General features: G+C 33.7%; 1 protein-coding gene across 1 annotated transcript; it reads right to left on the bottom strand.

Moving 5' to 3' along the window:
- Window positions 1-34,058: 34,058 nt before the first annotated feature.
- LOC143081100 (uncharacterized) lies at window positions 34,059-64,865 on the bottom strand. The gene is made up of 5 exons (XM_076257336.1): window positions 64,765-64,865; window positions 48,818-48,911; window positions 46,581-46,637; window positions 35,722-38,077; window positions 34,059-34,070 (listed from the first exon to the last, which is right to left on the bottom strand). The coding sequence occupies exons 2-5, from the start codon at window positions 48,826-48,828 to the stop codon at window positions 34,059-34,061; spliced, it is 2,436 nt and encodes an 811-aa protein (XP_076113451.1). The 5' UTR covers window positions 48,829-48,911; window positions 64,765-64,865.
- Window positions 64,866-72,089: the final 7,224 nt, after the last annotated feature.

The following is a 72,089-nucleotide window of genomic DNA, read 5'->3' as shown; positions in this document are numbered from 1 at the left end:
ACTACAGGTTGTACTGTACTGTCAATTTGAATTGAGTGTTCTCCTGGTATACACCCTATGCCTTTAAAAATGTCTGCGTAATTCTTTCGGATATCTTCCGGTATTGGATTTGTTTGATTGCTTTCAATGATTTGGTTGTCATCTGTTTGTATTGTGTAGAGCCTTTTAATTAATTCAAAGTCTGCACATGCTTTTTCTCCAAGTACTGATGTAGAATCTATATCAACAATATAGAATTTGACATCACAAGTTTGACCTTTGTAAGTGCAGGGAATGTTAACTGCATATCGTGGTTTGATACTGTGACCTGAGTACGACTTTAATGAGATGTCTGGTTTTGTTTTGATTACATCGAGATTTAGCTTCGAGAATGTTTTTGTAGAGATGACGTTGCATTTAGCTCCAGTGTCTAGTTGAAATCTGATTGGTTGATTGTTTATTTTCAAGGTCTCGTACCACGTGTTATCTATAGTGTGTACAGGAGCGTGTATAGTTCCTACATAAAATTCACCTTCTGATGAGCTGTCAGATTCACTAATCGTGTGTATGTTCTTCTTGTTGCGAAAATCACGTGATTTGTTTTGTTTTGTTTTACACATTGCAGCAAAGTGGTTCATCTTTAAACATTTGTTACATTTCTTACCTTCGGCAGGGCATTGTTCATTTCGGCGATGATCATGTCCACATTTTCCACACTTTGAATTCTTTTGTGAATTGTACTTTCTAGGCCCATATTCTTCTCTTCTTGTTGATGTGTGCGCGGACGGTTTCTTTTTTAACGCATGAATTGATGTATCCTCTCCATTCATTGACCTTAGTTGTTGTTTCGATAGTTCATATGTTCTTGCAATATCGATTGCTTTTTCTAGAGTTAGATCACTTCCTTCGTTTATTAGTTTTTCTCTTATTTTCTGTGATTTAACGGTAAATACGATTTGGTCTCGCAACATTTCTTCTTTTTGTTGATAGTCACAATCATTAATCAATATCCTTAAATCGGTAACAAACTGTTCGAAAGTTTATACGTCTGATTGCTTTCTTGTTGTGAATTTGTACCTCGCATACAATTTATTTGATTTAGGCTTTACATAGTTTTCGAATTTCTCATAATACGTCTTTAAAAGCTTGGCCTCTGCAACTTGTAAATTCCACGTGGAGTAAATATTCCGGCCTTTATTTCCAACCCATATCATGAGGTAGTTACATTTCGTTTCCTCGTTCTTTGATTTAAGTGGTCCTTCGAACATAAACTGCACGTGTTGTTTGAACGTTTTCCATGCTGTCGGTAAGTCACCACTTTCCCAGTCCATTTTGGGCGTTGATCCTAGTGTGGATTCCATCTTAAATTCCTTTTTACAGAATCTTAACAATTTGCACAACTTTTTACATTGCGAAGTGTTCTGAATGGATAGTCCTCATCTCCATTTTCAATGGATTAATCTGACACCATGTTATGTGTGGCTTATTGAACAGACATGTTCAGTTCCAGATCTAGTTTAATTATAACTACATAATGACGTATACATATGAAACAGAGGCTGTAACCGAGTATAAATAGAATACAGATTTAGCACACGTGACACACTGTACATATTATAATTAAACCTTATTTATTATTACCCCTAAAACGAAACGATAACGATATTATATATCTCAACCCGGCACACATTAAATATAATGCAGAGTATACCAGTTAAGACAGATAAACAGTATCGATTAAAACAATCAAATATCTATACACCATACAATGTAACAAAATCAACGATATCGATTTTATTATAATCTAATATTCAGGGATGGGCAGAAAAATGTAAATTAAAAAAAATATATATTAACCAAAACCACAAACTACAATTATTTACGCTATTTGAAGATCTTAGGAGGTCAGATATAACTATTCACCCTTATTAACCTTCTACAAGTCATTCTATTTTTATCACAAATCTGACCCAAACATTATCTGCAGGTGATATCACGAGAAATGAGGTTAACATAGCACGTGCACAGAATCAGTTCGCTACCAGGTCATGACCAGACGCTTTAAACGAACTATCAAAAACAAAAATGTACGACATAAACTTGTAGAAAACAACAACAATAAAAGGAGAAATTACATACCTAAGTTGGAAAAAAAGCTAGATAATCTTGAAAAAAATGTTTGTTTTAATAATCTTGATAAACTTATAACAGAGAATGAAATTTCTTTGCCATTTCTAAACTATGTTGTAACAAATCACCAGGCTTGGATAACATTTCAAACAATATGATTAAACACAGTCAAAATGTTTTACTATCGTCTCTTTCAAAAATATTTAATTCTTGTCTGTCTCATGGTTTATACCCAAGAAATTGTACCGAAGGTTATATTACAGTATTACATAAGTCAGGTGAAGTCACTGACCCAAATAATTATAGAGGACTAACAATCACTAATGCAATTGGTAAGCTTTTTAACAGTATACTTAATATAAGGTTGGATAGTTTTTTAGAAGAAAATAATGTAATTAATGATTGTCAAATAGGTTTCACAAGAAAGGCAAGAACATCTGACCATATGTTTGTTTTAAAATGTATTTTTGATAAATACTGTAATACTAAGGATGGGAGAGTGTTTGCTTGCTTTGTTGATTTTCATAAAGCTTTTGATAAAGTAATACATACAGGAATTAGAATTAAGCTGTTAGAGATTGGGGTTAGTTCAAGGTTTTATAGCGTTATAAAGAATATGTATCTTGAAACTAGATCTTGTATAAAAATACATGATAAAATAACTGAATTCTTTCAAACAAAGCTTGGTGTTAAACAAGGAGATAACTTGAGTCCTAACTTGTTTAAAATATTTATAAATAGCCTTCCAGACTATTTTACACGAACCAGAGATCCAATTATGCTGGATGACAAACTCATTCATTGCCTTATGTATGCTGATGACATTGTAATTTTATCTAACTCAGCTGAAGGAATACAAGAGAAATTAAATGAACTTCATAATTTTTGCAATGACTGGTGCTTAGATATAAATACTAAAAAAACTAAAGTGTTGATATTCAACAAGGCAGGCAGACATATCTCTCAAAAATTTATTTTCAACAAAGATGAGCTGGAGTGTGTATCTAATTATAAATATTTGGGTATCCAATTTAATGCATCATGTTCTTCTTCATATGCTCAGAATGATTTATACCAAAGAGCCTTAAAAGCATACTTCAAACTATGTAATGATTTTTTAGTGCATAATCCTACTGTTAAAAATGCAATTCATGTTTTTGACCATACAATAAAGCCTATACTTTTATATGGGTGTGAAATTTGGGGATATTTCAATCCCTTTACTGCACGCTTAAAAAAAGAAAACATAACAGTGGATACAATTTACTCAAGGATACTTTGTGAAAAACTTCATATTAAATTCTGCAAATATATTTTAGGCGTTAATAGGAAGAGTACAAACTTTGCAGTTTTGTCTGAATTAGGCCGTTTTCCACTTCGCTATGATATAGTCAAACATGTTTTAGGATATTGGCATCGTTTAGAAAATATTTGCTCATCATTTCCCTTGTTAAAAGCTGCATATAATTGTTCTAAAAAGCTATTTGAAACAACAAAAAAAACCTCTTGGTATGGATCAATTAATATTTTAAGGGAAAAAATGTCAGGCATAGAAAAACATATTCTTGAAAAATACTCAACATTTAAACTACACTGTGGTCAGATAGTTAAGGGATACTATACTGCATTGTGGAAAAAACAGCTAGACATACATAAAGATAGTAAACTACGAACTTATGTAACATTCAAGTGCAACTATGGTTTTGAAAATTATTTGTCAATAATTCGACATTTTGAGCAAAGGAAATGTATTACTAGATTAAGAATATCTGCTCACAAATTGCAAATTGAATCTGGTAGATACCAGGGTACTCTTCGACAAAACCGAATTTGTCTCAGGTGCACCTCAGGTGAGGTTGAGGATGAAGTTCATTTTTTATTTAAATGTGACACTCATTTATTAAAAAGAGAGGAAATGATGCAAAATATATTAAAATCATGTCCAAACTTTCAAAATTTAAATATTGATAACAAATTAATTTGGATAATGAATAATGAGGATCCTAATGTACTATTTGCATTTTACAAATATATAGAAGATACTAAGAATTAAAGTACAACTTAATCTGCAATAACTAATTCATTATAACTCTTTAATATGAATTTGGATACCCTGTTAAGCCTGCACAGATCATAAGAAGAATTTCAAATTCTTTGGCACCGTTCCTTGATGATCTTTGCTGGCTGGACACAGAATCTATAATCTTAGAAATATGTTTTTAAAATATATTTTCAATAATTAAGGAGCTTGACTCATCTGCATTAAGTACAAGCAGGGACTCCCCTTTAAGCACCGACTCTTGGTGCTTTCTGCAGATAAGTCATATTAAATATCCTTTATTAAATAAACTTTGTTATTTGCAGTATACCTCATAGTCAAATGTGGGAGTGCTTAATTGCTTTGTTTTCTATTGGGTTCTTTTTGTATTTTTTTGTATTTTTTTGTATTTTTTGTATTTTTTTTTTTTTTTTTTTATATATTGACATTTCTCCGCACAAACTACTAATGCCTCATGTTTGTCTTCTCAAAGTGAAGATACACTTACCGGGTGCACTTGAGTCATTTTCAACATAGTATTCATTGAATAATAATACATTGCTACTATTTTGTTGAGTGTATTTTCTGTGTTATATTATTTTATTTTATTATTTTTATAACACTTGTTACATATCTTTACTGTGTGTGTATTGCATATGTTATTGTTTATAATAATATTGTCTGTATCATATGCCATCCTGGGGCCCTAATTTGGTAAATAAAAATATTCTATTTAAAATATTCATACCAAGTTAGTAAAAAATGCCAAATTATTTGTGAAAAATTTTTCGGGACATAATTTGACGGATCATGAAACGTTATTACTTGCAAAAGGTGTAAAGTTCATAATTAAACCTTCGAACAAAAATGCCATACGAAACGTTATGAAGAACTTTGACGAATTCCCAAGAAACCTTAGATGTCGATATCTCTATAATGATGGTAGAATTTACAAGAAACACCCTTTTTACATAAATTCGGGATATAAACCACTGGATTCTTGTCCAGCAATTAAAAATTACATATTCTCAACAAAAATAGAACTTAGTAGAATGAAAATAAACAAACACACCAGAAATATATCTGCCGAGGAATTGTCGGCTATTCGGAACCTAAAGAAAAATAATAACATTATAATACGTAAAGCAGACAAAAACTCAACACTGTGTATTCTTGACAAAGACAACTATTTACGTGAAGGGTTAAGACTATTACATAATATATATTACGAAGAAATTGTTGAATCCAACGTAAAGGAGGTAGCTGAAACGGCATTTAGTATAATCAGAGACCTACATAATGATAATTATATTGACAATATAACATTCAAATATTTGAAAGAAAACATCAATACAACTAAAGAAGGAAAATTCTATTTTGCCTTAAGGTAGATACATGGTATACCGCCATCTTGAATTGTACAATCACAGTAAAAAATCGGTCAAGTTATTTGCCTAAATCTGCAAATTTGAAGACAGATTTGCATTTTAAAGGATAGACTGTTTATAATATAAAGAAAACTTGGTAATTTATTGTATAATACAAAATATTTAAACAAATATCATTTTTTTTTGCTTTTAGAATAAATATTTTCAAATGAGCCATTTAAGGGAAAATAACTCTTTTAGTAGAAAATTTATACTGAACTGATAGGGAAATTTTTTCTTTTTACTTCTAGCAAGAAAACAAGTTCGGTGACACCATTTTTTCTTTTCATTTTCTTAAAATATATTACAAAACCTATCTTTTCAAAATTTATTTCAAAATTTTATCTCATAGATTTTTTTTTATGCATACAAATGTGTTTTTCCATGAACAATTTAACCAAATTTAGGCAATTTTCAACGACTCATAGCTTAAAATATAGCACGGTGACCCATTCTTTTTATTATGTTTTTGAAAAAAGCATAGTAAAATCTTCATTTTGGCTAAGTATAAGAAAATTCTGTCTCAAAAAATATTTACTTATGATCTACCTTAAGAGCCAGTCTGCCATAAAACCATGCAAAATTGTCCAAATCCAAAATATTCCAATCAGACTGATATTTTGTATTTTAGATACCTTATATGTAATAACTATTTGTGCAAAATATTTTGAAAAAATATTCAGCCATTTTTTGTGTATGCCAAACATTCGATAATTGTCCATTTCTGTACTGACAAAAGGCCATTTTTAGCCTATTTGAGGGTATTTTGACCCGATTTTATTTAGTGTTATATAAAAAATACAGCTTAATGATAACAAATATCTTAACAAACAACTTAAAATGAAAGAAAATTATGATAATTCAAAAAGTTGTGACATTTCTCAATACCCCTACTGACAGGTTGAAACTGCATGGTTTTGAAAAAGTGCCGATTCAGCAAAATTTGTATATATTTAAAGGCTTGAATCTTGTAAGATCATGTTTTATTTTCAATTAAATGTAATATATCATAAAGCTTATATATATATTTAGAAAATACAAGAAAATGGAGCCTGGCAAATGATACCTTCTTACAAAAAAATCATAATTAAAGATGGACATGATGGCAATTTTGCCGAATTTGTGATTTTTTCATCTGTTTCAATAGAAACTTTTCAAAACTATATGATAGTCAAAATACTAGAAAAATAATGACTAAACTAATGTTTACTGCTTATATTAATTGAATAAACTAAGTTTAACTTAGTTTAAATTAGAAAATATACTAAAGGAGTTAGTCCGGTAAGACCCTTTTTTTGCCTTTTTTCCCCTAAACTGAGCATTTTTACAATATGTTTAAAATAAAAACTTATTCATAAGAAAATTACTTTAGTAACTAAAAAATAGGCTGTTTTAATTACAATACTATGCACACTCAGCAAGCAATATCATCATGAGTTCTTCACAATTTTAGCATTTTATCATGTTTATAATATGCTAGTTTTTAACGCTTTTTGTCTAAATTCAAAGTGGCCTCAATTGAGTTCAGTCTTAAATTTTTAAAGCATGTTGTATTTATATTGATTCATAAAACTGTTTAACATATAAAAGATAATGACTAAACATGAATGCAGCCCCTTACAATTTAGACAAAAAACTATCGTAAAGGTACTTAAAATTCTAAGCACTACTCCTTCAGATGAAATCAGGATATTTTTTTTTCTAAAATAGTATAAAAATGTAGACAAAATTGTTCAAACTGCACAGCCTTGTACATTCAGTTGTTAATGTCTGTGTCATTTTGGTCTCTTGTGGACACATGTCTTATTGGCAATCATACCACATCTTCTTTTTATATGTAATCTATTTCCAGAAAAGTGGAAGATTTTATAGTTTTGTGAATATCATAGAATTGTGCTTCTTACCTCAAAAAGTTCTATATTTTGTAAAATTGTGATAAAGCTTTAGGCCAAATATAAAGAGACTACTCCTAATAGTTCCTCATAAAAGTGCAACTGAAATTTTGTGACGGGACATGAACCAGATACAAGAGATACTTATAATCCCTATGTCACTTCTGGGAGATGTTCAGTTTCCTCCTAGAATGTAATCTAGCAACTTGAGACTTGCAAATAAGACATGTAAGATACAGTTGGTCTATTACTACCAGCTGAGACAAACAAATATTTCAAATTGCAATAAAATTTATTTCATAACCACATGTAATAAAAACAAATATACACAGATAAATGGTTAAACTGTTGAGCAGACATTGCCATTAAAATGGTTATGATTTTACTGTTTATATAATATTTTGGTGGTATACCGTAAAGAAAAACGTGCAAAATGGTCTAAATACAAGTTTTTAGTCATGCATGAACATGATAAAGCTTAATATTATAAGGTATTAGCAAAAAAGAATAAAAGTATGATAGATCTGAAAAAATTTAACATAATAAAGTTATCAATATCTATTATAAATAAATATCAAAGAATTTTGCAGCATCAGAGTTGAGAAAATTTTGATAAAAACAAGCATTCTGTGATTATTGCATGGCAATACATGTACATAGTCCCTAACCCGTTACAAATTCATTGCAACTGAACAAAATTTTAACTTGATCTATAATTTGTCATGGTGTAAACTTCATAAAAATATCAAGACAAAATCTTCAAGCATAACCAAAAAACTTTTTGAAATGTGATTATCTGAGTGAATTTTACATGTCCAAAGACCACAACTCTGCACACAAATATCAGACTGGAACAAAATTGAACCACTAAATACCAAAGAAAAGGAAAATACCAAAATGTCATTTTGTCTTTAAAAAAATGAGTTATTTTCGTTTGAACAGAAATCTTCTAATGAACATGATGAATAAGTATTTTATCAAAAAATTTAATTCTAAAGAAAGGGCTTTAACTGAACAAAGAGAAAAGCTTAAAGCGTGAAAAATGAATTTGACCTGTAACTTGTCATGATAAATCAATAAATCAAATATCAAATTAAAATCTACAAGCACAAAAAAGTCTGATATGCCAAACTCATGACTTTAATTCCCGGTGTAATTGATGCAGCCAGAAAGCATGCAAATTTGAAAAAAAACAGGCCAAATGCTGAACACTCCAAGAATTTATAGAATGCGCATCAGTCAAGCACAACTGATGCACTTTGTTGAATTTATATCAAGCCCAATGTACCACCAAGCTAGGCTACGGATCAAAAACACTGCAGCTTTCTTCTGGCCTAGAAATGACAATTCCTAATGTAGTTAGAAATATCATAACGTCTAGATTGATCACATGTTATACTGCATACTGCAAGGATCAGGCTATGAAACATTCAGTATATCAACATTATATAACACCCTTAATTTAGGAGATAACTGTAATGTATTATCAGTTCCTACGGTATCAATTGGGGATTTGTTGGTTGCAAATAAAGTTTACTGGTGACGCCTTAGCAGAGACAGTAAACAGGTATTTGTGACCATTAATTCCCCAGTCAGAGCTTAAACAACAATATTGTTGTCTCCATTCTAATGAAACTGACTGAAAACAACGTTAAAATATGTATTTAAAATCGGACACATGACGTCTGCGCTTGCACGTACGTCCCATAGCATCAATTGTCAATTGATGCCATGTAAACAAGTGACATTATCAAATCAAAATAAACGTTACACACGTTGTTGCATTACTGTTGTGAAGCATCACTGAAAAAAAATCTCCATGGACTTGACAATATAACAGCTGATGGGTTGAAAGCAGTTGAAAATATTACAGACGTGATATCAAGATTACAAACATTTGGGCTAGAGGAAGAAAAAGCAGAAAAATTAAGACAGATGATTTGTAGGGCAAACCAACATTTAAAGTTTGAGATGAAGGGCCATTTGTCATCTGAATCAACATGTATTGATCATTATACAGTCCATAGTTTAAGTGATGCATCATCATTAAATTTAGAGCAAATTGTAACCATGAGCATACTGATGGATGTAACAATTGCTGTCTGGTGAACAATTTCTTTCATCAGATTGAAACAACATTCAAAAGTCTTGTATCCTTACCAACTGATATAAGGCCTAAATTGATATATTCTTGGTTTCCCCAATCCCGACCCTGCCAAGCCTGAATATTATTAAATGATCCGGCAAGCCCGAAAATCAGAAATGAATAAAATAATATTTAGTTACGACAATAAAATTTTATGAGTTGGACCATTTTTGCACAGGGTTGCTAGGTATTGGGGAAACAAACAATATTTTACTTTAGGCCTTATTCATGAATTTGACCATGATGTTAACAGACCAAATTTTATCATGGAAGGCTCATTGCTTCAGAACTGTCCACCAAGATAGAGCAAAGACTGAAGCATTAACATGATTAAGAAATTTGCAAGACAACCAAGCATTAGTTGTGATGGATTGGGCTATGAAACTCCTTCCAATAAAGCACAGAGAAGTTCAAGGTGATTTCTTTGGTAAAAAAGGGATTAGTTGGCATATATCAACTCTTATCATGCTGGGGATTCCAGTGACTTACACATTTTTTCACTTCTTGAATTAGGGAATCATGGCTGGTTTTTTGTTGCCCACATTATATCAGACCTTCTACTACAGATATCCATTATTCATCCAAACATCTCAGAATTGATACTAAAATCTAACAATGCTGGCGGCTATCATTGCATACCTCTGATATCCTATATTCAAAACTGAAACATACATGGAAATATTGATATAAAGATTTCACAGTACATTTTAAGTGAGGCACAATCAGGGACAGACATTTGTGATGCCAATACAGCTCACTGCAAAATGCACATATTGAGGTAATTCAAGGACGTGAACCAATGTGTAAACATTCAAGTCACTAGAATCCCCAGACAGGATAAGAGATGATATATGCCAACTAATCCCTTTTTTACCAAAGAAATCACTTTGAGCTTCTCTATGCTTGATGGGTAAGAGTTTCATAGCCCAATCCATCACAACTAATGCTTGGTTGTCTTGTAAATTTCTTAATACCAGTTTTAATTCACCATTTTCTAGGTTTGAAAATGCCTGTACCAAGTCTGGAATATGACAGTTGTTGACCATTAGTTTTTGATGTGTCTTGTCATTTGATTTTGCCATGAATAGGGACTCTCTGATTTGATTTTGAGAGTTCAGCATTTTTGTGATTTTACTTTTTATAGAGTTGAGACATGTCTCGGTTACAAAATTACCTAGTTAGTTACGAATGAATAGGTTGGAAACGACCAGATTAAGAAATACACTGCATCCATGGCCACACAAAATGTCAATGAAAATAAAGAGTATCAGGTAAGAGGGGGGTTCGAGGGGTCCTGATACTGTAATCCAGGGCTTAAAAACACGAAATCCTGAGGTCAGGAAATTAAATAGATTTAAATCCCGACATTCAGAAATTCGAAACAAAAATTCCCAGATCCCGAAAGGATCAATTCTGAAACACCAAGATTAAAAATACCCTTCCCAGAGTCAGGAGAAAGGTCATATCCCCCCTCAAGTCATACCTCACTATTTTGTAATTAGCAAAAGACTTTTATATTCGATTTTTACCTGATCCAATTGGAATGAGTTCTCTTTTCAAAAGCCAGTATTCTTTGGACTGGGTTGGTGTTGTTCCTCTTACAGCTTTTGCCTTACTGCCAGCAGGATGTTCTTTAAATTTGCACTTTGCTGAATTGTCCCGCCAATAAATCCCAAAAAAGTCTCTGTGCCATGGACATATGGACAAATTTAAAGACGCACGATCAATTGAAAAAATACCACTTCTATATAAAATCAAAAGTCCTTCTTGGAACTGAGAGTTGGATAAAGTCAAAGAGGCATCAGTGCAGTGAAGAGATTGAAAGTGCGTGGTTGTGTCCTTTGTACATTGATAAACATTTTCTAAATGAATGGAAGAATAGTGTTTTGATTGTCCGCAACAACCTTGAAGGTGAGAAAAATCGCATCGAATAGATACTTCTGCTTTTCCATCACTGGAAGCTGCCATCTTGCCAGTTAAAGATTTCCACTAAGGGAGATAATCCAACCACAACCATAACATCGAGGCTACCTTTGGGTAACTTAATGTTAAATTTTGCAGAATAACTTTAAAAAAATGATATTTAGACAGAAATAATTTTTCTGCATAAAATAAATCAATATAAGTCTACTTTGATCAGTTTTAGTTAAAATATTAAGGGGCAAAAACTATTAGAATTAGTGCATTTTATAGATATTTGGGGTGCATTTTTTACTAACTTCCCGTTATTTGCCAGGCTCAAATTTTTTTTGTGTCTTAGAACTGATATGCACCTTTAAAAAAAGAATAAAAGTTAAAAAAAAAATATATGATCTTGAGAGAAAACTCCTACTGAGTACATGTATTATATGCAAGTTATCTAATACATCTGTTGCACGAACCTCTCTGGCAACCTGCCAAAACATAAAAAAATCTCAACATGCATTTTTTTTGGTAATTTAATGATGTTCTTTGCAAAATATAACAAAATAATGTTATATTTAAGAGATATATCAATTATCCAGACCTTTAAAAAGTACCTAAATATGGTGATTTTTTTTGCATTTTTTTTAAATAATTCCCAAATATGCAAATTAGGCTGTTAAATGGGAAATAGTGTAAATTAACAAAAAAAAAATTTTCATCTTAACTCCTAAATACCCAAAGATTTTGGAAATATATATAATGTTGCCAAGTTGTAACTACCAATTTGGACGAAATATGAGATTTTGCATGGTTTTATGGCAGACTGGCTCTTAAATACATAAACTATCCCAAAATATACTTTCAGAAATGGAAAGAAATGAAACAGCTAGATGAGAAAATTTAATTCCGGGCAGACCAATTGTATCACTGTGTGGTACGCCCCTATACAATATTGGGCACTATGTCGATTATTTTCTTGTTCCACTTGTTAAAAAACAATATACATATATGAAAGACACGTCAAGTTTTATTAATTCGATTGAAAATATAAAACCCCAAAGAGACTGCTATCTAGTAACATTCGATGCAAAACATGAACACTTGCTTTACATTTAATGAACTACTAGAAGCCACTAACGCGGCACTGACCAATATTGATCCAAGCGAGTATGTAACACTATGCAGCGATCGAAAGAATTGAAATTATTAAATATAATTTGTAAAGTTTATAATAGTATATATTATTGTTTTACAACGTGACTTAGTATGTACATGTTTTGGCTTTAAGGTAAACCTATACTTTTGGCAGGTGGTCATCGTGTAGTGGTCAGTTAATTGACATTTTATTGCTTTGTATTAAATGAACCTCAATGCTTAGCTATGAAAGCAAAAGTAATGACCACTGTTTATAACATATTTATATATCGCTTTTGGCTTTCTAAAAGTAAGTACCTGTCAAAGGTAGAAACAAACAACATTCTTTCTAAATTTAAGTCACGTTGGTAGATGTATAAAAGGACTGTCTTTCTCAGACAGTCCAGATTGTAACTAGGCACTGAATAAAAATTAGTTCCTCTTTAGCCATTGGTTTTATAGTGCGACATATAGGGTTGTTTTGGTGCCGTGACCAGGATCTTTACTCTTGTCAGAAAAGGTAAGACAAATTTTTGCATTTTAAAAACCGTCACTTTCTCACCATGGCTGAGCAAGAGGGACAACAATTTGGGGTAGCATTTCAAAATTGTTCACATCAATTACAAGGCTTATCAATAAAGTTAGGGGCTCAAGGGGTAAATCAAATTATTCCAACATTTTCGGGCGATCAAGCTGAATTCAAAAATTGGATGAAATCAATTGAGAAATATGCTATGTTGACAAACTTAGAACAAAACGATACTAAATTAGTAGCTTACCAGTCAAGTACAAGCTCGGTAAGCGATTTCATTCATAGATGGCTAAGGGACAACCCCAGGGGAACTTGGCCTCAGTTAAAAGAAGAACTAAGCTCAAGATTTGCTGAAGTGACCGACTCTCAGCATGCTTTCGAAATATTAAATAAACTGAAACAAAAACCGACAGAAAATGTTCAGGTTTTTGCTGAACGTTTACTAACTTTGGCAGAAGAAGCGTTCAGGGGTCAAGATGGGACTCAAGCGATAATTCAGTCGCAATTGATCAATTTTTTCATAAATGGATTATCTCAGGATACGCTTAAGATGAAAATTATGCGCGAAAACCCTGACACACTGCAACGTGCAGTAACAATAGCTATGACAGAACAAAACTTAAGAAAAAAGTTTGATTTAAGGAGGGGAAAATTAACTACTGACAAAACGGGGTATCCGGACAGACAAGAACCTATGGAAGTTGACCACTTCCGACCCGCACGTAGGTGTTATAATTGTAACAAAATTGGGCACCAATCTAAGGATTGTAGGGCTAGGAAAATGCCGCGTCAAGTCAATGCTTACGATCAAAATGACAAAGATAAGGGTACGTAGGCCTGTTTATCAAACAGACAAACCAAGAAAAGAAATAGTTTGTTGGAATTGTGGGAAGTCCGGACATATTCAAAGAAACTGTTATTCTCGACCCAATCAATCACACTATCAGGGAAACTAGGACACTCTCTTTGTTTTGGAGCCGACAAAGAGAGAATTAATAAACCAGTAACGACAAAAATTTATACAATAAATTTGGCAGGAAATCCAAATAGTTGCATCATTAATATTAATAGAAAAAAAATTAGATCATTAGTTGATTCTGGAGCGGAAGTGTCTTTAATGCATTTAAATGTTTATAAATCTTTGGCTGATTTACCAAAATTAAACAAAAAGACAGTTCAACTCCAATCTGTAAACGGAAATTCACTTAACGTTTTAGGATGCATAGAAATAGACTTTTATATAAAGAGTACAAAAATGTCACAATTATTTTATGTGGTTTCGGACATGAACAGAAATTTAATACTTGGTCGTGACTGGCTTGTTAAAAATGGGGTAAGGCTTTATTACGATTTATGAATGTTAAGGGTATGAAATATATATGCTAACTTAGAAGAAGATATTCATATTTCAACAATTTTGAGATTATCAAAGAAAATTGTTTTGAAACCTCAAACTTCAAATATATGTTTGACGAAATTGAAAAAGGGAACGGAATTATCAAATTCAAGATTATATGAAATTTCCTCTTTGGATAAGGGAAGTTTAAGTTCAGAACCAGGTTTAATGGTCGGAAATGCGGTAGCAAAAATTCAATCTTTATACAAAATACCAGTTCATTTGGTAAATAGTACCAACAAAACTTTTAAATTGAAACGAGGAACAGCAATTGCTAGGATAGGTTCAATTCTTGAAGAAAATTTAGTCAGTTTTGAAAAAGAGATTAAAAATGGTCATATAGAAAAGGAAGTAGAAACAGAAGTAAATGTGCCCCCTGAACACAAGGAAACAATAGACACATTGTTAAGGAAAAATAGGGATGTCTTTGCTTTGAAAGACTCCGAATTGGGGCATACTGAAACAGTTAAAATGGAAATAGAAACAGGAAACCATGAGCCAATTAAATTAAAACCTTATCGTACACCGTTGCATAAAAGGTCCATTGTTAATAAGGCAATTGATGAAATGTTGGAAGCCGGTATAATTAGAAGGTCAAAAAGTAGTTGGTGCTCACCGATAGTCATAGTAAAAAAGAAAGATAACTCTAATCGCTTTTGCACAGACTTTAGAAAATTGAACAATATTACAAAAAGTATGAGCTATCCTCTACCAGTAATCGATGACATTCTTGCTTTATTAGATAAAGCCAAATACATGACATCGCTCGATATGAAATCGGGATTTTGGCAGGTGTTGATGTCCGATAAGGACCGTGAGAAAACGGCATTCGGTTGCTTTAGAGGTCTTTACGAGTATAATGTAATGCCATTTGGTCTTCAAAATTCTCCAGCAGTTTTTTCTCGATTAATGGAAATCGTTCTCGAAGGGTTACCTTTCGCGGTAGCGTACATTGATGACATTCTAATATATTCAAGTACTTTAGACGAACACCTTTCCCACATTCAACAAGTATTCGATCGCTTGAGAAAATACGGGCTTAAGTTAAAATTAAAGAAATGCCAATTTTTGAAAAATGAAACAAATTATTTAGGTGTAATACCACCAAATCATGATACGCCACATCCGGTTGCATACGAAAGTAGGTCTAAAAAAATATTCCCTTGAATTTGACAGTTGTAGAAAATTAACCCTGCATTTCAATGCACTTAAATTTTTCTGAGTCATAAACATGTATGTTGGGTGTCTGAAAGCATCATTCTTTTTTTATTTGATGGTCTTATAAAATATTTTGGAAAGTTAAGGTTACATAGTTGCCAAAGCAGGTAACCAGTAAATAACCTGGTAAAAATGTGATTGTTTACTTCCGGTGCAGGTTACTTTCTTATATGCAATGAAATGTAGTGTGAAATTTTCACTGTAGCACTGGAAAGGATTAAACTTTATTCATGCAAAGTATTTCTTTGGTTGAAATAAAGGTAAATTCTGTACATTTTTTTTAAAAGTACCAATTTAACAAAGACTAATAGGGAAAAATCAATGGTGGTATTACACCTTTAGGTTTCAAAATAACCGGAAATGGGATTAAACCGGATACGGAAAAGGTAGAAACGATAAGATCATTGCCTGCACCAATTAATGTCAAAGAGGTCAGAAGTTTTATCGGTATGCTTAGTTATTATCGTCGATTCGTCCCAAATTTCTCGAAAATATCGATCCCTTTGGTTGAACTGACGAAAAAATATGCAAAGTTTAACTGGACAGACGAATGTCAAAGAGCTTTTGAATACCTTAAAGATAGTTTGACAGTTATTCCGTTGTTAGCATACCCAGATTTGACAAAGCGGTACACGCTTTACACGGACGCCTCAGACGACACAATCGGTGCTTGTTTGACTCAACCGTGTAACGATAATGAGGAAGTTTTGTATGGGGTTAAAAATGAAAAACCAATCTATTTCTTGTCACACAAATTAAGTGACACACAGACGCGTTGGTCAACTATCGAAAAAGAAGCGTTTAGCATTCATTATGCACTTCAAAAATTAGACCATTATCTGCATAACGCAGAATTTACTATTAAGACCGATCACAAACCATTAAAGTATATTTTAGAATCCCCTATGCAGAATAAAAAGATTCAACTATGGGCATTAGGCATAACAGGGTATAACTGTAAAATTGAATGGTTGGCTGGGACAGAAAACACTATCGCGGACTCTCTCTAGAAGACCTAACCGGGTAGAAGTTAATAAATCAGACAATAAAAAGACAGACGACGAAGACATTGAAATAGACATTAGTGACAAGGCTTACGAAATTAACACCATTAATTCTAACGAAATTAACCCAAAGAAATTTGCAAGTTGTAGTTACAAAGAGTCAGATACTTTGACACTTAAAGATTTTGTGGTTTCGGGTTACGACATGAAACATGAGCAATCACTCGACAAAGAATTAGCTTTGATAATTAGTCAAATGAAAAATGGCAAAGCCTCGAAATCAGTTAAAAATAAGTATATACTGATAGATGAAATAATGTATTATATCTCAAAAGCAGATACTGAACCTGTGTTAAGGTTGTATGTCCCTTTACAATTAAGAGACGAAGTAGTGAAACAATATCACGATCAAGATCATTTGGGTGTTGACAAAACGTATGACGCTATTAAGGGTAAATATTTTTGGCCAAAATTATACAAAGAACTCCATGAATATGTAAACTCTTGTATAACGTGTCAAAAACGGAGCTCCTATCATGCGAAACCAAAACTCCAGGAAACTGATATACCACCATTTCCATTTGCAAAAATTGCAATTGACTTGTCCGGTCCATACCCAAGGTCATTGTCGGGAAATAAATATATCATAAGTTTTATTGACCTTTATAGCGGATACCCAGAATGTTTTGCTGTTCCTGATAAGTGCGCTGAAAATGTAGTTCATTTATTATTAGAAGAAATCATTCCAAAACATAGTTTTCCATTACAAATATTGACAGATAATGGGGGTGAAAACACAAGTTATATGGTTCGCGAAACTTTACAAGAACTTAATATAAGCCATGTGACTACATCATTTTATTCACCAGGGTCCAATGGCAAAGTTGAAAGGTTACATCGATTTTTGCATGACATTCTAGCAAAGAAAATACAAGACGATGCCTCAACATGGGACGGACGGCTGGACTTATCATTCTAACACTTCTTTTTGGTTTTGGCGAGCTGGCTTTCATATCTGACAATATTGTATTTGACAAAATAAATACCGTTACCACCACGAGGTCTAAATGGTTGGTAACCTTCATAATTGATTTAAAACCTTTTGAAGGATTTTTGAACAGAATATCCCATGACATGGTAAAATCCTCCGCATTAGCACAAACTGTTTTGAGACGTTATGAACAATCTGGAAAGGAACATTTTTATAACACTTTTGCAAATTTGGAACAAGAATTTAATCTGTTAATGGACATGCATCGTTCGATAACTGATACATTCGACGATTTCAAAACTTTACATCAACACAAACGTTCTGTTTTGCCGTTTATAGGTAGCGCAATGAGTTTTTTGTTTGGTACATTGACAGAAGATGATATTAATTTAATTAAGGGCAACGTTCGTACATTAGCACAAAATCAAAAGAAAATTTCACACATTTTGACTGAGAATTTATCAATTTTAAACGTAACTAGGCTAGAGGTATCTCAAAATAGAGACGCCATTAATAAATTATCAAGGGGGTTGCAAGATTTAGACATCCGTTTGGTCAATATTACTGAGGCTATTGAAAAACAAATAATAGATTTGGAAAACTTTTTGCAAATATATATTCAATTAGATTTAATAACTGGGGATTTAAAACAATTAATCCAAAGAGGATTTTTCTATTTAGAACATATAAAAGATCAGTTGAGCATGCTTTCGTTGGGCCATCTTTCACCAAGTACGATAACACCAAATAATTTACAACGTCTTCTTATTGAAATAAAAGATAAACTTCCAAAATATTTAGAATTGACTAACGATCCGAAAGAAAACCTGTGGTTCTTTTATAGGTTCTTGACATGTTCCACTATCCTGTATGACAGTAGAATATTAGTCGTCATTTCAATTCCTCTTCTCGATTCAAATAATAAATTTGAAATTTATCAGGCATTTAATTTACCAATGCCCATGCAAAAGAATCATACAAGTATAGGTATGGTTGCAAAATACGATTTGGATGTAGAATACTTTGCAGTTAATGCAGAAAGGTCAAAATATGTATTGCTTAAACAGCAAGAAATACAATCATGCACAAACACTTTCACAAAATTTTGTAAGATTTTAAGTCCTGTTTATCCTATTAATTTAAGTAAAAATTGTATAACTTCTTTGTTCCTGAAGAAACGAAATGATATTGATAAATATTGTCGTGTTGTAGTAGAACCAAACTCAGTTCTTCCAATGGCAAGTTATATATCGTCAGGTTCATGGTTAGTAACCACTAACACCCCCTTACGTTTTGCCATTGTTTGTGAAAAATATAAGCAAAAGTCAACGTTTACTAAAATAATTAACCCTCCTTTGAATATTTTAGCGTTAAATGAGACATGTACCGCGACTAATGACTATCTTACGCTTTTGCCGTTTTATAGTAGACAATCTTCATATACTCTTGAGGATGATCCATTTACGAAAGTTATTCAAAATTATAATTTAACAATGCGAAAACTTTGGAAGCCTTTCCATGACTCCTTACCGAAGTTTAACTTGACTGAGTTACCAAAAGAGTTGAAAAATATTAAAGAAATCCCAATGGATAATCTGATTTACCAATTGAAAAATTTACAAACCATACAAGAAGATTCAAGTTTTCCAAATTGGGTGTATAACGTAATTTATCTAGTAGTTTCTCTTTTGTTAGGTATAGTCATTTTCATATTATGTAAATATAGAAAAAAGTTACCTTGTTCAGTCAAACGAGGAAGTGGTTGCAAGATGCAAAATGTCGCCCCCAAGTATGACAGAGTGAGTAAACTGGTGTCGGCTAAGACCGAGGGTGATGTTAACACCTCCAGAGATGTTCCCTCTGCACCAATGTTAGACAACTCAAAAGAAGAAGTGGCTAATAATTTATATCCACTGCTAAAATTAGCAGAACAAACAGTGCGAATATAAATTGAAATAATAACATAACACACAACGTGTAAATACTGAAGTACTATTCGATTATAACGATCAATGTTTTAAAACACTATACGATCACAAATAACTTTTTATTTATTCATATATATATACAAACATGACAATTAACTGTTCTTTATACATTGTATATACAAATGACGGAGTTATGGATGATGGAGTAAGGATGTCGGAGTATGGATATCGGAGAAACGGATGTTGGAGTAAGGATGTCGGAGTATGGATATCGGAATAAGGATGTCGGAGTTAAGGATGTCGGAGTATGGATATCGGAATAAGGATGTCGGAGTTAAGGATGTCGGAGTATGGATATTGGAATAAGGATGTCGGAGTTAAGGATGTCGGAGTAACGGAGTAAGGATATCGGAGTAATGGATGTCGGAGGTATGGTGGACGGAAAAATCGTGGACGGAGTATGGTGGACGAAAAAAAATCGTGAACGGAGAAATGGTGGACGGAGAAATGGTAGACGAAAATGGTAGATGGAGAATGATAGCATAGAACTTTTGACAATAAATTGAACAATTATGTAAAAATGTATCAATTGATTGTTTTATGCAATATATATATTTATGTTTTATTTCAGGTTTTGTGTATTGATTCTTTATTTTGGGTATCTTTCGATCCTGTAGTGTTGTATTTGTAGCAAAGAAATTTATGCTATATTTCTAGAACATTGGGGGGTATGTAACACTATGCAGCGATCGAAAGAATTGAAATTATTAAATATAATTTGTAAAGTTTATAATAGTATATATTATTGTTTTACAACGTGACTTAGTATGTACATGTTTTGGCTTTAAGGTAAACCTATACTTTTGGCAGGTGGTCATCGTGTAGTGGTCAGTTAATTGACATTCTATTGCTTTGTATTAAATGAACTTCAATGCTTAGCTATGAAAGCAAAAGTAATGACCACTGTTTATAACATATTTATATATCGCTTTTGGCTTTCTAAAAGTAAGTACCTGTCAAAGGTAGAAACAAACAACATTCTTTCTAAATTTAAGTCACGTTGGTAGATGAATAAAAGGACTGTCTTTCTCAGACAGTCCAGATTGTAACTAGGCACTGAATAAAAATTAGTTCCTCTTTAGCCATTGGTTTTATAGTGCGACAAGTATGAAATCAGAGTTCCACCAAAGGACATTATACTTCGCCTATTAAGGCTTGTTCTAGAAAACAATGAATTTATTTTCAACAATAAACTTTACCGTCAAACCTTGGGCGTGCCTATGGGCGGATCGGCATCTGCTGAATTGGCAGACATTACAATGTTTGTCATTCTTGAAAACGTTTTACAACGCTTTCAGCACAGAAACAAAATGATAATGACTTCCAGATTTAGGAATGATGGCTGGATTATATATTCCGGACCTATAGAAAAAATACACGAACTATTTACAATAGCTAATACTACACACCCGCACTTGAAGTTCACCTACGAATTTCCCCGTAATGAAACAATATTCTTGGACACTGTCATATACAAAGGAAAAGATTCTTTAACGAAGGCATACTAGAAATTAAAACCTATATCAAACCAACTGAAACATTTCAATATCTACACAGATACAGCTCAAATCCGAAAAGTGTTTTCAAAGGATTTATCAAGGGTGAAGTATTGAGATACATCAGAAACACCAGTAGCAGAACTGAACTTAATAAACAGCTGCGTTATGAGCGCATGATACGCCCGACGTCTTGTGTGAAAGTTTTATGCAATAATCATAAATAGTTTCTGAGAAAGTTTTAAGCAATAACCATATATTGTTTTTGAGACACGGCGGGACATGTGAAACCCCCAACCCTGTTTTTTTTTACAAAAAACTAAATATCACTAAAATAAAATTTTGAATCAAAACCAAAAAGTATACAGATCTTTAGATTAATATAACAAAGAAGTGTGTAAAGTTTTAAGCAATAATCATAAATTATTTTTGAGATACGGCGCGACATGTAAAAAAAACCTCCCCTGTTTAACAAAATACTCAATAACTCCAAAATAAAGTTTTGAATCATCACCAAAAAGTATACAGATCTTTAGATTAATATAAAAAAGAAGTGTGTAAAGTTTTAAGCAATAATCATAAATTGTTTTTGAGATACAGCACAACATGTAAAAAAAAAACCTCCCCCTTTTTTACAAAATACTCAATAACTCAAAAATGAAATTTTGAATCATCACCAAAAAGTATACAGATCTTCATATTAATATAACAAAGACATGTGTAAAGTTTTAAGCAATAATCATAAATCGTTTATGAGATATGGTGCGACATGTAAAAAAAACCCTCCCCCTTTTTTACAAAATATTCAATAACTCAAAAATAATATTTTAAATCATCACCAAAAAGTATACAGATATTAAGATTAATATAACTAAGAAGTGTTTAAAGTTTTAAGCCATAATAAAGAATCGTTTTTGAGATACGGTGCGACATGTGAAAAAAACACACCCCTGTTTTAGTTACAAAGTGCCGTAACTCAAAAAGTTTTAATCATCATAAGAAACAACTATGTTAAGTTTCATGAAATTTGGATAAGTCGTTACGGTGTTACATGTTTACGCCGGACAGATAGACGGACGGACGGACAGACAGACGGACGGACACCGGACATTTGTATACCATAATACGTCCCGTCAAAATTTTGACGGGCGTATAAAAAACAGTTAGAAGCTTTTAAAACACGTCTCCTCAAACGAGGATATAAAATATCTGAAATCAACGAAATTTTAATCAAACACAAAATATAGAAAGGGAAAACCTGCTTATACAACGCCCGACGAAACGGGAACAACCACTAGTTATGTTAACAAAATTCAACCCATCTATACAAAAACTAAAAAAAAATAATTACAAAACACTGGAATTTTATTTCATTAAACCCTAATTGTATGAACATATTTAATTACCAGCCTGTTATAGGTTATAAAAGACATACAAATTTACAAGAACTATTATCAAAGCATAAGTTGGTATAGTCTGCTCAACCTTTCACAACACAATATGATACTGATCTCACAAAAAATAAATCATGATCAACTAATATGTTATTCAAAGACCACTGATGAAGCCGGACTAAGGGATTTTTTCCCCAAACACGGCAGAAACACCGGGCCTAACATTCATGCTCATGGGTGAGCTCGGATGAGCTATTTAAATACGGCGTGCATGTATCAATTTAAATAGTATGCATATTCTCGAGAGAAAAGAAAATCTCAGAGCTGAGACTTTGTAACTTATCCATATAAAAGGAGTTTCAACTAAGGTCGTATGAACCGACCGTGCAAGGACTGCATAGCCAGTCAAGGTCGTTAAAAACTTCCATTTGTTGTCGTATGAACCTACGCCTATCATCATCTAGAAATACCTGCTTTCCTTTTTGTTATATTAAGAATTGTTCCATTTTTTTTAATGCTTTTTACACATGTGGCATTCATCATCCACCCATCAAATAAGAATGGAAATTCGTATGCTTATTTTTGGTTGATACTAATGAAAGATAAAATCCGGAAAGGATTACTTCGTGTGCGAAAAAAACAGACAATAGATTGTCTTTTAATCTTTAATAGATAATCTCATTTATTGGTAAGAGTTTTTAGCTTAGGTATTTCTTAGTAAATTATTACATTGTATTTTGAGCTGTTTATGGTTAAAAAATAACTGTGAACATATAATTGTTTTCCTTTCATGTTGTTGAAAGTTGAAAAACCGAACCACAATACAAATTTTGCAAATTTCTAGTGTAATTTTAAACACCTGAGATCACCCTTAGTTTTTGGTGGGGTTCGTGTCGCTTAGTCATGTTTATCTTTTTCATTTTTAGCCATGGCGTTGTCAGTTTTTTTTCGATTTATGTCAGATTTGACTGTCCCTCTTGTATCTTTCGCCCCTCTTTCATATCTTCCACCAGATGTGACGAAACGTGTTTTCCACACCTGGTGTTTCTTATATTTGAAAATTAGATGTTATTTTATTTATTTAATTTATTTCACGTGCAAAAACGTCATTCATTTTCACGTGAAATTCAGGCGAGTTTCGCATTTGGATCACGTGAAACGATAGTTGAATTTTGAACGATAGTTGAATTATATATGTAGCAATTGCTTTTATTGATGACTCTTTGTTTTGGATATTTCTTAACTTGAGTAAATATGTAACTTATTTTTATCTAAGCTTTGCATATAAGATTGCTAACTTAGGAACGACTATCAACTTATTTATGTGACTGATTACGAATTAGCAACTTATGTCGATCGGTACAATTCATATGAATCTCTGTCAACCAGCATCAGAATAAAAGCTGCTTTGTCTCTTTGAGGAACATAGTTTGCAAAAGCTCTTTGAAATGACGGTACATTTTAGTTACAGCCAGTTTGCTTTTTGTGTCTAAATTCTGTTTGTATTTTATAAGAGTCGGCAAATAAAGTTTTGTGGTGCCCAATTGTATAACCAGAAGATAATTGACAGAAGAAAGTAACTTTGTTCATGCGTGTTCCGGACGAAAGAACTAGAAGACGGTGTATATTCTATTCTCTGACCTTAGCTATAAACACTGTAAAAAAAAATCCAGGTGTAGCGGCCGATCTGTTACTTTAATAATTGTATATTCTATACATCTTCACAATCAACAAGAATAGTTTCAAAACCTGACTTTTCTTCATTAATTTTATTTTACTCGCTTGGGCTAATGAGGCATGTTTTGTCTTTCTTCTCCGCACCACGACGAGATAGGGTCCAAAGAGTTCATTCGAACAAGTTTACATACAAAGAATGAGTTTTGTGTAGTTGAAATTATGTGTCTGGTCCGGTGTTATATGTTTCGAGAAGTTTTTTGCTGATATGAAGTTCTGAATAAGTGGTTTTACCTTTTTTTATACGTATCCCTGAATGATACTGAAATCCTTAGAATGTTGTCAACGTCTGACAGAAGGGTTGCATAATGCGGATCGAATTTTTTATGCTGTTCTCTATCAATTTCCTTAGATACAGATATAGATAACCTCAGCCGAATTTGGCTCAACTTTTTGGAATTTTTGGTCATCAATGCTTCCAACTTTGTACTTTTTTGGCTTTCTAACTATTTTGATCCGAGCCTCAGTGATGAGTCTTATGCAGACGAAACCCTCATCTGGCGTATTAAATTATAATATAAAAAAGAAGATGTGGTATGATTGCCAATGAGGCAACTGTCCAGAAGAGACCAACATGACACAGACAACTATAGGTAACCGTACGGCCTTCAACAATAAGCAAAGCCCATAACGCAAAGTCAGCTATTAAAGGCCCCGATATGACAATGTAAAACAATTCAAACGAGAAAACTAACGGCCTTATTTATATAAAAAAAAATGAACGAAAAACAAATATGTAACACATAAACAAACGACAACCACTGAATTACTGAATAAGTCTGGTACCTTTGATTACTATTTACCATATCGTTTCACTAATCATTCTCATATTTTTTGTTACGCATTTTCCGAATCATTTGTATTAGCAATCTTTCTACATGGTTATTCCAATTCCGCGATCGCATTAGCGCCAAAATCTCTTGTAAAGTTATAAACTTTGATATTTCAAATTTGATAAGATACTTGGTGAATTTTGTTATCCTTCTAAATAAGAGTAAAAATAAAAAAAGAAGATGTGGTATGATTGCCAATAAAGACAACTCTCCTCAAGAGAACAAATGACACAGTAACTAACAACTTAGGTCACCGTACGATAATGTAATAGGCCTTATTTATGTACAAAAAATGAACGAAAAACAAATTTGTAACGCATCAACAAACGACCACCACTGAATTACATGCTCCTGACTTGGGACAGGTGTCACCGGGGAAACTGGGTGACTTGTTAGGATGTGTAACAAGAGCCTGACTGAATGGCCTCTTGTTACTGAAACTGTGTGATGTGCCTGATCACACAACGAACGATTGCTGTGAATAGCAATGAGAACTCTGAACTCTGAAACTCTGGTGAAAACTAACTACTGAGACTTTGGAACTAGCGATGAATAAACCAATAAATCAGCATGGAATACTAATACTTTTATTACAGATGGACTGTGTTCAGTGTAAAGTCCTGAGTCCAAATCTTGCTTATAGAAATTATAAACAAGTATGTATACACAATTGAAATAACAAGTATAGACATAACAAATAACAGTTAATTTGAGTAATATTGTTCACTGACAAAGATTAAACTATTTTCAGACTTGAAGAATAAATATTAAATGATAATCTGATTAAGACAATTAAGAACATACATTATGAATAAGGTAAAATGTCACTAATTAGCTAACAGATTGAAACATGTCACTCAATGTCCAAACTTAGAATTAAATTGCATATCAAAGCATGTTGATTTTAAGTCCTGGATATGAAATGTAAATAGAAACGAAATTATAAAATAAAATGAATTATAAAACACAGAGAATTAAAGTCTTAAATATCAAAATTGAGAATTTTAAATTAAAGTCAAAAATAATAAACGAAGCTGCTTTTTCCACTGTCACACAGGCCTCACATACATACATAATGTAGTTGTGTTAAATGATGTTAGTAGGGTTCCCAAACCTTCCCCATGTCTTTTTTTCAGCAGTGCTTTTAAATGTGTTTCTTGTTTCCTGAGTTGAATTTAACCGCAAAACATCTATTTTGTTCATGTTGAAAAGGCATTGTTATCAGTGACTAGTATTATAACACATTCTTAAAAAAGTTCATATATTTGTTCTTATATGTATAATGTTACACCACAGCCCCAGATTTGTAGGCTGATAAATGTTATATATGGTTGCCCTTGAAGGGAAAACGGTACTATTATGCTGAGTTCACACGTAATTCGAATTCGATTCGCATTAACTAATTCGAATTAGTTTAATTCGCATTCGAAACGTTTTACGTACTAATATGACCAGGTTGTTGGTCACCTCTTTCATATTAGATAGTTTCTGGGGGAAACTAGCAGTAGTTGAGATAAAGTCCAAGTCGCTGGAAAATTTACATATTTATTTCACATCCATATATTTCAAATATTAAAACATCACTCTGTAACAACATACAAACAAATATAAAAAACAAATTCAAAAGACTGATTCACATACGGAAAAGAAAATGAACGCCTACATCACCATGGTCAGACCAACCCTGGAATACGCCTCCACTGTATGGGACCCTTACCAACATAACCTTTAAAAAGACCTAGAACAAGTACAGAGAAGGGCAGCTAGGTTCGTGTACAATGAATAACAAGACGTATCCCCAGGTTGTGTCAGCTCCTTAATGGAGAGACTAAAATGGGAGCCTCTTAAAGATCGCCGCTGCAAAGACCGACTCACCATGGCATACAAGATCCGCAATTGATTGGTGGATATTGACCCCTCTTATTATTACAAACCCGGAGATTCAAGGACCAGAGGAGGCCACCGCATAAACCAACAGCGCACTCTAAAAGACCAATACAGGTACTCCTTCTTCCCAAGATCAACCAGGGAATGGAACACTCTACCGGAAAAAGCCACAACAGCAGCTACACTAGAAGAGTTCAAGGCCAGCCTTACCATCCTGCCAGAGGCCTTGACAGGAGCTTTACACACCTAGATCTCCTTTAAGCCCAGATGTACATAGTTTTATTTGTAAATAATTTTCCTGTAAATAGTTTTTATTAAGTGACGAGAGCGCGCAAGAGTCATTTATACACTCAAGAAGAGTCCGACTCTGTACTGAAAGAAGAAGATGAACCAATCAAATATCTTTTTATTAAATAATATTAATTCGCGTTTTGCCGAAAGCGGGGATTACGGATTAAAAACATGCTTCGTATAAGTTTGTCAAGAATGGCTTTCGGCAGTTATCACTTAGTGTCAAATTATCTATGTTCTTTGTTACAGAACCTTTTATCTTAAAGACGGATATAAATCTTTGATAATTAATCTGAATGAAAGGATTATAGTTAAGTGTAAAATACAAGTAACTTTTGAAAAGCGTAAAATACAATAAACTAACAAATTATTAAAACGCAATAAGGACTCGGAATAATAATAAAAAGCTAATATTATAAAAATATACAAAATCCTAAATGTGAACTTTAAACGAACAATTGTCGGGTCATACTAGTTAACGTCAATTCTAATTCGAATTATATTGCGCGTCAAATTCGCTTTACTGTCCAAACGACGTTAACTTTGAATTCGTATTCGCAAAAGTGTATTTCTAATGCGAATTAGATAATTCGAATTAGCCAATCCGAATCAATTCGAATTAAAAAAGAAGTGTGTGTGTGACCGCGATTAGCGAATTCGATTCGCATTCGATTCGAATTGAATTCGAATTAAATGTCCGTGTGAACGAGGCATTACATTTTCCCAGCATTAGGTTGACCTTTTGTGTACCCATGGCAGGTGACGGAAGTCAAATTAGTAGCGCTGTGATTGGATGTAAGGGTACAATATATTTTTTATTTATCTATAAATAACTGCAGTGTGCATATTTACAATATAAATTTTGAAACCTATTTAAATATTTTCTAGAGAATTATTCGAATACACTTCCATTAAATCAAATTTGGTGCAAAATGACGGTGGGCATGAATAACATAAACAAACTCCGTTGGAAGTTGGTCATGATACTATTTGGCTTTAATTTTTAAAACAGAATAATAAAGTACTAACACCACATATATCTGTTTTATCCAGGTTTTTATCATAAAAAGTGGTAAATTCAGAAAATGTTAATATTGTCGCCTATGGCAGAATAAATAGTACCGTTTTCCCTGAATATCACGAATGTAATCATCTCATGTTGATGTTTTGTAGAAATATTTTATAATACTGTCCCTGTTCGTTAAGATTTCCGGGATTATCATGTTCCCGCTCATTATCATATCTTGTTGCTTGTACGTAATGCTCAAATGCTGATGTCGGAATATTTACCCGTTGTTCTTTGAATTGTAACAGAAAGCTCGGCCTCTGCGACAGATTTCAGATTTTCAAGTCTTAATTTATGTCGTTCTTTTGTGTAGTTACTCTGCTGATTTATTTTTTTGCATTGAACATTGCAAATTCAGCCTTTTGATATTTAAAGTATTGCTTGTTGTATATCATATAAACATGTAGAGACAAAACCATGAATATTTAATTCCACGAAAATTAGTGTTTCTACAGTAATGTCCATCTAATTATTCTTGTGACGGGATAGAAACATAAAACGTAAAAGTGGTCAACGCTGTGATGAAATTGAAACCAAAACTAAGAACACCAGTTTAGAAAATTACAGCTGTATTAGTTAGAGTTCAACAATAGTAGAAAATAACATGATGTGAAAGTCGAACTCTAGTTTTTGTTAGTCTGGATTTTTTTTAAAGAATTTTGATCTATGGTATGCTTCAAAAATAAGTGTGGCGTCAATTTCCCTGAGCTAGTATATATTATTGATTTATGGCAAGTTGAAACCACCTCCGGGCGTGGGATTTTCTCGTTGCGCTGAAGACGTATTGGTGGCCTTTGGCCTTTTCTGCTCCTTGGTCAGGTTGTTGCGTCTTTGTAGTTTCCTGTTGTTGTAGTGGCTATTGGTACTTTACGGATCGAAACGAAACTGAAAGGAATTTTATTTGAGGTATCCATCCATAGGGACATCTCTCAAACTTTCAAATCTTTAAAACAAAACAAACTTTAAATACTGTGTTTACGGTTTTCAATATACAGATACTACATTTCATCTTCACATTTTAAATGTGTAACCAGATGCTCCGCAGGGCGCAGCTTTATACGACCGCAGAGGTTGAACCCTAAATGGTTGGGGCAAATATGGACACAACATTCAAGCTGGATTCAGCTCTAAATTGGGATTGTGATTAAATAGTTGACACAGCATAGGTTTCTGACACAGAATGAATGTGGTCTAATGAACTTAAAATTTTTGTTTTGGCTTTGAGCAATTCACTATGCTGTTGAATATTAATCCTCTCAAAAAATGTTTGAAGAAATTTTCTTTTTATTTATGAAATCTGAAATGAGAAAAATTTAATCTCAATTCAAATTTCTAATGGAGTTTGCAACAATAACTACTCATTTAAATACATCATAAAATATTAAAATGTAAAAAAAGTGCTTGTTATCACTGAATGGTTAAGATTGTTTTAATTTATCAGTTGGTAGTAAAAGTGAATATACATTGTATATTGTATAAAACAATGATTTAAGTTGATTCAACTATTATTCTGGACAAAGAAAGATAACTCCAATTGAAATTTCTTGCTATTGCACAATATTGTGCAATTAGATATTTCTTGCTATTGCGCAATACGTATACTGTGCAATTGAGGATTTCTTGCTATTGCGCAATACTGTGCAATTGAAGATTTCTTGCTATTGCTGAGTACTGTGCAATTGAAAATTTCTTGCTATTGCACAATACTTAATATAATAATTTTGGATTCTGATTTGGACCAACTTGAAAACTGGGCCCATAATCAAAAATCTAAGTACATGTTTAGATTCAGCATATCAAAGAAGACCAAGAATTCAATTTTTGTTAAAATCAAACTAAGTTTAATTTTGGACCCTTTGGACTTTAATGTAGACCAATTTGAAAACGGGACCAAAAATTAAGAATCTACATACACAGTTAGATTTGGCATATCAAAGAACCCCCAATTATTCAATTTTTGATGAAATCAAACAAAGTTTAGTTTTGGACCCTAATTTTGACCAACTTGAAATCTGGGCCAATAATCAAAAATCTAAGTACATTTTTAGATTCAGCATATCAAAGAACCCCAAGGATTCAATTTTTGTTAAAATCAAACTAAGTTTAATTTTGGACCCTTTGGACCTTAATATAGACCAATTTGAAAAGGGGCCAAAAATTAAGAATCTACATACACAGTTAGATTCGGCAAATCAAATAACCCCAATTATTCAATTTTTGATGAAATCAAACAAAGTTTAATTTTGGACCCTTTGGGCCCCTAATTCCTTAGGGCCAAAACTCCCAAATCTATCGAAACCTTCCTTTTATGGTCATAAACCTTGTGTTCAAATTTCATAGATTTCTATATACTTATACCAAAGTTATGGTGCGAAAACCAAGAAAAATGCCTTTTTGAGCCCCTTTTTGGCCCTTTATTCCTAAACTGTTTAGACCTCAACTCCTAAAATCAATACCAACCTTCCTTTTGTAGTCATAAACCTTGTGTTTAAGGATGTCTGCTGGTCATGTTTTTGAATTCTTGTCATATTTTCGATTTTCTCAGGTTTTATCCATCCAAATGTATTAAATTTTTTTTTACACGACACCCCACTTTTGTCTTCATAAATCTGTTCAATAGATCATTTCAGATTTAGTGATCCGGCGGCATGAAATCCTTGTTATTTTTTCTTGGTTTAAAGGGTAAAAAACAATTCCAATGTTAACAAATAGTAAATTCTGAAGAAAACCCTTTTCCCGCCATTTTCTAAATGTCTCGTATTTTGAAAACTACACACGAGACTAATGATTTTATTACTTTATTTTGTTTAAATATCAAAGTTGTTTTCATTTTAAGCAACCACATGAAATCCTTGTTATTTTAAATTAGAGCAGCAGACATCCTTAAATTTCATTGATTTCTATTAACTTAAACTAAAGTTATTGTGCGAAAACGAAGAATAATGCTTATTTGGGCCCTTTTTTGGCCCCTAATTCCTAAACTGTTAGAACCAAAACTCCCAAAATCAATCCCAACCTTCCTTTTGTGGTCATAAACCTTGTGTCAAAATTTCATAGATTTCTATTTACTTAAACTAAAGTTATAGTGCGAAAACCAAGAAAATGCTTATTTGGGCCCTTTTTGGCCCTTAATTCCTAAAATATTGGGACCTCAACTCCCAAAATCAATCCCAACCTTCCTTTTGTGGTCATAAACCTTGTGTTAAAATTTCATAGATTTTTATTCACTTTTACTAAAGTTAGAGTGCGAAAACTAAAAGTATTCGGACGACGACGACGACGACGCAGACGACGACGCCAACGTGATACCAATAAACGACCAATTTTTTTTCAATTTTTGCGGTCGTATAATAATGTATAACATAGGGAATATCCTGTAGATGTGCATTCATGTTCTGATAAATTATCATGAGTCTGACAAATTTCAGAGAAAAAAGTCTTACTCCTTTCATTCATAAGAATATCTAAGATGACAGACCTCCCTTCGTACTTTCCGAAGCTGATTTGAAACATTGATTCTGATTTTAAGTTTTGTAACTTATTATTCCGTTCTGTTCCGTTCCGAAAAGTAATAATTGCTCTGAGGAATTGGTCTGTAGCGGAATCGAACGTAATCAGACATCTATGTAAAAGAAGGTACATGATTATTTTTTTTTATAGATAGTATTCTCGACCTGAGTAATAATTATGAATTTAACACAAATGCATTTTTGACAAAAAGTCTTTCTCCTTCCATAAGAAATATTGAAAATGAGAGGCCTTCCTCCAGTCGTACCGACGGTGATTAGAAAAACTAATCAAGTTAAACCTCATTTACACTTTTTTAATTTATTATTCCGTTCCGTTCCGTTCCGCATAGTACCAATTGCTCTGAGGAATTGGTATTTAACGAATCGAACGGAATCAGACATCTATGTAAAGGAGGAATTATCTAAAACACTTTGTTTTTGGATATTCAATTCTGAATGCTCGTCACATTTGTATATGATTTGACTATAAGACATCAAAGGCAGTGCATTAAAAAGTATAACAACATATATATACCGAACCATAGATTCAAAAAGAGAAAGTCCATAAAACCTGATAAAATCAAACGTTATTGATAAAATATTTTTATTGATATCAAACAAATGTCTTTCAGGAAAATATATATGCAGGTTATTCATTAATGGGAGCACTCGACGAAGATTGCTCACGTGGTTGGCAATTTTTGGAAAGTAATAATCATAAATAAATCAAAAGATCATGAGTTTACTGCATCTCTATTCATTTCTTATTTGTATAAGTTGCTCATTTTATTTGTACGAAAACAACGAAGAGTTTAATAAGAAAGATTTATTAGTATAATGTTGACGGAAGTGTAAGTTAAGTAGTTACAGATGGACTAAATATGAAAAAAATAAATAGCTATCAAACATTTCAAAATCAAAACATAAAGATTAATGAAATTTATTTTCATAACTAGACTAGTATTATGTTACAATAAAACTGTGAATAGCATTCACATGCAACGAAAAAATATGTATGCACATTTTTTACTCTGCAAACGTCTAAAATAACAAGTTTTCCTAATTAATTCTATTTGAAATAACCAGAACAAAAAAGTTACCAAATTAAAGGTGTATGAGAAAAAACTAATTTATAAGTGTTTAAAGTAAAATTAATAAAAACCCAAAACTAGTATCTCAATTATTATTGTAATGAGAATTAGGTCACTAGTACACTATATATATATTTTGACGACTGTCGTAACATGTGGTTTTTAGACTAGTGGTCTTACAAATGGTTCAATTCTTCAATATAAAGAAAATACTTCAATCATATACCATAATGACAACTTGCTTGCTTTTAATGTGTTTTCTGCATTTCTTCCAATTGTTCACCATGAATTTCTTAATCTGTTGTCCGGTCGAAAAATTTGATTGTTATCCTCAACGCCGTGTTGTTTATTATAAAGGGACGTAACACAACTTCTTACAATGAAACCACGCCTACTAGCCTCATATTAAATATACACGGTCTCCACACGACCGCTTTTAACCAATGATATTTAATTATCAACAAGATACAAACCACAATTTCACCATCGCACTTAATCGTTACCAAAACCGCACACGTTAGGCTATTGTTCTTTGCTTGCCTATAACGGTATGAAGCACCATCGAAGTTCAGCTTGATCTTGGCAATATAAAGCTATTTCGGATTATATGACAATAGTATACGCGATAAACTATATAAGAAACAAGCGGTGTGACTAGTTGTGCTCAATAATTTTATGTTAAAAGGTAACAAATGACCTATGCTGGAACAATTTTACAGGCTATCGTCGCGGTGTAACGATTAACTTCTTAAGGTAACCTGCATTAAGTAAACAAATATCAGTTTTGTTATTTCTCGGATTACCAATTACAAATACGTATTCCAAAATGAAATTATTAATCAGTCATGAATACAATGAGAAATAGGATATCTGCAAATCACACAGCAACCCTACGTACGACAAATGATCTAAAGACATCTAAATGTATTGTCTGATAGGATTATTCCCTTACTCAAAGGCAATTATGAACAATCATGTTATCTTTCTTCCTGTCAATAACAATCACTAAGACAGTCACATATATAATATAAAAAATATAGTCGGGAAAACTTTGATGAGTTTGTAAATTCTCGGATGTGAAATGCGAAAGTCGTACCATGAATTGATCTACCAACTGAAAAAGACAAACAATATACAGCTTTTCTCTACCTTTGTCTAATAAAGCAGAATTATGAATAGCATCATGTATTATATTCTATTTAGCATTCCCAATGAAAGTATATACACTATATTTGCCATGAAACTACTTAATAAAACCAATATAAATTTATCATTTTAAAATACCAATGTAACGACACCAGTAGTATACCGCACTTTAATATGATTTTCAATAATAATCACTGTATTCTTAGTGCGCATTGTATTCAAATACGGACAATTGTGCAACTTACATAAATATTATATATGATAATTACAAAGCCGTTCTGTTTCGTGCTTGTTTTATGTGTTTTGTAACGTATTCGTATCAGATTTATCTATAGAAGTTTACATCCCATTTTCATAACGATGATATATCTTTTATTTTGAAAATATCAATATGACTTCTTGGCAAAGCTTGATGTCGTGATTTAAGTAAGTAATGCCATGGCTTAGACCATATTTGTTATGGTTAAGTAGAGTGTTTTGAATATTTAAGAAAAGCAGAGTTGCAGCAAGAGAATGTGGAACCGCCGTACAGCCTCTTCAAATTTGTTATAGTTAATGTCCTTGCGGAACACAATCAGCTATCCTCGGACCATTCAGATATAATCAGATTGATTTTACATAATACCTGTATGAAAGGTGTGTGCTTTATTGCATTGTTTACAGATTTAGCCCCATAAAAGGTAAAAATCTACGTTTCAAATCCCTTGCATTTAAACTATCAATCAATACTGTCGCGCAACAAATACATAACAATTTTGATTAACCATAATAAATAAGATCATGCCAATACTTTTGCTCATTCTTGTGAATTGTTAATATATTATGTATTTATTGCGCTTAAAAAAGACGTTTGACGAAAGATATTCATTCAAACACCTTTTCACTTTTTGGTAAAGAATTTGTAGAAATCCTAAGTCACGATAAGCTGCTGCAACTCATGACTAAGTAAATGCACTAAACATCTCTCGATTTTGTAACATGGTTATCTGCTTATACATGGTGTGTACATACCTTAATTGATTAAAATAAATGAACTGTCTTTTCCATTAGCCATTTAGCATATTTATGAATTCCAGTAGAAGTGTCCAGCATTTTGTCATGAACGTTGAAGCCGAGCGTATATGCAATTCGCAACGGCAGGAAACCCAAATGGGCTAATGACTGTGAAGTCATAATCTGTTTTCCAAACATGCTGACACATTTCATCTTGCAGTAACAGCTAACTGCAACGCCATCTACGACAAGGGTACCACTCTTGGTTAATGGTGCATACAACCCTGTCATTGTTACATCTCGTACAGACTGGACAGTTGACACGCACTGTAAAAGTTCGCCATTTTGCTGTGTAACCACTTTTATGATATCTCCACAGCAAACTTCTGATGCTAATAGAGGGGTACACTTCGTTCCAACGTAAACAATATGCTCCTTAGAAATGGTAAGACTGCCGTAATCATGAACTATTTGTAAAAATGCGTATTTTCCCTTTGGTACTTTATGTATCCATGTTATTATGGCATCATTTGATGCCTCCAAATTTTTATTTAATGTTATGATTTTGTCTCCAACAGCAATGTCCTTCATTTGTTTACTGGTCTTATCTGATAGAAGAACTGTTGCGGATTCATGGAAACAACCACCATTTGGATTGGATTGTGCAACATCATTGCGACTAGTGAACATCTGTGTACTTATAAATAACGATCCCATGAATGCTCTCTTGTAAACTTGTAGGATGTCGTAGGCAAGATTATTGGGGGGTCTTTTCAAAAATACTTCTGATTCGAAGGCCTTTTTGATTTCAAGGCTCTTTTCCTTGCTTACACGCTCAGCAATAAGGTACACAGGACATAAAGTTAAATGTGTGGTTAAAGATGATGGTGCAAATTCTACAGTCTCTTGCCACCTATCCCATTCAACAACATCAACGTTTTCAAGTGTAAGTGCCTTTGGAACATAAGAACCACCAATCCATTGAATCGATAAAGACTTCATAGAAGCTGCTTTTGTGGAGTCAAAAAGAGAGCTACTGTTATAATCAAAGTCCGATTTGCCTTGCAGAGAAGATAAGTGTGCGACCAATTTTGTGAGAACATTTTGACAATTTTCCTCTTTAGAAATGTTTTTTTGGTCTTTAACTTGTATTGCGCCTGACACAGAACCCCCAAGATACATCCCAGTGATAACATAGTGTCCCCATTTTTCAAAAAACATATTCCACTTCTCTACATTGTCAGCATTCTTTTCTTCGCATTTGTCTGGAAGATTTTTGACGTCTATGACAAATTCTTCTACGACTTCAATCTTTTCTTCTTCCATAGTTACTTTATACAACCTCTGCTCTACTGCAAATGTTATTTCCGATAATGAGTGTGATGATTCGTAATTTGTGCTGCCTTTCTTATTGTACCCTCCACGTAACTGCATTCTAAACATGGCAACATTCAAATTCCCGCACAGATTTAGGTTTAAATCTTTCAGTCTCTCTTGGATGTAATGCGTATAATTTTCAACTGCTTTACAATTTATATCAAAGAAATTACATTTCCGTATGGTTACGTTGCCAGGTAGCCCAAGCATTCCAGTTGAATCTCTGTCTAACTTTATGGGAGATTTGACTGTCTCACGATCACTGAAAATGTTAAAACCTTTGCCAACTGGACAGTCTAGTGATGGTATGCTTTCATATTGCATACCAAACACATCTTCTAAAATTTTGTCCATGACGCCTGTAATTGGAATGTTATCAAAACGTACTTTAAGCTGATTCATTGACAAGGACTGAAGCTCACGAACATCATTTATATTCAAACCACGTAAGCGAAGAATTAGCTTCTGAATCTCTTTATTGACGGTTTCAATATTCTTATCGACTTTGTACGCTTTTAAAAGAGTGACTACTTCTGAATCATCAGTTGGTATTAAGGGGTCTAGCAATGCCCCTTGAAATTTGCGTATCATGCTACTTTCAACATTGTCTGGTGATACTACGAGACCACTTTTAGGGAGACTCTTCTCGCCCGGTCTAAAATATACCGATAAAGCCTCATGACAGAGTTCATCCTGCACTAAGTTTAAAAGTTCTTTACATGATAGGAATAGTTGCAATGGTTGTCTTTCTCCGTTTGGAAGTATGTGCCAATCGCCATCCTCTGGTAAACCATAATCTTCCGGTAAGTTTTCCTGAACTACAATTTTAGGAGTCATTCCAAAATGTGACATAACCACTGAACTGATTATGTTCATTTGATCACGAACCATTGCTTCCCATTTTGCTTTCTTTCTTGGCAGCATTGCAGCAAAGGTGAGTATGACAATAAGATTATGATTGCTTTTGTCAACAACTTTTATCTTAGAAAGAGCACGAAGTAAATTCGAAAATCTCGAATCTGAACCCATCATCCTATTTTCTGTAATTTTCTGGACCACGAAAACAAGGTTTGGATAATTATTACTCAGATATGGATGTTTGTTACAGAATGATTGAATTGAAGCTAAATTTCTTACATCTTGATCGAAACCGCCAGTGTCGAAGAGGCCTGGTGTGTCTATGATAGACATAGTAAGATCTGGTATTCTCCATTCTTCTGACTTCATAGTTAACACGTATTCCACTGTTGAATGACGCTGTGATTCTGACTTATTAATTGGGGCAATATCTGCGTTCAATAGATAATTAATAGTTGAACTTTTACCGCTACCTGTTTCACCTAGGAGAAGAATAAACGCTCTGTTTGGTGCTCGACTTATTCTTATGGACTTATACGCCATTTTCATAGAAGGATGACTCTTCCCCATCAGTCTCAATTTTGTTAGTTCTGAACCACTTGTAGGTAAGGAAAGCCATTCTCTAAAATAAAAGAACACAACTTGTATATGAAAATTAAAAAGAAAATAAAAATTTTGTCTTGTCTTATTGAATTTTAGGTAAAGATTTAAATTGACTACTGTGGATTCATTATTATTAGCTGGATACCAATGCTCGTGGATTTCGTGGTAACAAGTTAACCACGAATTTAAATGTTAAACGAATGTCACATTTTCCATAGGCTTGTATGCAGACCTCGGCAAAACCTCGAAATTAAATATCCACAAACATCAAGTTTTTCTTTATCCATGAAAATTGGTACCCACGAAAATAAACGAATCCACAGTAACTTGAAATGCATATACTATAAGTATTGTGGAACACTCGACAGTTGATATCACAATAATTTAATCAGTGAGGTGCTTAAAGAAAAATACCTAACTCAGAATCTTTATCCAGATTTGGGTAAGATTTGCCAAACCTTGGTGTTTCAAATAATACAACATCACACATCAGTTGATTTAAAAGAAAATTATAGTACCACTGTACTTACATGGTAGCACAGGAGTGCTGGCTACTAGAATGGTGATAACTTTTTGAATTTAATTGGAGTTTAATAAAAAAAAATTATACTTTTTACGTCTACTTAAGTTGATTTGGAATATTTAGAAAAACCCAGTGCCAAATTTGAATGCCATTTTTGGTCTGTAACAAACTCAAATTTTTTATGCCCCACCTAAGATAGTAGAGGGGCATAATGTTTTCTGGTCTGTGCCTCCGTTCGTCCGTCCGTCCGTCCGTTCGTTCGTCCGAGCTTCCGTTTGTCTCGCTTCAGGTTAAATTTTTTGGTCAAGGTAGTTTTTGATGAAGTTGAAGTCCAATCAACTTGAAACTTAGTACACATGTTCCCTATGATATGATCTTTCTAATTTTTATATAAAATGAAAGTAATGACCCCAATTTCACGGCCCACTGAACATGTATTATGATAGTGCGAGTGGGGCATCCGTGTACTATGGACAAATTTTAGTTATTTATTAATTTCACATAGGACTTCTAGTACATTTTATGTTAGGCCTTATTTTCGCTAACACCGGACTATATAGTCAAACAGACCTTTCATGTGTTTCACGTGATGTTTCAAATCAGTCGATACACGGCCATTGCATAAATCACAGGCTTGTGCTGAGTTTATATTTGGTAAAGCCTACATAGTGAATAGTAAGATTACATAGAAAATGAACACTGAGGGGATATAAAATATGTGTAGTGGTAGCGGGAATTATTCAATGAATCGATTCATGTTAGCAATGTTTGTTTTAATAAGTAAAAGTATTCTGGAACTCATTCATCATTTATTCTCCATGTGATCATCATTTTATATTGTTAACGTTTCATTGCGTACATCGCTTTATGTGCGCCAGTTTTAGGAGTTTTATAAAGGACAGTGTAGGAATCCGCGTTACTTTCCCCTCTCTTCTAATGACGTAAACTGCTCAGCGAGTCGTGTGCACAACTGCAAAGAACATTCAGCGGACACGTTGTCCAAAAGAACAATTCGTGGCTAACCACAGCGTGAGTTACTTTCAAAACATTACAAATTATGTATTTACATCAGCGACGAACTGTTTTAATATATTTTCATATGTTATAAAGAAACTAGGAACATTTAACCGTTCAAACTACGTATCTGCGATAACACAATTTAATGCAAGACAGAACCCGACGTGCGCAAGAATATTCATCTATTTATAATTACAAAGAACTTTAACAGCTTTATATATCTACGAACTTTTTATCCGTATTTTTAATGGACTTTAATTATCATTGAACACATTGTAAAATTGTATTTATATTTGTATATTCAGTTTTTCACCATTTAGATTGGTAGTGAAATAAAAGTCAGCTCCTGATTGTTTTATCTTCACTTAAACCCAGTCGTCTTGGTTACACTCACTGGTCAGGCCATTACAGTGAAAAAGCTACAACTCGCCTGTTGTTTTTCTTGGATAACGTACGCCACTCCACGACAGTCAACAGACCAACAACGTAGTTTCAACGACAACGTAGCAACGTACATACGTACATACCTTTACACTGACAGTGGACTACATATCTTGTGTGTACTCGGCAGCAAACCAACAACGTTGAACAAACATTGTCGACTTACATCATGGATCCCAGTCACGCAGAACAGCAAGAAGAGGTTCAGCCCCCAGAGGAAAATGTCCCAGATCTAGAATTATTACAAAATCCGTCAAAAACAACAAATGTAGATGAAAATGCCGAGACTAGGCGAGTGCGTGAACTTACCGAAAAGGGACAGGGAGCCTTTATAGAAAAAACGTGACAAGTTCTATCACGACTTAGAGGCCCTATGGTCAAACCTAGACTCTCAGTTATGTGAAACGGCCAAGCCTCCCAACGACCTCCAGCAATTGTTAACAGCACAAGATAAAATTGTACAAGCCTGTACTAAGTATCGCAGGCTCACAGACGAGTACTTGACATTTCTGAAAAATACAAAAACATTAGACAGCCTTCAAGACATTGATACGTGCAAATTCTCAACGAATATCCGAATGTCTAAAGTCGAACTGGCAATTAAGACTTTACACGAGCATCGCCTCGCCCTAACACATGCTAAATCCACTAGAACAAAGACCTCAAAGGGTAAGAAAAGCTCGCACAGCGGTAGCTCTAACGTGTCAGACATGTCAAGCCTGGCACGGAGAAAGCGAGCCAAGGCAGAGGCTGCAAAGTCTAAGATAGTATTTGTCGAAAAACATGCCCTTATCCTACAACAAGAAGCAATGTTAGAAGAACAAGCCCTGTTCAGAAAAACGCAATTAGAACAAGAGGCTATGCGCAGGAAGGCTCAAATGCAACAAGATGTTACACGAGTAAACCGTGAAAAAGCCGAGCTGAAAGCCAAATTTAACCTTCTTGAAGCACAGAGAGAAGCTGCAGCCGCTGAAGCCGAGGCTCGTATCCTGGAATACGATGACAGCCAAGCGGTTAGCGATCTCCCTGACGAAAAGGAAGACCCGCTCCATCGTGTGCAAGATTTCGTCAATAAACTTCCTGTATCAACTGTTGTAAAGGAAGTAACAGGACCTCAAAAGAAAGAACAAATTCCTGTTAAAATTGAGCTGAGACATGAAGCACCAGCGTTCGTGCCATCTGTGGCACTGAACTTGCCACCACAAACACCTGAGGTCTTGCCTACACGTGCTAAGTCACCAGATGTTAATGTTTTCCCAGATCTGGGAACAGTAACTGGAATAGGAAAACAGGGCGTTTCAGCAAAGATCCCTGTCTCACAGCAAAATCAAGGCATTATAGAAGAGATCCCTGTCTCACACCTAAGACAAGGAGTTATAATAGAAGAGACCCCTTCTGCACACCTGCAGCAAAACAATCCTACGTTAGAGATAACCAGATTTCTCCTTCGCAAGGACTTGCTGTTCTCCCGGCTAACAAGCTTTAACGACCAGGCTGAATCATTTCATACATGGAAAGCCAGCTTTAAAAATGTCGTAGACGAACTACAAGTTTCAGACTTAGAACAGATAGACCTACTTATTAAATGGCTTGGACCAGAGTCAGGTAAACATGCCATGAGTATAAGGGCATCAAATGCCAACAATCCAACAAGAGGCCTACACAGATTATGGGAAAGACTGGACGATCGATATGGTGCTCCAATAATGTTGCAGACGTCTCTCGTCAACAAACTTGACAACTTTCCAACACTGACAAATAAAGACAACTCACTCCTTTACGATTTGTCAGACATTATCTCAGAAATAGAGTATCACAAAGAAAATCCCAAGCTGGGATGTTTGATAGCTTACTTCGACTCGTCAAAGGGGGTAAATCCTATTGTGGAAAAACTACCATACGGACTCCAAGAAAAGTGGATAACAAGGGCTTCAAGATACAAGTCTAAATATGAAGTTGCCTTTCCACCTTTTACAGAATTCTCTGCCTTCATCAGGGAAATGAGCAAAATAAAGAACGATCCTGGGTTCATCTTTGGTTCAAAGGTAACACCAAATACAAAAAACGCTACGCCAAGGTTCACACCTCAGACGTACTCTAAAGTCAACGTCCATAAGACGGCTGTTGAACGGCAAACTGAAGACAGCAGTCAACAACAAGGTCTGTGTATCCTACACAATACAAAGCATACCTTGAATGAATGCCGAGCATTCCGAGCCAAAACTATAGAGGAACGCAAGGAACTGTTGAGGCAAAACAATCTTTGTTACAAATGCTGTGATTCGACTATGCACAGAAGTCGTGATTGCAACGCGAGTATCAGTTGCAATGAATGCGGAAGTAAACAACACACCACCGCATTACACACTAATCGAGTGTACCAAACCAAAGGTGCACCGCCTTCACCGCCTAGATCAGTCGACGGCGGGGAGCAACTTGAGTTAGCTGAAACCAAGCTAACCTCTGTTAGTTCAACTTGCACAGATATCTCCAAAGACGGCAACAGCAGTAAATCTTGTGCCAAGATACTTCCTGTGAATGTCTTTCACAAAGATAATCAGGACAAAGTAATTCGCATGTATGCAATTATTGACGACCAAAGCAACCGGTCTCTCGTGGCTCCTGAATTCTTCAGCCTATTCAACGTACAGGCAGAAACAAAAGATTATTTGTTATCCACATGCTCCGGCAGCAAGGTTACTTCCGGTAAACGAGGAAACGGCTTTGTCGTGAAGTCTGTACAAGACAATACTAGATTCAATCTGCCTGAACTGATTGAATGCGATAACATTCCCAATAATCGGAACGAAATTGCTACACCTGAGGATATATTGAAATATCAACGCTTGCAAGAACTACAAAAACATATCCTCCCGATTGATGGAAAATGCAAAATCCTATTGCTCATTGGAAGAGACCTTATAGAGGCACATGATGTCCTTGATCAACGTCTAGGACCACCAAAGGCTCCATTTGCGCAAAAGTTAAACCTGGGTTGGATTATCGTTGAAGAAATACGCTCCGATAAGCAACATGTTCACCTTGAACTCACTACAAAGGAAACAAATCCAACTTGCAGTGTTGTGAAACCACAGACAAAGAAATTACCTGAGTGTAATAAAACCAACACCCAGTCAAATGAAATTCAAACTGATTCGTCTAAACTTTATCCCCGTTTACATGGGCAACCGAAAACGAAATCAGCGACTTCTATCGTCAGATTTGCAGAAGCCGAAAAGTTCACTTCGGAAACAACGCCACCAAAAGTGAATGCCGACAAAGAAAAGTACATCCGAAAACATTCAATTCCCATAGAAAGCTTCAATTCGACTTTGGATACACAAGGACAAGAGGAAAGCAGAATAACCAATTCCAACTTAAGTCACAGAGAAAAGGAACATGGTACCGGATGGTCTACTGTACGCCGTAAACGTCAAGGAAAGCATCCGTCTCGCAAGACTTCCTCGTTAGATTGCATATCCATGTCGAAAGGAGATTCTTCCATCAGAACTACAGCCATGGAGTTGGATCTTAGATCGCCGCGATCTCGTCGGAAACACCGCCATATCTAGGATAGAAGCTGTGAAATACCAAGCCTCCCGTTGGACTACTTCTAAGTGAATATTTGTACTGTTGTTATATATTTAACATTTTATTTGTTTTCGATAATGGAATAGTGATGTCAGATAGACCTCAGACGGGGAGTATTCTGCAACTCATTCATCATTTATTCTCCATGTGATCATCATTTTATATTGGTAACGTTTCATTGCGTACATCGCTTTATGTGCGCCAGTTTTAGGAGTTTTATAAAGGACAGTGTAGGAATCCGCGTTACTTTCCCCTCTCTTCTAATGACGTAAACTGCTCAGCGAGTCGTGTGCACAACTACAAGAAGAGCATTCAGCGGACACGTTGTCCAAAAGAACAATTCGTGGCTAACCACAGCGTGAGTTACTTTCAAAACATTACAAATTATGTATTTACATCAGCGACGAACTGTTTTAATATATTTTCATATGTTATAAAAAAACTAGGAACATTTAACCGTTCAACCTACGTATCTGCGATAACACAATTTAATGCAAGACAGAACCCGACGTGCGCAAGAATATTCATCTATTTATAATTACAAAGAACTTTAACAGCTTTATATATCTACGAACTTTTTATCCGTATTTTTAATGGACTTTAATTATCATTGAACACATTGTAAAATTGTATTTATATTTGTATTTTCAGTTTTTCACCATTTGGATTGGTAGTGAAATAAAAGTCAGCTCCTGATTGTTTTATCTTCACTTAAACCCAGTCGTCTTGGTTACACTCACTGGTCAGGCCAGTACAAAAAGTTACAGACATTAGTAGTAATAGAACATAGTTATAAAGCTTTTCCACAATACACTATGTTCATCGTAAACAATCTTCTTCTAGTATATATAAATAACAGACCTTCTCATGAATAGAAACAACATAAGATCCCTCACATACTTACGTATATCACAAAAATATCGTGAAGTACTCCTAATAAAGAGCTGTGCCATGATTGCATAATACGCTCTTCGACAACTGGGCATTTTTTTTTAAACTTATAAAAGAGGGACGAAAAATACGAAAGGGACAGTCAAACTCATAAATCGAAAATAAACTGACAACGCCATGGCTAGAAATGAAAAAGACAAACAGACAAACAATAGTACACATGACACAACATAGAAAACTAAAGAATAAGCAACACGAACCCCACCAAAAACTAGGGGAAATCTCAGGTGCTCCGTCGTGTTGCTTATTTGATAACAAATCCGGTAAATAGTCTAATTCGGTAGGTCACATTCATGAAAGGGAAGGGGATTCAATGTAGTTACGACGTAAGGAACATATCCGATATCATTTGTGAAACTGTTATTCCATAACGGTCAACCAACTCGTGATGGCGTCCATAAAATTTACGAAGGGATGATTTCAACTTCATCATTTGGAACTCTTGGTTTAATAGCTTCCGTGTAAGCAGCAACCCTCTATCAAGAAAATCATGATAGGAAATGCAAGCACGGGAAAATCGTATCAATTGGGAGATATACCCCGTATGCAGGTGCTGCTGGAATGTTGCTACTTAGAAATGAAAAAGTTCACAATTGGAAAGCTGAAATCATCTCTTTTGTCGTAATTTTTTGTTTTCAACCGACTCTCATTGTCAACTTCTAGATGTAAGTCAAGATATGAGGCCGACTTAACTGTATCTGTAGTATTCTGTATCTCTAGTTCGATGGGATAGATGCGTTCCACATAGTCACCAAATTTTGAATTATTTAGTGAAAGAACATCATCTATATAGCGGAAAGTAGAGTTAAAGGATATCGCTAACTTCTTATCTTTCTTCCTAAGAAGTTCCTGCATGCAGTCAACCTCATAATAATAAAGAAATAAGTCGGCAAGTAGAGGGGCACAAATTGGAATGCCGACAGTCTGTTGAAAAACACGTCCTCCGAAAGTAACAAATATGTTGTCAATCAAGAAGTCAAGCATCTTGATAATGTCAGTTTCAAAGAATTTTTTGTTTGAATCAGAGTGATCCTTACAACGTAAGATCTATTCCTCCCTAAGACAAGATACTTGTATCTACGTTAGCCATTCTTTTTTTATAAGCAAATTAATACCAACTCTTTCAATTTGACTTTTAGTTTAGATTGTGGAATACTTGTGTAATGAGTAGAAAAGTCAAATGTTTTAATACTATAACAAGATGAAAGAGAGCTAGATTGTATGTACTCTAAAAGATCTTTGGAATTTTTAAGTATCCACATCTGATTCACGCCACCTCTAGAATAGGCAGTTTCACAATAACTTTGAAGCCCGTCTTTGATTGTTGATAAAATAATTGTTAATAATTTAGAAAGAGGTTTCGTGGAGCACTTGGAAGACCCAGCAATATACCGTTGCTTGTAAGGACACTTAAGTAGTTTAGGTATCCATGACATTGATGGATGATCCAGTTCTTCATCTTTGGTTATAAAGTTCAAGAACTCTGCAATTAAATATCAGAAATATCTATATAAAAAGATAGCTTATTTCAATATATACAAGTCATCAAAAGAGGGGCGAAATTACCAGAGGAACAGATAACTCATAAATCGAAAATAAACTGGCAACGCCATGGCTTAAAATAAAAAAGACAAACAGACAAATAATAGTACAGAAGAAACAACATAGAAAACTTAAGACAGGACAGCACGAAGTTTCATGACAACTGTTGAAAGCCTTTTTGAGTTATTTGTCCAAAATACTTAAAGATCCAACTACTAAAACGTATAATCAGAAATTATAAAAATTACTTCAATAGATATAAACAATTCGCCAGAGTTTCATAATAGCATTTTTGAATTATGTTGACGAAGAAGGACAACGGAGTACCACAATACGTCAAACCGGGCGTATAAATTCGGGATTGTCTGTTTGCACTCATACGTGATTTATTACATATTATGACTTTACTGTTTTAAAGTAAATTAAATATAGTTTTAAATCAACAAGAAGCTACTACCTTTCGTCCTTTTTCTCTTCCTCTCTAGTTTCCTCTTTGTTCATATTTTCTGCTATCCTGAAAATTAAATAATTGTATTTGTTGATTAATGCTTGTGTAAATGCTTAAAAGATAAATGAGTATTTTACTTCAAACATGATTTACTTCATACATGAAAGCTACTTTCGTGAATAACATTAAAACACCCAATGAGTTTTTGCACGAGCGATTTACTTTATAAATGGAATTCTGCCTTCGTGGTTAACATTTCGCCTCTCAATGAGTTGTTGCAGTAGTACCTTGTCTCATGCATGGCAATCTTCCTGATTACAATTCCACCCCTTAATGAATTGATGCAAAAGAACTTTGTTTTATGCATGGAATTCTCCCTTCGTGATTAACATTCCACCTATCAACGAGTTGTTACACAAGTAATATACCTCAAACAGGGAACTCTCTCATCGTGTTTAACATTCCATCAATTATGAGTTGATGCATGAGTAAATTATCTTATACATGAAACTCTCTCCTTGTGATAAATATCCCATCACCTTTATGAGTTGCTGCAACAGCACCTTACCTCATGCATGGATCTCTTACTTCGTAATTAACATTCCACCTCTCAATAAGTTGATTCATGAGAAATTTACCGTATAAAATTGAGAATAGAAGTGGGAAATGTGCCAAAGAGAAAACTACCCAACCAAAGAGCAGAAAACAGCTTAATGCCATCAATAGGTCTTCAATACAGCGAGTAAATACCGCACCCGGAGGCGGCCTTCACCAAACACAAAAGTGTGTCATTTAGGCTCTAGTGGAAAGTTGTCTTATTAGCAATTATACAACATTAGTGGCGATTCCAGATGCGTGCGGTGGGGGAGGTTCCGGGGGTTGGAACCTCCATTTTTTGGGACAATCAATGCATTTGAATGGGGACATGTAGTTGGAAACATCCCCCTTTTTAAAATGGCTGGATCCGCCCCTGCACATCTTCTTTAGTTCAGGGGAAATGCACGGCATACTAAACTCTGAAACATAAAGGAAATAAAATTTAGAAAACTAACAAAGGCCAATGGCTCCTGACTGGGACATGCGAAAAAAACGTAGAGGGGTTGAACATGTTTTGTGATATATCAACAACCCTCCCCTATACATCTAGCTGATATAGAATAAACAGTTAAAAGTCCAATGTCAGAATATAAAACAAAAGAAATTAAGCAAAATGACAATGATACATAAATTAACATAGGACAACTAGCAGTTACTGACATGCCAGCTCCAGACCACAATTAAACTTGTTGAAAAAGTGTCTCTAGATCATATAAAAATCAAGCACAACCCCTCCCGTTAGGGGGTTAGTATCATACTATCATAAAATACTCAAGACCAACATATTCCGTATCATGTCAACAACTGGTTTTATAATAAAATTAATGTGTTTATTTCGAATCATTATTTATTCCAAATATGAAAAAATAAGATGTGGTATGATTGCCAATGAGACAACTGTCCACAAGAGACCAAAATAACACTGACATTAACAACTATAGGTCACCGTACGGCCTTCAAGAATGAGCAAAGCCCATACCGCATAGTCAGATATAAAAGGCCCCGATAAGACAATGTAAAACAATTCAAACGAGAAAACTAACGGCCTTATTTATATAAAAAAAAAATGAACGAAAAACAAATATGTAACACATAAACAAACGACAACCACTGAATTACAGGCTCCTAACTTGGGACAGGTACTTACTTAAATACTGTGGCGGGGTTAAACATGTTAGCGGGATCCCAACCCTCCCCAACATGGGACAGTGGTATAACAGTACAACATAAGAACGAACTATAAAAATCAGTTGAAAAAGGCTTAACTCATCATATGGACAAAAATACAAGTGGACGTGGCCAGGTACTTGTACATCCCGACAAAAAAGACACTAGGAACAGATCTGGGAGTACTCGCAGTTATCTGACTGCTAGTTCAAAGTAAAATCCTATGAACAATCTTAAATTGAAAATTTTGTCATACATTAATTCACTGATTAAATCCCTTTATTTATCAAGTACACTGTAATATAAATAGAGTTTGTTTGGAAATTTTAAATTTAGTTTTCTTTTAGGGTCAAAAAGAAAAACGAATAAGCATGAAATAGTTGTTTCCGAATCCCTTAGTAACATTGTATCACTGTATTTATATGTGTATGTCATGTACATGATTTTTTGAAATAAAATATGTTTAAGTAAATGGTTGGTACCTCTCCGCCATGCTAACTGGCCTTTCGGATACCCCTTTTGTTCAATCAAACAATACTCGCTCCGAAAAGTGTCAGTTCTCCAAGTTCATCCATTCTGAAAAAAAGAAATACTAGCATGATTAACATATTGACATTTCAAACAATTAAATAAAAAGAAAAGTAAATTTAAAATGTATCCCCACACATAACCATGTGCATTTCGGATACCCCTTTTGTTCAATCAAACAATACTCGCTCCGAAAAGTGTCAGATCTCCAAGTTCATCCATTTTGAAAACAAGAAATACTAACATGATTAACATATCAACATTTCAAAAAAAAAATGTTATAATAAAACATCTATACAACCACGCATCCGATATTGCATGAAAGGACCCTACACCATTTTAGTGTTTTGGCATTTAAGTATGGGATGTTCATTTTAAGATGCATTTTTTGAATATAATCAAATATGAAAACAAGTTTATTTCTTTAAAAAAAAAAAAAAGCAATACATGAACCTAAGACCGCTGACTGGTCATCAAAAGATTGTTACTGAATTTGTGTTTGCTTTGACGTGAAATAATTGACCTTGAATAGAAGAAGCCTGTTGAAATTGTATATTTTCAGCTACTATTTGAATATACATTTTAAATTTCGACTATTTGATTCATTACCTGGGAATGTACATCATTTTTCCAATGATAACCCTTTTGCAAATCCTAATTTCTACAAACCGGATGACTTATGCAAATTTCACTTACCAATCACAATTTAAATTTATGCACTAAATATATAGATTTGCTTTATAATCTGGAAGCCTGGATGCATTTATCCTCGATGCTGTTCAACTTTGTACTTGTTTCGGCTTTCAAACTTTTGTATCTGGGCGTCACTAGTAAGTCTTGTGCGGACAAGGTGCACTTCTTGAGTATCAAAATTTTAAACTTGTTGCCTTTTGTTAGCTATTATTCGTGTGTTTCTTTGTCAATTATGTTCTCCTATTTATTTATATTGTAGTCCTGTAATGTTGTGTTGTCATTTTAATGTTATATTTCACATGGCCATAAAAGAGGGAGGTTTGGCATGCCACAATACCAGGTTCAATCCACCATTTTTTCCTTTAAAAATGTCCTGTACCAAGTCAGGAATATGGCCATTGTTATATTATAGTTCGTTTCTGTTTGTGTTACATTATAACGTTGTGTTTCCGTTGTGTCATTTGTTTTCTCTTATTTTTGAGTGTGAATTCACATTACTATAAGACGTGTCACGGTACTTATCTATCCCAAATTCAGGTATTTAGGACAACATCCCTAAAGCGCCTCGAAATGAGGAGCTCAAAAGTCACGTGTAAAGAAAAAATCTCTGTGTAGTGATATTGGATATGTTTCTATTTTTGACAAATGACTGAACTTAACCATTTGCGGTGATTAGGAAAGTAGAGGAACATAGAATAAATGTGTAAAAACTATGGAGCTATTAAATGTGTTCAAAGTATTAATTTTTCAAAGAACTTAATGGTTAAAAAGGGGATATTATACCACAAGGAGCCGCATCATAAAAGAATGTTCGAGGTATGCTAATTTACGGAAAAAGTTATCTCACTTCGTACCCCGAAATTTAACCACATATGTGAAAATGTCACAGCTTTGAAACGAGCTATCATACATATCCACGTTTACGATATGGACTGAGCTACAGGAAAAAACGTTACCATTACCGCCTATGTAAAAACAATTAAAGATTTTGACCCATTTGATTTTGATGTTGTATTTGTTATTTTCATAGGATTTTGTCTAATGCTTAGTCCGTTTCTGTGTGTGTTACATTTTAATGTTGTGTCGTTGTTCTCCTCTTATATTTAATGCGTTTCCCTCAGTTTTAGTTTGTTACCTCGATTTAGTTTTTTGTCCATGGATTTATGAGTTTTGAACAGCGGTATACTACTGTTGCCTTATTTATCTATCATATCATTTATTTTGCTTCCTGTATTGATGCCTTCATATTCTCAACTCCGCGTTATTGAAGCTGTCTGTACTCATGGTAGATGTTGTATAGATAAATTTATAGTCAAATTTCCATGTGCGGTGAAACATGTGGCATGCAATTTATTGGGACCTTATATAAAGAGTTATTTTGGTCTCATAAAACATCTCAAATTTTAAGGATTTGCTGAATTTACTTAAATCGATTCAATCATTCTACATGGAAATTTGGTTTCGCCGAAGAATAGCTTAATTTTGAAGTTTTACGAATACCTGAACACACTTTCAAAATAACCAATTTATATAAAACTTTATGTAGATATGAAAAGATACCAGAATTAAATTTAAAGATGTGAGTTAAGTCTACAAAAAAGCATCAGTGACGCTCGAATGAAAAAAGTTAAAAGGCAAAATAAATTTCAAAGTTAATGAATCTATTCCTTGGGTAGACAATCCTTAGCTTTTTGAAAAGGTCAAAGTTTATAATAGGAAAGTGAATCAAAAAAGAAATAACAGAGAAACAGCTAGAGGTCAGAATACCGTTATTAATGATGACCGTGATTGAAAGTCACATGTCAAGTTCTTTCTGTCGTATACTGAATTTAGATAAGAAAAACAAAAATGCGTTTTCACGAGTGAAATTAATATTATTGCATGTACGTGACCACGGGCGGGCCACCTATATTAGCGCATGAAATAGTAAATAGAAAGTATACGCACTGATACTCCGGAAAATAACACGCATTTGCGTCATCACATTTATTAATCTTATAGTTGAATTCGAATGTCAAACTACCTACATCAAATGTTTTGACTCCAAGTTCATCGACATTTTATCCGGAATTTTTGAGAACGCAAACCATTAGTGTGAATTTGAAATGTGATCTATTATGTGACTGAATCAAGACGTGTATGATAGTTGGTCAACACAGTGCATACAATTTTCAAAACCGTACCATAGATGCTATAAGGTTAAACCATTAAAACAAACTAAAGGCAACAGTAGTATACCGCTGTTCGAAAATAGAATTGAAATTTTATAATAAACATATGTCCCTGTTAGTATTTTTTTTCAAAATCGTATATAACATCAGCATGATGATCAATGAACACAAACTTTATGTATTTACGGATGGACATTTTCTTTTATCGAATGAATTTATCTTAAATTCTATCATTTCACTATGTGAATATATTACTATATAAAATATAAGCAAAGACTTATAAATCCATACTTAAACAGTATAAAATAAATAACATTATGATAGTAATTAAATTTTGTTATGATTATTGTAAATTGTGATTACGGTTTTTTGTGAGCTGTAAGGAGTTTTAAAAATAATGCTTTGTGAATTGAAAACACACAAGTATTTTTATTCACTGCCGTTTAACATTTAAATATTCAATTAGTTTGTCCTACTTTCCCTTTAATGGATATATTATACTGAATACAAAAAAAAAAATATCAATTACTTATAAAACCTTACTTAAACCTGCGACTATTATACTAACATAATATGATAGTCCAAGCTTAAACAGTATGACATAATTTACGTAGAAATATAATGATTATTGTTTATAAACATAATTTTGTAGGTTGCAAGGATGTATTCAGATTTAATTACTACACAGCTACTTTTGCATAGGTACTATGTCTGTACCAAAAATCTGTAGTACTGGAAATCTACTTCTAATATTCAGTACTATTTTGTTACTCTAAAATTATTTTAACATTTAGGTACCTGTATTTTACAGTACTTGATTTGTACTTGAAAATTTAAGTACTACATATTTTTGGTTGCAACGTTACATTTTCAGCATTTTGATAGTAAGTCTATTTCAAATCTCTTAAAATTATGATTTTCAATATTGTGATCGCTTTTGATATTATTTCTGTACCAAAATTTTAAGTACAAATCAAGTACTCTTAAATACAGGTACGTGAATAGTACAATAATTTTAAAGTAAAGAAATAGTACTTAATATCAAAAGTAAATTTTCAGTACTACAGATTTTAAGTACAAAAATAGTGCCTATGCAAAATTGGCTGTGTATGTTTCATTTAAAAAATGAATATTTAAAAATACCAAAGCAGAGTATCTTGTCATATAAAGTACTTATTTCTTGATTGCAACTCTAAATATTCTGACTTTAATTATTGTCATTATTGTTGTTTTCTACAGACAAATACAGTATATATTTTGTGTATCATGTATATATTTCTTTGATTCCGATTAAATCAATCAAATTAAATACGTTTGATAGTAATATAATTTTACGTTTTCCGATCTGATATAAATATTAAAACCAGAATGTTCTCTCCTAAGTCTATGATGAAAATACACAATATATCAAGTGGTTAAGTCTTCAAATATATTTAGTTTGCATGTTATCGAAACAACGCTTAATACCTCGTTATAATTGACCTAGATACACAAAATGTACACTGGTCGTTTTAAAACAAAATTAATAAAATGCGTGCGTCGTCATTACACTTGTTTAGAAATCAAAGTGTATAAATAAACGTTCAGATTATTAAAAACACATATGTTTTGTGAAAAAGCAAATGGATTCTTATATTTAAACGATTTGTTGACTGTAACTAAATTAGTTTTACTTTTAAATTTACTTTAATTGTTACAGTGTGTTGAATGTGATAGCCTAGCCATAGAGCCCCAGGCACTGTATCATACTTGTATAAATGATAGAAAAATTCGAGCCGTTCCTAGAATTTTATTCTGACTTCCGGCCGAGAGATTTCGAGTGGCCCATAGACACATCCAAAACTCGCCAATGTTGAGTATCTAGTTGTCTTGTCTTGTTACGTCTGTTATGTAGTCTTAGCAGCAAAAATTTATTTTAATCCTTGGCAGAGAGAGACGAAGTCCTGACCACACCTATGTATAAAGAATGTGCAAACGGATTTAATTTTCTTTCATTTACAGGTCATTGATGTCGGATCAAGCATGCTTTTTTCGTACACATATTTACAGGAACACACGACAGATTTGATTTTAATGCATGTTTAGAAATTTAATTCTAGGATTTTACTACTATTTACGAACTTTGGAGGGATTTCTACGTCATTGATTTTAAGTTCTCAATCCAGATTGGAACGTCAGGCAGACTGCACGTGATTTATATTGCTACCGTAAAATATATTTTCTCGATTTATTTTACAGGTTAACTTTGTCCAATCGCTAACCACTGGTCGACTCATTCATTGCATGCACGCAAAATTAATGCTGGTGCTATAGTACTTTAACAAAAAGTTGATCGATTAATTTTCAGAAATATATTTACATGATTTGGAGCAGATTTTATTTTGCAGCATTAGATTTGTATTTCAGAAAGAAATGTATTCATAAAAAGAGAAGGATATGCATAATAAAATAGAAATAGGATTCCTAAAAAAAAGGGGAGGGGGGTCTAGATGGGTAGTTGTGGGCATTAGATGATTTACAAAGATAAATTGCATGTACGCATCATGAGAGCTGTAAAGTTTGAAGCTATATTTAGTCAATTTGTTCATTTTTTCATTTCAGTGGCATGAAAACTCGAGCTCCCAAAAGCATACGCGTATCATTTCGACATATTTTCTCGACTGAGATAATGACGTGACTAACATGTTGCTCACATTTTTTTAAATTTTACCCCGAACTTTTTTCTGAGTAAAAGCAGTTTGAAGTGAATGGAAAAGCAACTGACGCCGAAACATTTTTAAATGGACACAGATTACCAGCATTATTGGATACAGTTTCTACTATATCAACTATAGTGGAATTATTTTATCAAGAATATATTTCAGAACCAACACCTATGAAGAAATTGACTCTATTTTTGAAAATTGAGACAGCTGGAGGAACGCAATTACCATACGCCGGATTTATAGAAGTGGATACTAAAACACCAGGGAATAGCAACATCAATAGTAAGCATGTATTGCTTGTAGTACCAGATAGCCGTTATAGTCAACATGTACCAGCATTAATAGGAACCAATATTTTAGATCACCTTATATTGGAACTTCAAGAACAACATGGAGCCAGATATTTACAGAATGCAGCATTGACAACTCCATGGTACTTGACGTTTCGCTGCATATCAATGAGAGAAAGAGAATTGTCAAATAATAACAACCGATTAGCCATTGTAAGATGTCAACATAAAATTACTATACAACCAAATACCATGAAGGAAGTTACAGGATATTTGGATAGGGAAATTCCGTACTGTACAACACCATCTATCTTACAGTCAAGCGAGTTATCTACGGAATGCAAAGACATCGACATTGAACCATCATTACACCAGTATGATTACAAACAGAATAGAACGATAACCGTTAGAATGTCGAATACAACTACAAGGACTTTCACCATACCTCCGAAGTCAATTATATGCAAGATTCAACCAGTAACCATTGAGGAACAACCGAAACAAGAAAAAGATTATGGTAAAAGTTTATTAGAGCAAGTCGATATCACCGAAAGTTACCTTAACCCTACACAGTTACAGGTAGGTAGGCGGTTGATTGTCGGATATTCTGACATATTCAGCAAAGGAGATCACGGTGTAGGTTACACCGTAACGTGAAACACCGTATTGATTTATACGAAGAGAGACCATTCAAGCAGGCATATCGGAGAATACCAGCATCCATGTATGACGAAGTTAGGTCACATTTACATCAACTAATGGACGTAAGGATTATAAGACCTTCCCGATTACCTTTTTCGTCAAATGTCGTGCTCGTTAAGAAGAAATCAGGAGCCTTAAGAATGTGTGTGGATTACAGAAAATTGAACAATCAGACAAAACGGGACAGGTATGCGCTCCCACGCATCGAAGAATTATTGGATTCCTGCCAGGGAAGCAAGTTTTTCTCAGTTGGGACAATATCCCTAATGCGCCTTGAAATGAGGAACTCAAAAGTCACGTGTAAACAAAACATCTCTGTGTAGTGATATTTGACACATTTCTACGGTAAACAAATGACTGAGCTGAACCACTTGTGTTAATTTACAAAGTAAGGGAACACAGAATAAATGTGTAAAAACTATGGAGCTATTAAATGTGTTCAAAGTATTAAATTTTCAAAGAACTTATTGTGTTAAAAATGGGATTTTTTACCATGAGGAGCCGCATCGCAAAAAGATACTCGGGGTTTGCTAATTTACGGAAAAATGAATCACACTTCGTACCCCGAAAATTTAACCACATATGTAAAAATGTCTCAGCTTCGAAACAAGCAATCATACATATACAAGTTTACGATATGGGCTGAGCAACAGAAGAAAACGTTACCATTACCGCCTATGGAGAAACAATTACGCATATTGCCCCAGTTGTCGACATGAAGTCCGGATACCACCAAGTCGAAATCCTGGCAGAACACAAGGAACGGACTGTTTTTTCCGTAGGACCTTTAGGTTTTTTATGAGTTTAACCGGATGCCATTTGGATTGAGTCCAAGCAAGTGTGATTTTTTTTAAAAGGAAGGTAAAGTATATTGGTCATGTAGTACCGGAGGATGGAGTAGAGATTGATCAAGACAAGACAGACAAAGTAGTCAACTGGCCTAAACCAAGAACACCAGAGGATGTACGTAGATGTTTAGGTTTCGTAGGATACTACAGGAGATTCATAAAGGATGTTAGTAAGATCAGTAGGCCATTGACAAATCTTATTCCTACACCACATAAGAAGAACAAAAGAAAAGTCAAGAGTAAGAAGGACTGGATATGGAATGAGGATCAGGATAAGGCGTATCAGACTAAGGACCATCTTGTTTCCGCACCTGTACTTTGTTTTGCTGATAGTTTGCTTCCGTACGAGATTCACACTGATGCGTCTGGGGAAGCACTTGGAGCAGTTCTATACCAGGAGCAGGGAGGCCTGAAGCGTGCTATGCCAGTCGTAGTTTGAACAAGGCAGAGAGGAACTATCGGCCACATAAGAGGGAATTCCTTGCACTCAAGTGGGCCATCTGCGACAAGTTCAAGGACTATCTTTACGGCCAACAGTTCACAGTCCTCGCTGACAACAATCCAGTAACCTATGTTTTGAACACCGCAAAGTTGGATGCAACAGGACATCGTTGGTTGGCAGCACTAGCAGCATTCAACTTTGACATACAGTATAGACCAGGACGAAACAATGCAGATGCAGAAGCTCTTAGCCGTCTACCTTTTAACAATGAAGCGGTTCAAGCCATCTGTAATTCCATGGTTTCGAGGTCCCATATTGAAAACCTGACGCTCAACCCAGAAACAGAATTGAATGACTACGACCCAAGAGGAACAGATACCGGCAACCTTATTGTGGGAAAAGGTCCAACATTTAGATCCTGACATACACCGTATCATTGAATACATCAGAGAAAACAAGAAACCATCACACAAAGAGGTTGGACCAAACCCTTTACTCAAGCATTATAACCACCTGAAGTTAATAGATGGAGTACTACATAGAGCAACATCTATAGATGAAGCAGACAGACATCAATTAGTATTGCCTATAGCACATGTACCAACTGTAGTTCAACCTATCCACAACGATAGAACACTATTGGAAATGTTAGGATCCTTGAAACCACACAAGAAAGCTGCTTGGAAAGATTATGTCGCTCCACTTGTTCACTCTTATAACTGTAAGCGTCATGACAGCACTGGACAGACACCTTATCTGCTTATGTTTGGTAGAAATCCAAGATTGCTAATTGACGTGAAATTTGGCTTAAGAGAGAATAAGAAGGAACCAAGCTCGAAATACATCAAGGAGTTGCGACACAGGATTACTCAGGCACAGGAACTATCCACTGCAGCAGCGGATACTGCAAGGATCAATCAAAAGAAGGCTTACAACACGAAAGTAAGAGTGGTACAATTAAACCAGGAGACAGAGTGCCGATGAATATAGTCGCCTTCAAAGAAGGAAAACACAAATTGGCTGACAGATGGGAGCAATGACCCCTATCATGTCATAAGTCAACCCAACATTGACATACCAGTATTTTCAGTGAAAAAGGAAAATGACGAAGGAAGAATTAGAACTCTTCACAGAAACTTACTTATTCCTATAGGATTTATCAGTGACACACCAACACCTCCTCCTAGGTTAATCCGAAAAAGACCAACACCTGCAAAGAGGAGACAAAAACAGAAAGAACCGACCACCAAGAATGACTACTCTGAGGATACAACATTTGAAGAGGAATCAAACTGGGGATATGTCATAAGAGAGGAACAAGGAGACATTGATTAAACCATCATTGAAAATTTACCCCAAGTTTAAGCTGATGAGTTACAGAATACAGAGACAGTAGGGGACGCCCAATCTCCAGGAGACACAATTAGTGTTGATGAGGACCTGATTTCTGAAGATGAACGAAGCGCTTCGCAAGATGAGATTGTTCAAGAAGATACACTTGAACAGGATACTTCTATAACAGATACAGATGAAGAAGATGAACCGGTTCCTATACATCGTTCAGCCACTGGTGAATTAGATATGGCAAAGTCTGCAATCTGTCTGTTTGGGAAAAGAAGATCCAGTGTCTGAAATCTATATCAGACCAGACAACTTTACTCCAAAGATTTACAGACAGAGGCAGGTCGAACCATTCTGGACATTTTGAAGTCATCTGCCAATGCTTCTACGTAGCAGGAAATGCCGAGACGTCATTTTCCGGCTGGGGGAGAATGTGGTAGAGTGGAATTTAGTATATTTTTGTAAATGTAAATTTGTATATATTGATTAGATATATTGGAATAAAATTATTTTCATACTATTGATGTTATTAGTTACACATTGAATAGTATTTAATTTGTTTAATTTGTTAATTTTGTCTGAATACTGTTAAACTGACCAGTGTACCCGTTTGTCTATGTTACCTTGATTTTTATATTTAGAATCTTAATTAAGGCTATATTTCTTATGGATAGTGATTTTTGTTATATTTGTTATTCTCATAGGATTTTGTCTAATGCTTAGTCCGTTTCTGTGTGTGTTACATTTTAATGTTGTGTCGTTGTTCTCCTCTTATATTTAATGCGTTTCCCTCAGTTTTTGTTTGTTACCCCGATTTAGTTTTTTGTCCATGGATTTATGAGTTTTGAACAGCGGTATACTACTGTTGCATTTATTTGGTCACATGTTCTTTTTGGAGGCAAATTTCTATTGTTCTGGACACTCTCATTTCAACTGTCATACTGAGCAGATTTATTTCACAATTCTGGAGTTTGCAAATTGGCTTGATATATTAATTGTTATAAATATTGCTGAATCTTTGGGAATCCATATTACTACTTTACAGGTCAGTTGTATATACTTTTATCACATTATTTTAATAGTCCTAGAGTTTTGAACAGAGTATGCAAGATTTGGTTAGATTGATTCGATTGAATGGAGAAATGAATCTGTAGTATGAATATGACCTTTATGAATGATAAATACAATTAATTAACCATAATATGCTTTAAATCATTAAAGATTGATAAATGATTAAAATATTAAATAATCCTAAATAATAGATTATAATAGAGCAGTGGAGTGAAATGATATTAAATAAAAAGAAAGAGTTTTCTTGTGTATAAATAAGAAGTAATTAAATAGTTAACTATTCATTTTAAACCTTTGTTATTTTTAAGTATCTAAGGGAATAGATTTTCTTATTTCTGGTATGTGTTCATATTATGAAGTCATATTTTAGACATGGAACACATTAGTTATAAATTCATATTTATTTTCAGGTTATTATTTGATGTAGCCATACACATATGAAGTAAGTCTTGTGACCTTCAAATTAACACTTGAGGTACGCAAAGAGTTGTATTATGTTGTTTTATAATTTGGTTAGTTATTTGCTTAGTTTGCTTACTTTGCGTTGCTGAGTTGCTGCATGTAGATATTTTAATGCTTTACCGTTTTGGTTAGTTTATTACTATTTATGGAATTATATTATTTACATGGTAACAGAATATTTATTGCAAATAGGTTTTTGAGATGCATAAACTATTACATGTAAGACACAAGTTTAAGTTGAGTCTTTGAGACAGAAATATAGATGTAAAAGAAATATTATTTTACTTAGAATGTTATATAGTGCAATATGCTTGTTCATAAACATGTCAGAGTTATCTATCTTTGCACCAGTATATATAGTATTTTATAATTATGTTTTGTAGGGTCTTTATATGAGACAACTGTTTCCTAAGACCTTTAATAAAGAATCCATATATATTTACAACCGAGTTTATGATGATGACCATTTCCACCCGGTTTCATATCCACTTTACAAAGTCTTTGGCATTTATTATAGCCTTTTATGGCGTGTATATTCAGATTCAGTGTTTATATTATACTTGGATATTTGGTACAAGTATTGGTTTAATGTCTACATTGATGAGTTATTTGTACCAGAAGAAATGTCAGTCACTGTAGCTTCCCTTACCTGCCGTCTTCTGTAAATCGCTCCTCTATCAGGAGAACCTGGAATTCTTTCAGTAGTTATTTAAATCTATGTTAAACTCTAATACACTATTTTAGATAAGTCTGTTTTCCTTCCATCTCAATGCCACAATTAATTTTGGTTAATAATAAAAAAAACAACAAACAAACAAAAAACAACAAAGAATGTGTCCATATTACACGGATGCCCCACTCGCACTATAATTTTCTATGAAATTGGGGTCAAAACTCTTATTTAAAATTGGCATTTCTATTTCAAAAAACAACGGCAGACATTATCTGTTAACAAAACTCTGTTCGTTACCGATTAATAAGTTAAATAAAATTTTGGAGGATTGCAACACAATTTCATATAGTAGTCCTAAGTATGAAATTGTTCAAATTATTATGGCATATTGTTATTCTAAATTATTTTCCAAGATCATAAAAAACATTTTATTAAAATTAAGTATGTCAATAAAGACTTTGATTTTGTAAATATTGCCGGTATATTTAACGACCATTCTGTTAAAGAACAAATTCCTGGATATTTTGACAATACTGAGCTACCTCTTATTTGTTATATTTACAAGAAATCTACCCGGAAATTTATGTTTAATTATAGTCAATTATGTAAAGATGTTAATATCAGTGAAAATACACCTACTTCATGTAATTGCAGTAATTCCGAATATATTTATGGAGCCATTTCCCATGTTATAACAGGAGATCTTAACATCGTTCAAGACCGAGAGTTAAAATCATTCCTCAGTAAAGGACCTAAATATCGTCCCCCGTCAATTATTAATTGGAATGAGTGTCGTAATATCATCCACGACTCACTCCATACTTACTGTATGAAATGGATAAAACGGGAAAAAGCTGACAAAAAATCTTTGGACTCTTTTTTTAATTCAGTAATGAAGATAGTTGATATACGTATTCAACATTTTAAAGAACATTTTACTATTAACAATAACCACAATAAACCTATTTCTCGTATCAAACATAAACTAAAAGAACTAGCCAAGGAATTTGTTTTTGTCCCTGCCGATAAAGCTGCTAATAATATTATTATTGTTTGACGTAAATTTTACATTGAGGTTCTGAAGGAAATCACCAATTCACCAACATTCCAATTGACTCCATTTTCAGAAAACGAAATATGTAACAAACATAAACGTTTAGCCACCGCTTTACAAGCAGGGCCAAATACAATGAAAGTCCCAACTATGTATTGGCTTCCGAAGCTACACAAAACCCCTTACAAATATAGATTTATTTCGTCTTCAAGCCATTGTTCAACTACTAAATTGTCTATTCTTCTTACCAGCACACTTGGTACAATTAAAAACCTGATAATAAATTGTTCAAATAAGGCCTTCGAAAATAGTGGAATAAATTACTTTTGGAGTGTCAAGAACTCGTTGGAAGTACTTGATAAATTGCATGCTTATATTGGTGATTTTGAATCTGTTCAAAGTTTTGATTTTTCTACCCTGTATACCACATTGCCTCACATTCTCATTAAGAAAAAATTCACACACCTAAATAAATGGGCATTCAAAAAATCAGAATGTGAATATATATGTTCAAACTCTTTTAGGTCATTTTTTAGTAGCAATAAACAAAAAAAACTATGTTAATTGGACATGCTTTGATACTATATATGCCCTTGAATTTTTACTAGATAACATTTTTGTTCGCTTTGGGGATTCCGTATATCGTCAGATTATCGGAATTCCAATGGGGACTAACTGTGCACCACTTATTGCGGACCTGTTTTTGTATTGTTATGAGTTACAATTTATGACAAAAATAAGCAAAGACCCATCGAAACAACATCTGATAAACAAATTTAATAATACTTTTAGATATTTGGATGATATTTTGGCTCTCAATAATGACGACTTCAGTATGTATATTAATGAAATTTATCCTGTTGAACTAACTTTAAATAAAGCTAATACTAACAATGACCACTGCCCTTTTCTCGATCTTGATATCTATATCACTAATGGAAAGCTGAATACTAAAATTTATGATAAAAGGGATGATTTTTCATTTCCTATCGTTAATTATCCGTTTTCAGATGGTGACGTTCCCTTGTCACCATCTTACGGTGTTTATATATCTCAACTTGTACGATTCGCTCGTGTATGTAACAATGTTTTAGATTTTAACGAGAGAAATTTATGTATTACTGAAAAATTATTACACCAGGGTTTTCGATATCACAAACTAGTCAAAACATTTACCAAATTTTATCATCGGTATAAAGACATCATTCGTAAATATAGCTCAACATGCAGACTTCTAATACGTTCAGGTATTTTACATCCAATTTTTTTGGAAATATTCTTTATAAAGCACAAAGGTGTCAGTATTCACCTCAGAAACTTACAAAACCTTTGAATAGACTTATTAAGAAGGGATATAATTACGATACTGTTGTCAAGTCATTAAAGATTGCATATTTTGGCGTTAATATTGAGTCACTGATAAGGTCTTTGCATCGGAACTAACTACATTTATTCTAAAAACAGTTGTTGGCATGACACGGGTTATGTTCTTCTCATATATGTTATGATGGTATGATACTAAACCCCTAACAGGAAGTATTGTGCCTGATGTTCATATGATGAAATCATAATCTTTCAGTCAGTTTAATTGAAGTCTGGAGCTGGCATGTCAGTTAACTGCTAGTAGTCTGTTGTTATTTATGTATTATTGTCATTTTGTTTATTTTCTTTGGTTACATCTTCTGACATCAGACTCGGATTTCTCTTGAACTGAATTTTAAATTGCGTATTGTTATGCGTTTACTTTTCTATATTGGTTAGAGGTATAGGGGGGAGGGGGGAGATTTCACAAGCATGTTTAACCCCGCCGCATTTTTGCACCTGTCCCAAGTCAGGAGCCTCTGGCCTTTGTTAGTCTTGTATTATTTTAATTTTAGTTTCTTGTGTACAATTTGAAATTAGTATGGCGTTCATTATCACTGGACTAGTATATATTTGTTTAGGCGCCAGCTGAAGGACGCCTCCGGGTGCGGGAATTTCTCGCTACATTGAAGACCTGTTGGTGACCCTCTGCTGTTGTTTTTTATTTGGTCGGGTTGTTGTCTCTTTGACACATTCCCCATTTCCATTCTCAATTTTATTAAACTTAGAAAGATCATATTATAGAGAACATGTGTATTAAGTTTAAGGTGGTATGGGTGTCTTCCTCCATCTTGGATTGTAAAAAACAGAGAACCAAAGGTCCATATTTACTATCAAGTTAGCAAAATGGGATGCAGGAATGCAGATATTTAATGTGATTTTCATTTAAAAGAACCAATTTATACGAATATAACTTAAAAATATTCATATTATTGCAAATGTTGATTAGTTTTGGTTGTTTTTAATTTTTTTTAAATTGGCATTTCAAGGGGAGGTTACTCTACAACAGTGCATTTTCTAAAGGATTCTACATGAAATTTTCCTATTTTTTATTTTAGCCGGGAAAAACGTACGGTGACCCTATCTTTTCTTTTGATATTCTTAAAGCATTGTCTGAAAGCTATCTTTTCCTTAAGTATTTTACAATTTTATCATTTTGTTAAGTTTTTAATCACAAAATGGTGTTTTTTCCTGTATAATCCATACAAAATGTGTTATTTTGTCACATCCTGTAGCTTGAGAAAATGCACGGTGACCTATCATTTTTATTATATTTTTCAACATATATCAATAGATACTACGTTTTGGCAAAGTATGAACAATTTCCATCATTTTTATTTTAGACTCCCATACCACCTTAAGACTCAATAATTTAAGGTTGATTGGACTTCAACTTCATCAAAAACTATTTTGACCAAAACCTTTTACCTGAATCGGGACGGACAGACAAACAGACACACAGACCAAAAAACATAATGCCCCTCTAATATCGTACGTTGGGAATAAACACAATTTAGTTTATAATGAGATAATTGTAGCAAAAAAATCAGGACGTTTTCAAACCAAAAATAATCTGCATTTTGTAGGACAGAAATTGATTTTGAATTTCATACTGTTCTTAGAAATTCATTTTCAATTATTACTAAGCCAGCACATTCTCTTCCCCAGTTTTGCGCGTAGTTATTAAAAAGGCGATAATTCTTATCTATCCTTTTAGTCTTAATCCAGATTTTTATCTTACTATGTTTACAAAATATCGTCGGACGGGTTACCAAAACGCTTACTCAGAGGTTTTCACACACACATATTTATATTTATTTCGAAATTAAATAATAAACTTATTATACTTACTGTGTGCTAGCCTTCTTCGGCATATTCATTTTAAAAACACACAAGGCACTCGGCATAATCCAATATATATATAATGATATATTTGAAACTTAATCTTTGTTGTGTCAGATAGTACAGTTAAATAAAAAATAATGTTTCCCTTGACACCGTTCAGTTTGTTTTTGATCACATTGAACTTTGTTGACTTTTCATCAAAATTGATCGTGAAAGACAAGACAATGCATTATTATACTTACTGTGTGTTAGCCTTCTTCGGCATATTAATTTGAAAAACACACAAGGCACTCGGTTAGCTTGCAAACAGTACACCGTCCGTTTTTCAGTCACTGTTTGAAGGTGAATCAATTAACCAATGAAATGTGCAGATACTCTGCACGTCAATAAACACAATTTTCTGAAAGTCTCGAACGTAACCTGACCTAGTTAAAAGAAACCTGTGTCAAATGGATTAGTGATATCATATCTTACAAGGCATTTATGGATTTTGTGTAGTTTGAGGATTTTTATTTATCTAACATGTCAAATGTGTCCTTGTTCTTTTTATCTATACATTTTGTACAATATCAGTAGTGTTTAAACACCCGTTTACGAAACGAATCATGGTTTATCCTTGCCCGTTCGTCCGTCGTCAAAACTACGGACTATAACTCAAAAAACGCTTTCACCAATTTTTAATGAGATTTGGTGAATTGTTTATATTAGAATGATAAATCATTCACATTTTTCGATTTTGAAAAAAAAAACCCTGATTTGACATTTTGGAGTATTGGGACTTGACTCATAAAAGGGTGTGGTTTTCCACTTTTCGGACAAATAAACAGAAACTCTTTGAGCAATTTTCATGAAACTTTGGTAACTTGATTATATATCTATTAAAAAAAGTTCCCTTTCTTTTGTCTTATAAACATGATTATTGAGTATGCTGCCACCTTATTGCATGAAAATAAGATATAATGACAGCATACTGTTATCACGACTGGCATTCGTTACATCTTAAAAACGTGATTGTGAAAGAATACATGACGGCGATCTGTCTGTCAAAATGATTCAACTTCTTCAAAAATTCTGTTCAAGGTCAGGAAAATGTGAAGTAATTTAGGGTATGTATATTTAATTGTTATTATATGCCCTTGATTGATATTATGATTATGTTTAGTTATTTTTTGATATTTCTAATTGAACATTATTGATTATTCATAAACAAATGATGTTTACTTTGAAGACTTTCTCTTGTGTTCATATTTTGATTTGAGAAATGTTATGAATTGTAATATTCAGAAAGGGAGATAATCGTATTCTTACAGCTTTTATATAGCTTTGTATAAATTAATGTTTCTATTTTTTATTGAATTGATATTTGAAAAAGCAATCTTTATTTCAAGTTAGATTTAATTGAATTTATATCTGCATTTCATTAGACTTATGATGTTATGTGTTTTTCTATTTTCCCACAAATATTGAACTATTCATCGTTGCCAATAATTAATGTTATTTTCGATATATGTATAATGTGAATTCGAATATATGAATACAGTATAATAAATTCATGAACCTAACATGTGTGCTTTCGTAAACCAGTTTTATCGTTTTCGGAGGTTACACTAATATCGTAAGTGGGGAATAAACAAAATTTAGTTTATAGTGAGATTATTGTAGTAAAAAAATCATGACGTTTTCAAACAGAAAATAATCTGCATTTTGTAGGTTTTCGTCCCCGAGGGTATCACCAGCCCAGTAGTCAACATTTCGGTGTTGACATGAATATCAATCATGTGGTCATTTTTATATATTTCCTGTTTACAAAACTTTGAATTTTTCAAATTAAACTAAGGATTTTCTTATTCCAGATTACCGTAGCCGTATTTGGCGCAACTTTTTGGAATTTTTTATCCTCAATGATCTTCAACTTTGTACTTGTTTGGCTTTATAAATATTTCGATTTGAGCGTCACTGATGAGTCTTATGTAGACGAAACGCGCGTCTGGCGTAATAAATTATAATCCTGGTACTTTTGATCACTATTCATACTGTTCTTAGAAATTCATTTTCATTTATTACTAGGCCGGCACATTCTCTTCCCCAGTTTTGCGGGTAGTTATTAAAAGGGCGATAATTCTTTTCTATCTTTTTAGTCTTAATCCAGATTTTTATCTTACTATGTTTACACAATATCGTCGGATGGGTTACCAAAACGCTTACTCAGAGGCTTTCAAACACACATATTTATATTTATTTCGAAATTAAATAATAACCTTATTATACTTACTGTGTGCTAGCCTTCTTCGGCATATTTATTTTAAAAACACACAAGGCACTCGGCATAATCCAATATATATATAATGATATATATGAAACTTAATCTTTGTTGCGTCAGGTAGTACAATTAAATAAAAAAAAAATGTTTCCCTTGACACCGTTTAGTTTGTTTTTGATCACATTGAACTTTGTTGACTTTTCATCAAAATTGATCGTGAAAGATAAGACAATGCATTATCTTGATCGTGAAAGACCAGGGGCGTGTGTTTTTTTGTTCTTCAGTAGTGAACCAGAAGATGTCCCTTTCTGTTTTTTTATGCATAGAGAAGATCTTCTAGCTCTCTTCCACCTCTTCTTTTTTGATAGGTAGTTTAGACAGCAGAGGTACATAACAACCATGGTGTCGTTTAGTCTAAATGGCATTTATAAACTTATGAATGCAGATATATAAGAATTTGACCTGTGTTATAAACGTTTTTATGGTAACAAATCCTAAGGAGGACATCCCTGTAGGACAATAAGATGGATAAATATGAGAGCTACATGGACAATAACAGTTAAGAGACGACTGTTTGATATTCTAGGAAAGGGATTTTGTTTAATTGGTGTTTAACACTTCTCCTGACTTGGAACAGGCATATAAAACATGGAAGGGTTAATATAAAAACGGAGATGAGGCAACGTTGCTAATAAGACAACCCTCTACAAGATACCAAATGAAACAGCAATTAACAGCTATAGGTCAACGTACGGCCTTCAACAATGAAAAAGTCCATACCGCATAGTCAGCTGTAATAAAGGCAACAGTAGTATACCGATGTTCAAAACTCATAAATCGAAAGAAAAAGTAAAAAAATCCGGGTCACAAACCAAAACCGAGGAAAACGCATTAAATATAAGAGGACTGGAGAATGACGACACAACGTTAAAATGTAACACACACAGAAAAAAACTAAGCATTAGGCAAGATCCGTTGAGAATAACAAATATAACATCAAAACTAAATACATGAATTTGGGATAGAAAAGTACCTAGACACTTTTATAATAATGTGAATTCACACTCAAATATAAGAGGAAGCAAACGACACAAAAGAAACACAACGTTAAAATGTTACACAGAAACGAACTATAATATAACAATGACCATATTCCTGACTTGGTACAGGATATTTTTCAAAGAAAAAAATGATGGGTTGAACCTGGTTTTGTGGCATGCCAAACCTCCATCTTTCATGGCAATGTTAAATATAACATCAAAATGACAACCCACCAGTACACGATTACAATACCAATAAATAGGATAACACATTTGACAAAGAAACACACGAATAATAGCTACCAAAAGGCACCAGGTTAAAAATTTAATACGCCAGAAGGCCCCGAAATCACAAATGTAAAACAATGCATACGAGAAAACTAACGGTCTTATTTAATGCACAAAAAAACTCCCGAAAAAAATTAACACAGCAACAAAGGCCAACCCCTTTTTTACTTTTTTACAGGCTCTTGACTAGGGACAGGCACATACATACAGATTGTGACAAGGTTAAATATGTAGCAGGAACCCAACCCGCCCCCTAACCTAGGACAGTGGTGTAACAGTACAAGAACATGTTTGTTAGCGGTCAATCCCCAAAGCGTGGACAGTGGTGTAATAATACAATATAAGATTAACCTGCACAAATCAATTGCAATTAAGATTGACTCAAAAGATCGGTACGAGACGCACACAAAAAACTAACATTACGACAATAGACACAAAGCACCGATAAACGAGTATTATCTTTAAAAATGTCCTGTACCAAGTCAGGAAAATGGCCATTGTTATATTATAGTTCGTTTCTGTGTGTGTAACATTTTTCTCTTATATTTGAGTGTGAATTCACATTACTATAAGACGTGTCACGGTACTTTTCTATCCCAAATTCATGTATTTGGTTTTGATGTTATATTTGTTATTCTCATCGGATTTTGTCTAATGCTTAGTCTGTTTCTGTGTGTGTTACATTTTAATGTTGTGTCCTTGTTCTCCTCTTATATTTAATGCGTTTCCCTCAGTTTTAGTTTGTTACCCCAATTTTGTTTTTTTGTCCATAGATTTACGAGTTTTGAAACAGCGGTATACTACTGTTGCCTATATTTGCGATAACTGGACATTAGTGAAAAGCTAATTACAATTATTACTGAAATAAATCTTGTTCTCCCAGACTGAAGTATCAATCAGCACACAATAACGGATTTATAGAAAAAAAAACAGTGAAAAAGTCTTAGAAATGTCTGGTATACTTGCATATAGGTACATAAATACAATGATTTTTTTAAAGTAGTGGTCCGAAGGTACATATATATCATGACCGTTTACAATTTTTGCTATTTTTAGAAACCTACGTTTTTATTACTCTGTGTTGAGTGTTTTTGTGTTTGTTTGTTATGTATTCTTGTCCCGTAGGTTTGTCATTTTAACGATATTTTTAAACATTTACATATAAGCGGGAGTTTTGAATAGCCATAAAACCAGGTTCAACCCTTCATTTTTGCTTGAAATGTCATGAGCCTAGTCACGTCTATGACATATGTTTCTATGTATATCGGCGTTAGTTTTTTCTTTCTCTTATTCCTTCGTTTTATTTCAGTAAATGTGCTGACTCCCTCGGTTTAGTGTGTAATCCGGATTTAATTTCTCTTAACTGATTATTGATTTTTAAACAGCGGTATACTACTGTTACCTTTATCTATCATTCAGTAACCACAAACTTTCAAGCAATTATCATAAATTTATGTTCACCTGTATGGGAAATCATTACATATCTTTCAACACCTCATTAATCCCTCAGTTCGGGACAGTAAGTTCAGTAGATACTGTATTTGTTCAGATGCATTGATTAAGTACATACAAGAGCAACATGATTTCTTAATGTTTATACTGCGTTGCACCCTAATTGACACATTGTTTACCTGAATTATTGTTTTCTATCTGGATAGTATTTTTCAATTAAATTTAAAATCCGTAATATTTTCCTATGATTGAGGCACATACAGTTATAAAAGGTTCCGTTATTTCGTCCAATCAAAGTAAAGATTTGTGACATCATGCAAGTCATTACCATAGTGATGCATCCTTTAAAAATGGATCACAAACCGGAATTATAATGAACGCGTCACAAAAAGGACAGGAAAACAAACACAAAATAAATCTAAAAAATACACATCGCTTAATGATGTCTACTGCAAAAATAAATAAACAAATAAAGAAGACAAAAGAACTCAACATAATGACAAAACCAAAATAACAAACCTCAAGAAAAGAGTTTTTGAATAAAACATTGAAATAAAAAGAAGGAAGAAACAAATATAGCACAAAGATAGTGAGTTGAATAAGTTGTTATTTTTTTCTCAATAAAGGCAACAGTAGTATACCGCTGTTCAAAATTCATAAATCGATAGAGAAAATAATAAATCCGGGTTACAAACTAAAACTGAGTGAAACGTATCAAATATAAGAGAACTACGACACAACAGAGACACAACACCGAAATGTAACACACACAGAAACGAACTATAATGTAACAATGGCCATTTTCCTAACTTGGTACAGGGCATTTATGACAAATGGTGGGTTGAACCTGGTTTTGTGGCGTGCCAAACCACCCGCTTAATGGCAGTGTTAATTATAACATTAAAATGACAAGATTACCCGACAGGGTTACAATAAATAAACAGATAAATGGGAGAAAATATAGGACAGAGAAAACAAACGAATACTGCCGTCAAAAGGTAACAGGTTAAAAAATATTTGTCTACGCCAGACGCGCGCTACGTCCACATAAAACTATGCTCAGATGTAAAAAGTTTGGAAGCCATCACTACTACAAAGTTGAAGATCGCCGAGGACCAAAAGTTCCAAAAATGTATGAGGCCAGGGTTATCCGCCTGGGACAAAAAAAATCATTATTATCAAGAATAATGCATAGTTTTTCAGTAAATTTTATAAAATGAATATATTACAGATATATATGATTAAACTGAAGTGGTGACTAGCTGTAGAATAAAACCGAATACATTACAAAATCACAGCCCTGTAAGCCATAGTCAATGCAACGCCCAAAGTGACGTCACAGTTAAATTACAAAAACGTGTTCCCAAAATTATGAAAGAATTTGGATGACATTCAAATTTAGATTTGTATGACTTATCTTACTTATATTGATAACAGTGAACATTATAATACTAATTGATATTTAATTGTAGTAGTAATTAGATAATTAATTGTATTATCTAGCTTTGTGGGTGTTTCTTCTGATCAAACTGCAAACCAAATATTATCGTGTAAATTTCGTTGATCCAAAATTAATTCTACCAAATGAACTGGATGAGTAGTTATTCCCAACACAACACACGAATACAACAGAAAACAATACAATTTACAACTACAAACGTTACGACATTTGACAAAATCCGATGACAACAACAAACACAACATCAAAACCCAACAAATTAGTTTGGGATTGAAAAGTACCGTGCCACGTCTTAAAGCAAGACGAATTCACACTCAGCGAAACAGTCACATTCGGGAAATAAGTCACGTTCAACCAAACTTAAACAACCAATCATTTGTACCGCTATATGTTTACAAATAATAAAATTGCATGATGCATCGTTCACGTTGTTACTCGTACAAAGTTTTAGTACAAGTGAATAAAATGAACACGATATATATGTTAATCTTCACCGAATGTATACTTCACCGCACTTTCTGACACCTTCTTACTAATTTGACGTAAGAGATCATCGATAGGTTTGACTGTTTGTGATGCTTAATATTTGTAGTGTTTTGTATACTTTCCGCCTTTTCTTCATATTTCCTATCCACCATGGTATTGTAAATTCCTCTACGACTTTTAGGAGTTTTAAATGTTCGATTGATATTTTCCGGCTCTACTTTACATAAACTCAACTCATCAGAGATACATAACATAATATCGGGTACGCAAGGCGCTCGTTTCGTCTCCATGAGACTAATCAGTGGCGCTAGATATTTATCTACTGATTCAAGAATGTTATCAGGTAATATAGATTTGAATTCTCCCTTATAAATAAAGGCAACAGTAGTATACCGCTGTTCAAAAGTCACAAATCAATTAAGAGAAGAAAAAAATGCGTGCTACATATCAAACAACAGAAAAACTGAACTGCAACAAATGTGTATAACAACTGCCATATTTCTGAATTGGTACAGTACATTTGAAGACACAGATGTTGGGTTTAACCTTGTTTAATGGCTAGGCAAACCTGCCGCTTATATG

Source organism: Mytilus galloprovincialis, chromosome 6 (genome assembly GCF_965363235.1).
Source record: "Mytilus galloprovincialis chromosome 6, xbMytGall1.hap1.1, whole genome shotgun sequence".
NCBI classification, from domain to species: domain Eukaryota; kingdom Metazoa; phylum Mollusca; class Bivalvia; order Mytilida; family Mytilidae; genus Mytilus; species Mytilus galloprovincialis.
The sequence above is the reverse complement of the archived record's forward strand: the minus strand, read 5'-3'. Positions and strand labels throughout refer to the sequence as shown.

Bases quoted from the DNA above. Each gene is read 5' to 3' on its own strand.
- LOC143081100 (XM_076257336.1), bottom strand. The intron at 38,078-46,580 runs GTAGTAGCTTCT...CTTTTATTTTAG, and splicing joins GAAGAGAAAAAGGACGAAAG to AGAATGGCTTTCCTTACCTA.